Source organism: Calonectris borealis, chromosome 2 (assembly GCF_964195595.1).
Source record: "Calonectris borealis chromosome 2, bCalBor7.hap1.2, whole genome shotgun sequence".
Taxonomy (NCBI): Eukaryota; Metazoa; Chordata; class Aves; order Procellariiformes; family Procellariidae; genus Calonectris; species Calonectris borealis.
In genome coordinates, this window is record NC_134313.1 from 2,374,188 (window position 1) to 2,446,276 (window position 72,089).

The window sequence follows — 72,089 nt, forward strand, 5'->3', positions numbered from 1 at the left end:
TCTGATTCTCTCCCCGTCCCACCGGGGGTGGGGGGAGTGAGCGAGTGGCTGCGTGGTATTTGGCTGCCTGCCAGGTTAAACCACAACAGACATGGGGGAAGCTTCTAGCAGCTTCTCACAGAAGCCATTCTTGTAGCTCCACCTTCTACCAAAACCTTGCCATGTAACCCCCATACAGTATTGTTTCTCTTCCTTTCACCTCTGTGCATAGCTTGGCAAAGAGAATTGAAGCAGAAAACTTTCAGCTCAAAATCACAAACATTTCCCATCTGGATGTTGAATATTGCCTTACCAGAAGAGAGTCTTTGCTACTGGAAGAAAAACATACCTCTAAAGCATACTTTCATTTCAAACCAGAAAAGCTAAAAGGGTCTTTATAGTCTCCAGCTGGGCTGTATACTAGCCAGGGACTCTCTAGATAACAGTGTAGTTTGGGGACTTTCAATCTTTTGAAAAAAAAAAATCTTACAGCTGTTATGGAGTTCTGGGGTTTCTGGATTTGAAAGGATGTAGTCTTTTCTGGAATAACCATCTGTTATTACACCATTGCCTGCACTCTTGCGGGGGGAATTGGTCTTGATGACTTATGCTCCCTTGTAGTTCTTTGTTCCTACTGTGTGGGACAGCGCTCTTCTTTCACCTCGTATGGGGCAAACAATAAGTAAATCTATAGAAACGAAGAACCAAACCCATCCAAATGAGAAGTTTATTTTCATCAATATGAAAATTCCTGGCTCTTCAGTGATTCTGTTTAAAATATAACACAAACCACAATGACTTTCAGCCCAAGCAGATGCACCCTAAGTCAGTAAGTATATCCCAATGAAGAGCAAATACTTCTCTGATCAGAGCACTCAGCAATTGCATCAGCACAGAAAAATGTTTCAAGTTCATTTTAATGTTGCAGCATACTGAAAAATGCATTAAAGCTTGGAATTAATGCTTGCCTTGGGCTTTGAAGCCAGCTTAAGATACTCAGCTCCGATACCATGATGACAAGTGTGGTTTAAAATACCTAGAAAGAGATGAGATGTGCTTCTAATGTTGCTTGAATTTGGCTCCTCATCACCTTTGCTAAGAGGAGAGCTCTTAGCAAAGAGCTCAAGAGGAGAGAATGGATTTTCTTTCTGCTAAATAGACTGTACTCTAGTAAAACTTTCAGATGCTGTTAAGGTTATTGCATAGCCACCCAGGATATGAATGGTATGTGTTAGCATATCCACATCAAGGTATGCAGTCCCTTTCACATATGACATGCCTCCTGGCATATGGGTGTGCACACATGTGCGCATACAATTTAACATGTATAATTTACATTTTAGCAATTCTTCTGGCTATAAAACTCTTCAGCAAATTACAGTGTTGATGTAAGTGAACTGCACTGGGGGAAGCTTTGAGGCTTTGTAATTTCTTCTCTGTGTGTTCAGGGAGAAAGCGAAGGCATCTCACCATCCAAGAGTAGTGATTCATTATGGATTTGTAAATTTGCCTGCCTGAAATGCAGGTTTCTATCCCCAAGCAAGTCAACTCATCTGGAGTTCCTGCTCCCTTTTCAGTCAATGGAGTTTAGGGCAGGAAAATTCTTACAGAAAACTCTGTAAAAGTCTTTTTGCTAAAGGCGAGAGAGAGCACACAGGCACCATTACACTATGGAGCACAAGCGTGCAGTGGGGAAAGCAGAGGGATCAGACCGTTCTCAGCCAGCCTCAGGATGGTGAGGGACCCAGCCCGTGTTAGAAAATTAAAATTGCTTAAGGAGCATTCTCTGGGACACATGCCAGCTGGCACATAGCAACATTATTTCCTATTATTTAGCTCTTCTACTTTCCAGAATGAGGTTTTCTCATCAATACTGCTTGTCTTTGACCAGTACTAACTCCTGGCCCATGACTGAGAAGCATGCAGGGGAATAAGGTTTTGGCGTGGGCTATTGAAGTCAGCGCGTGGGACTCCTCACAGAACTATTTAATTTACTAATAAAGGTAGATGCCCAGTGTTTAACCCTTTTTTTGATGATGGGATTTGACCCCACATCAGCTGTCCAGCAAGGGCATCTGTACCACCCCAAGCTGCGGGATACAGAGCAAGGGATAAGAGTTGTCACCATTTTCTGTGTTTTTCTTGTTCCATTTTATCCCCCTTACGCTGGGAGAGGAACCTCACGGCTCTCCCATATGCTGGATTCAGAGAAAGTGTGTCCGCATGTGGCAAATGAGAATATCTCTCCTGTTAAAAACCAGCGTCTTGAGAAATGAAGCTGAATAAAGCCACTGTGGAAAAGCAAAGCAAAACTGAAACATTTGTTTATGCCGCTGTATCAAAGGCTCAGCTTCAATGCAACAGCAAAAAGTCCACTCTCCCACACTGACTACAATTATATTTTCATCTGTCCTGACTCGGCTGTGACCTGCTCTTGCTTAATGTGAAGTTAGTGTGGTGAAAAATCGATAAAGCCGTATGAGAGCGGCTTTTGTCTGTTTTTTTTTTTCAGGGAATTCATTAACTACTAACACTGCTGCCTTCCACCCGAAACACCTCTAATCCACCGTCCCTCCTGATAGCTTTTCTCATAATAACTGCGTCCTGTTTGCTCTGTAGCTCTTTGATCAGCAGCTGTTTGGGAGGGGTCCTCTAATTCTTTGATCCTTTTCATTTCAAGCAATTTTTTTAATGGTAATTCTTTTTGGCAGGCAATCTCTCTAGTCCAGCATCCTCTGTCTAACCCGATGAATTAGAGGAAGGTGCAAGGAACCCAGCTGAGGGATAAAACATCTTGTGTTAAAGTTTTCTCTACATACCTGTATTTACAATCTGCATCATACCACAAACCTGGAGCCCCTTACGGAGTGATCAGATACTTTTTAAGCTCACCTGCCGTACTTCTGGCCATCCTAGCAGACTGTTTTAATGCCCAGATGCATTTTGTTTAAGCTTCTGATGCCAATCAAACCTGCTGCAGTGATTTCCACAGCGATTTTTGTCACATCTATTAATGGAGAGAGGGACTATCATCCCATTAACTGGGGGAAAAGGTGGCCTAGGAGGAAGAGGAGGTTACAGATTTAAACCAAAAAGAGGCATTAGATGCTTTAGAGGAGGAGAGGAGAATTTGCTGAGGATTTATCACTAAGCTTTTAGTTCCCAAATTATTCATCTGTGCCTCATTTTCCCTGTCTGTAAAACAGGATAATTGTGCAAGCTTTTTAAAAGTTGAGAGACTTGCGTATGAATAATCTCATTAAAAATCTAGACAGCACACTAAATATTACTACCATTAAATAAGACGCACATCATATACCAACAATAAACAGAACTTAAAATGGAAGACTCAGAATTCAGAGAAATTTTTCAAAAAGACGGTCTTCTCAGAAACCCTGTTTTGTCGAACTGTATTTTACTGTCTTTTTCTGTTTTAATTTTTACAAAACCTGTTTTTAGAACATTGAGGTTTCCCACAAACAGAATTTTGATGCTTCAACCCAGTCTAATAATAACACTTGCATTACTCTGAGTGGAGGCATGAGGATAAATATTCTAATAAATAGAAGGTAATGTGTCATTCCAGTGATAGGGGCCAGAAAAATATTTAAAACAGACTTTTATAACAGTGTGATGTTGCTGAATTTAGCTCTTCTTATGCTCCCAAAGCACCGAGGCCCAGATTCAACCCACTTGGTTTTAAGCATTGAAATGAAGAAGCTACATTATGGGGCTATTCAGCTTCCATCAATGAATGATGAGTGTCTTCCAGGGACAATTCAGCTGATCGGTGGCCTGACTTGCCATCTGGAGGTCCCCGTTTCTCATTATTCATTTCAGCAGGACTAGAGTAAATGCTGGTGGTAAGAGCCTACATTTGGACAGGATGGGTGTAAACTTCTGCTTGGTTAAAAACATCACTCAGACATGAATCAACTGCTTTCTAACTTACAAATAACAGTACAGCCATGTGTTGATAGCCACACAGACTTCTTACGGGCTAAAGTGGGTCTTGGTAATAGTTTGCTTTGGCTTCCTAGCAGATGGGTCATTAATGTGATTGATATTGATATCACATCATCAGAGCTAACTTAGCTGGGCTATTAAAACTAATTGCTGGTCAGAATGAGCCAGAAACAATTAGCAAGAGGCACTGATTGTGTCAGAGGAGATTTATCCTTCTATCAGCTCAAAAGACATCATGGCTTTCAACTCTTCTGGCACCTTGGTTGAGTGGCAGCCAAACTGAAGACTGGGCAAAGAACTTAGAGACAATTCAGCATAAATAATGAAGTCAGATGAGCAAGTTGGTTAAATCTGTCCATATTTATTTAGTTAATTTTCCCCTTCACTAGATTGGGCTGCAGAAAGCTTAAGAAACCACTGTTAAACAGAGGTGTGAGATGCAGAAGGGATTGTTTTGGAATATTTAGGTAATGTCTCAGAAGAGTGACATGTCCCTACTGCCTCCTCAGGGTGTTGTCTGATGAGCTTGTGGAGAGTAACTGGGGAAAAAAAAATAATTGCAATTTGTTCTTCCAGAAAAGTAAGGTCCTACCAGCAAAAGGGGATTTTCTGGAGGGATTTTTCCAAACCAGTGGTAGGTTTAACACTGCAGTATTGCAGATTTTGGTGATAGAATCACAATTGTGGGGTTTTTTTTATGAACACAAAATTGAAGCCCTGACCAATTGCAGGTATTACAGGATCACATTATACTTCCCCCACCACAGTACATATTTTAGCTCTGAGGCAGCAGCTAAATTCAATCTGGAGCTACTACATTTTGCCTGTATTTGAATTTTGCTGCACTTCACAGTAAAGCCAGGAAGAATTGCTAGCTTGACCTCTGGAGCATGTTCATCTGCATTAGAGGTGGATGGTCTTTATACACAAAAGATGTCCCATGAAGGCATATGAGAACCTAAAAATAACATTGGCCTTCTGGAGCCCTGCTGGCAACGGCCAGCATGCCTCCAAATCCCTTTTTAAGTAAATGAGCTTCCTCTTTAACATAAATAGTGTTTGCGCCTGTTTCTCCAAATGGAAGGCTGTTCTAATCAGCTGCAAGCTCCTTCTAATTTCTCTCCTGCATTTATGCATAGCTAATTTAGATCTATTTGTTCTTTTACCAGTAATGTCCTTTAGTTCAAATAGCTCTCATTCCTTGGCATTTCCCTCCCAAGTGTATTTATAAACAGCAATCGATTCATGTCCAGCCATTGCTTTGTTCAGCTGCATGAACTTAGTTCATATAGTCATCTCATTAGGTCAGAGAGGTTCTCCTTCCCCTGAAAACCCTTGTAGTCTTTGTTGCACGAGGTCATGGTGGAATTTGTTCTTTGTGAACACAGCTGATTGGAGCTGCACATGATGTTCCATATAAAGTTGTACTCTAGACTTGAATAATCTAATTCATTCTTTATCTCCTTCCAAAATATCAATGACTGCTTCCCAGGGCTGCATTTGTCACATTAGGATGGTTAACTGTAACTAGATTGGAGGCATCTATCTTGGCGCAAGTTACTCTAGACTCTCTTGACTCAACAGAAAGTGAGTCAATAAAATCATTGCTGTTTAAGGTGCTATTTATTCTTCTCAACTAGAAGAAGATACCAGCATTTGCTTAGGTGATTTATGTTATTGACTCTGTCAATACAGGAAGTCAATCTTTATTGACTAAAAAGGGATTTTGGGGTAATTAGCCTGTGATCATCTTTGTTGCAGACAGTGAATGTTAAATGAGAGAGATCTCACCCCACTGAGTTTGATTAACATCCTCAGAACTTTCTTCTCCATCATTTCCAACCGACTAACTTCCTCCTTACAGCACATGTTCTTGCTACTGATCCTTGCAGCTCATGTTGTTAAATTTCATCTCATTTTGAATACTTTTATTCTCAAGGTGATTTGTTTCTCTCTTTGTGATAGCTTGGTCCTTCTTGCTAAGGAAAATGCCTTCTAAATTTGTGTATTGAAGTGAAGACTCTCCTGCTTTTTGCATCATCATGATTAATGAAAAAAATAAGTAAATTCAACCCCAGGACTGACCTTTGGGTGAATTAACTAATAACCCTTTTCCATCCTGATGCTTCTCTGACAGTTCTATTTTTCTTTCATTCTTCCTTCTCCTCCCTACTTTTTCCACTAATTGTATTAGTCTTAATCTGCTAGGAAAATACGGGTAAGAGCAGCAAAGTGGAAGAGCTCTCTTTCTTACTGGTAATACTTGTTTACACCATCTTAAATTGCTCTGGCAGCTACACTGAAAAACTCAGAGTTTACACTGCAGTTGTGACATTCCAGAGCAGGTTTTGCTCTGTGTGTCTCTGATCCTTTTCATCATCTTTGTTTTATTCACTTCCTCACTGTCACAGTGAAGTCCAGAAGGGACAATGCAATGTTCTGGCATGATTTTTTTTCGTCATTTTGTTCCTAGCTAAAAGGATGCAAACAGAAAATAAAGGGGGCAAAGAAGAAAAATTACTTTGAAAACCTATTTTTAACTGAAGTTAAGAAAAGGGAATTCTGTTTGACTTTTCCTTTGCAAAAAAAGCAAACAAGAATAACTCTAGGACTTTCTCAGGAAAACCATTTTCCTCAACAGAGTCAATGTGGTAGTCTGCAAGACAGACATCATCTTTTATTTCCATCTGCACCCCCTTCCTGAAGTTTTCAATGTATGGTCTTTAATGGCACTATTTTATGCTTGTGCTTCCTTGATTTTTTGAGGCACCTTTATTCTTCCAGCTCAAGGCCGAAGTCCAAACTAAGCAATTGGGAAAAAATTGAAAAAGGAGAGGAGATGCTTCAGAAGGAGCAAACACAGGCTTCCATCTAATATATGGAATACATTTATTTTTTATTGTTTTGTTTATTTCTCTGCTGTTCTTTCTAATTAGAATACCAATTGATTTTCCATTGTCAAGAATAACTAGGTTCCAATCAGCAGAGTCTGGAATATTAAGTAGACTTAATTTTTTTATATGGGACCCATAACAATGTTAATATTAAAATGTCATCAGTCTCGCTGAGATACATAATGAGCATGAAATGAACATATTTTTTTTTATCCCCCTCCTTTTGCAGATCCAATTTAAATTACAAATGTTCTTGATAAAGATTGCACGGACTAATTTGGATATCACAGACAATTATTTCCAGTTTGATGAGGAAAAAAAATACTCCAAAAGACAAAAAAATTCGGAGAGGACTTTCAAACTGAGCGCAATGGGTCTGAAGCATTCCCCAGCCTCATGCGGTCCACCAAGAGGGGCAGTTTAAAAAATCTAACTACTCCTCCCTTTGAAACAGCTTCTCTCTCTAGGGGGCAAATCTAAATTGGTTTATCTTCATCAATTTCTCCTCTGAATATGTATATTCTAGAACAAGACATCTTTGTTTCAAGTGAACTTAAATCCATTTCAGACACTCATTTGTCATATGACTTGTTTACTGTGGAACAATGACATCCACAAAGTGTGTTAATTAAGAATGTTTTTTCTGCTTTAAATTAACATCCTGACTCTATCCAAATGAACTTTGATGTGCAGCTGTGAATGAACTTTGTTGTGTGTTTCCTGATGTAAAGGGATGCACTTCATACCAGCTTGATGGGTTTTCAAAAACCCATAGCAACGGGATTACTTGAGGTTCGCTACACTGAAAATGGTATTGTCACTATACAGAGATCAAGAAGTACTACTTTTCATGTGGATATGGTGATACCTCTAGAGAAGTACTTATATCCATACAGATAATGCTTGAAAAGCAGGGAGAAAATCAGAACAAGTGACTAATGAAACAGTCCGAGTGCTTTCCTAGAGTCTCTCTGCAGTATGCATTTTGCCTTAAAGAATGCCCAACTGTAGTAATTATACCTATAATTAAAGTAGGTCTTAGAACACGCTCATTTCTTCAAGGCAGGATCTATCTTTTTATTAGCTGATCATATGAACTCATTTATATATACTTATTATGTAGCACCCAGAACAATAAGGGCACTGATTCATAGCTAGCTACTGCAATAAAGAAAAGCTATTACGAGATTTTGGTGTTGTAGTCCCAAGTCATCCAAAGGATGTAACAATTAACGGAAAATCAGGAGATATGGAATAATTTTCTGCTGCTTCCTGTCCTTGGTGAGTTCCTCCTCCCTTGTAGGCTTCAGTTTGATTTTACAGGAAGACCAGATATCTGGCTCAGGTTCAGAGCCAGGTGGGATTTGTCTCATCTAACTGCAGTTGTTGATAGTGTGGGGGTTTCTGTCTGAGACTCCTTTCTTGCCAGCAGAGAGTGATTTTGGAAAGCTAATGGAGATCAGGACATGTCTCAGCCAGCTGACAGTAGACACACATCTGAAATGCCATCAGCTCTCCGGTCAGCAGTTGGTGTGGCTCCAGTTTGGTGTTGGGAGTCCAGACTGGACAGAAGCTCTCCAGCACAAAGAGTATGGGTTTTTATCGTTCCCATTTTATTCTCCATGATGCATGGGCCAGTACAGGACGCTGTGGTTTGGACACAGAAAAGAAAAGGAATAATCATAAAGATTTGGTCATTTACTGATCCAAGCCTCTTTTACACCAGTGTCCCAGCCATTGGGGAGCAGAATTGATAGCACTGGAGAAAAGGGAGCAGAAAAAGACATCAAGATCTGACCAGGCAGAGAGGTAAGGCTGATAGATATCCCTTGAAAGCATCTGCCAGGTGGAGACAGCTCAGTCCCACCATTCATTGAGTGGGGTGCTGTCTTTAGCCCACGCTGCTGTGTCATTATCTCTTCTTGCCGGAGAATGACGTCTTTGTGCATTTGAAGTTCTTATTTAACCAGCTTTCGTCTATCTGGTTTTGAAAGGAAAACGGTCGTCTTCTCCTTCTCAGCAGAAAATAGATTTGGAGCTGTCTTTCACTGTAGATCAAGACATGGGAAATCCCCTCTGCAACTGTTTTTCTATAAGATAATGTAGGCTCTGGCAATCCAGTCCCAAATAATTATTTATAATGGACTTCTGAAAAGATCAATTTTTGGCCCTACACTGTCAAACATTTTCCCCAGTTAATTGCCAGGAATAAAATATAACTATCAAATTTCATAGATGTCACTAAGCTTGGGGGAGACTAAGTAAGAAGGATGGTGACATATGGATCATTTGGTAAACTGTGTTCAGACAAATAGTGTATATTTCAATGAGGTCAGAATTCTACATACATCTAAGAGCACATAAGGCAGATCAGTCATCTGTCAGGGGCTGACTTCATCCTACAAATTAACATATAGAGTGGATTGATTCTTTATAGGGCTTATATAAAGCAGTAACTCTGAGAAAGACTCATGGCAGATAATCAGCCAAATATGAGCTCCTACTTCAGTGCAGGAGCCAAAAAGGGCTAATGTGATTCCTTGAAGCATAAACATGGATTCTCATTTTGGCCGAGGTTGTGTTAATTCTGCATTTGTCACTGGTGAGATTATGGCCTGGGTTACAATGGAAAGAAGTTGATAAATTGGAGCGGGTTCAGAGAAAGTCTATGAGAATGATTAAAGGATTGGATCTGGCTTAAAATGAAAGGAACAGAGCCTACTTATCAGAGGGAAGGTCAAGAAATTGTGTGATCACAGTCTGTAAAAATTTATATCAGGACCAGACTATTTAGCCTAGCCAACAAAGGTATGAGAGCCATCTACCTGGAAACTGAAGATAGATAAATTCAAAGAAGAAATCTGATTCAAGTTTCTTTTTGATATTAATCAACGGATATAATTTTTTTAAGGTTTACTGAGCATAATTCATCATTACCAATTTCTAAATCAGGACGGGAAGCAACTTAGAAGAGTGTGAGAATACAAACAAGTGTTGACTCCAGTAAATCTTCTGGATATCAGACTGGCAGCAAAAAATATGCATTGGAAGACAATAAACTTTGACTACTCCTGTGGAGAGCTTATTCTGTGTTCTGGAAATGTAGGACTAGATGCATGTCATAAATTTTTCAGACTTTTCTCTTCTGATTCCCAGAATAAAACAAGATAGAGATTTTGTCTACCGGATTGAACAATTCCTGGATGAGCTGGAGAACACTATTAGAAAGGCAAAACAATATTAAAGGTAGTGTGTCCTGCAGTGAAGAACACTCTACGGCTTCTGATAGACTATTGTCACTTCTAGTTATCTAAACTGCTGAAATGATTCTTTTTCCCCCAGTGTGAATAGGCTGTTACAGCTTCCTGTTCTTCAGACCTTGATAGTAGGTATCCAATCAAGATCCATTTAAAAACATGCCCTGTCTCCAACAGTATCTAAGACTAGAGTTTTGAAAAAATGTCCAAGGCATCTCTAATACCAACCAGTCACTAAATAGCCACCTCAAAGTTCTTTAATTACACATGAAGGAGACAGAAGGAAGGCAGGCACCACGTGTTATTGTGAAACGATCGTTACCCAACCCTGGCTGTGGTTGATGATTATGATGTACTACGTAATGTAAAGATGGTGATGGGTATTTGCCCTCTGGCTTGGGGCGATAGGTGTGTTTATCTAAGAGGATATGCAGCAGTGTTGGAGGCACTCTTAAAGGATGTGAGCTGTGGCACAGTTACTTCTGTTCAGAGGGCTGAAAGGAAACCTGCAATACAGGCAATGGTCCGGATCCTGAAGTGACAGGTCCGTCCACTTTTAAAGCCTGTATTTACTGAAACTAAAAATTGAATTCCTGCAATGCATAAGCTTATATATCTTCTACACTCAGCCTTTTGTTCTTTAATTCTTCCTAATAACATTCCAGACGTCTTCCATTGTAATGTCCAAATAACTTCTTCTTAAATCTCTAATTAAATCAGAATTTCTTCCTGTTTTTCTTTCTGTTCAGTTTCAGGGTGTAAAAATAGCTAAAGCCTCTCCAAATTTTCAAGCATGGTTCACTTATGCCCTGGCAGCCAAGAGGGCAAACCGCATCCTGGGGTGCATCAAACACAGGACAACCAGCCCGTCAAAAGCGGTGATTATCCCACTGTATTCAGCCTGATGGGTAATAAAGACTACGTTTAATAATCTTTGCTTCTGTGGGGATCAAATTTTGGGTCTCCCTTTTCTATTATAAAATGTCCAGTGACCTGTATGTTTAAGATCTCTGGTGCTGCCAAATTTGCTTGAAACTGCCCACTGGTTACAAGGGATTTTAGGAAGTGACGGACAAACATAAGGCTCAGATAATTAGGAAAGGCCTCACCTTGAGCACTGTGTGCAGTTCTGGTCCCCACAATTTAAGAAGGATGTGAAGGTCCTTGAATGCATCCAGAGGAGGGCAACAAAGCTGGTGAAAGGGCTGGAAGGCATGTCCTATGAGGAGTCGTTAAGGACTTTGGGTTTGTCTGGTTTGGAGAAAAGGAGGCTGCAGGGGGACCTCATTGCTGTCTGCAGCCTCCTGAGGAGGGAAAATGGAGAGAGGTGCTGAGCTCTTCTCCCTGGGATCCAGTGACAGGATTCATGGGAATGGTTCAAAGCTGCACCAGGGGAGGTGTAGGCTGGACATGAGGAAGCATTTCTTTACCGAGAGGGTGGTCAAACACTGGAACTTCCTAGAGAGGTGGTTGATGCCCCAAGCCTGTCAGTGTTTAAGAGATATTTGGACAATGTTTAAGAGTGTTTAAGAGGCATTCGGACAATGCTTTAATTTTTGATCAACAACATGCTTTAAATTTTGGTCAGCCCTGAAGTGGTCAGGCAGTTGGAGCAGATGATTGTTGTAGGTTCCTTCCAACTGAAACATTCTATTCTATTCTATTCTATTCTGTTCTGTTCTATTCTATTCAATTCAGGCTCATTTAAAATGTTTTGGGCCCTCAAATATCAGTTGGAGGACATTTCATCCAAGGAAGGAGGGAAGAGAGAGAAAGAATTGGAAATCATTCTGCGGGTCTCTTGCCAAGGACCTCCCAACCCTGTCATGTTTGGCGGCTTAGAAGGAGAAACATGCCATCACTTCTGTTATTTTAAAGTGATACAGTAGAGTGGAAAGTGATTCAAAATGCTGAAGTGCCTCCAGCAGCATTAGAAATGCTCTATTTAGAGTGATCAGTCAACATATTGCCAGCATGATGGCCACTGATACAGTAAGCCAATTAAAAATATATGTATTCAAATGAAGTCAGAACTTAAAATAGAAAATTTGAAAGGATGAGGGCCCAACTAGAAGGAAAAAGGAAAAAAAAGAAGTCAAAAAGGTACTGTGAGCAGTAGAACCAGTCAAGCTAAGATGCCTTTGCTGATTTCTCTTGTGGACTTTCTGATGGGTAATAAAGACTACGCTTAATAATCTTTGCTTCTGTGGGGATCAAATTTTGGGTCTCCCTTTTCTATTATAAAATGTCCAGTGACCTGTATGTTTAAGATCTCTGGTGCTGCCAAATTTGCTTGAAACTGCCCACTGGTTACAAGGGATTTTAGGAAGTGACGGACAAACATAAGGCTCAGATAATTAGGAAAAAATATCACTTCTTTAGGAAGCTGATTTGGGGACACATTTTTAAAAAGTGTGAAGAAAAAGCCCTTCTTGCTCAAATTAAAAATTATTTCAAATTCCTATCAGGCCTGCATTTGCTGGGATAACTTTTTGTGTAACTGGGTAAAACAAAGTAAGAAGCAGAAAAAGCCAGATGTGATTCAGCTTTTGAGAATAATCCTTAATGCAGGAGAACACAGAGGGCAAAAGGATGCTGAGGGACTGCTTCCCGTGTAAGGATTTCTGGAAGGACCTCCTTTTAACACTGCTCCTAGCACCAAGAGTCCCATTCCAGTGCTGGCGTCCCCATGTTCTCCTGCAGGACTGCTATTGATTCTGTTCTTATGTCTTAACAAGAATAACATGGGACCAAACAGCTATTAGTCCGTGAAATATAATAACAAATAACGGCACCCAGAGACTGCACTTCAACTACGAACAGAAAAGTTGGTGCTGACTTGCAGATAATTAATACTTCTGCACCTAAAAACAAATGAGATGTCACATTGTCCCTGTCCATTTCTGGAGATTCAGATCTTGGAGCCTTCTCAATATCACGTGCTGGGAAGAAAGCCCAGGTGTCTTGGCCGCTAGCCCGGTGCACTAGCCATCAGATTACCAGAGCAAATCTTTCCAAGCCTGAGCTTACCCACTGCTTTTTGCATGATCCATGGCACAGCCCTCTGGCAGATGGAGAAGTCCCCTCTACAGCTCCTTTCTGCTTCCAAGGACCCGTATGGAGCTGCAACATTGACATTTCTAGCAGCTCAATAAGGCCGGTGGCTCAAAATTCAGCAACAGCAAAGGGATAAGAAAAGGAGGTAATGGGGAAACAAATTCTCTGGGGTAAGTTCCTTTGTGTCTCAGCACAAGAAAGACATGGACCTGTTGGAGTGGGGAGGAGGACCACGAAAATGATCAGGGAGATGGAACGCCTCTCCTATGAAGAAAGGCTGAGAGAGTTGGGGTTGTTCAGCCTGGAGAAGAGAAGGCTTCAAGGAGACCTTATTGCGGCCTTTCAGTACTTAAAGGGGGTTTATAAGAAAGATGGGGACAAGCTTTTTAGCAGGGCCTGTTGCGACAGGACAAGGGGGAATGGTTTTAAACTAAAAGAGGGGAGATTTAGACTAGATCTAAGGAAGAAATTCTTTACTGCAAGGGTGGTAAGACACTGGCACAGGTTGCCCAGAGAGGTGGTAGATGCCCCATCCTGGGAACATTCAAGGTCAGGTTGGAGTGGGCTCTGAGCAACCTGATCTAGTTGAAGATGTCCCTGCCCACGGCAGGGGGGTTGGACTAGATGGCCTTTAAAGGTCCCTTCCAACCCAAACTATTCTATGATTCTATGATTCTAAGTACAAGGGATTTCCTCTCTTCTCAGGGAAATGAAACAGAAACCTCAATCTAAAGCTAGCACTGGTCAGCTCAGCCAGTAGCCCCGCTCCTTGGAGCAGAGCTCATTGCCTGTCATGTGTCCCAGCCCCAGTAGCAGTGTGGTCCCCACATATTGACCCCAGTGCAGGGACCAGTGCCACCATGGACAGAAATGTATAGATGCCCATGTTAAAGACTCCCTAACAATGGGATAGTCCAGTGTGGATGGATGTGGACAAGAAAATGCAACTTCACAGTTTAATTTTTTTTTTTATTTTTCAATTACTCTCTCTTCCTAGGAAGTGATAACAGACGCATTGACCAGCAAAGGATTTCCACTCCAGGTTGATGGCAGGTGTCTGCAGTATGGGAGGAATATGGAGCATCATGAACAGCCTGGCTGAGCTGTTCACCTTCACGCACTTGGCAGAAAAAGTGCCTACTCCATGTGACTCGTGTGGCACTCTTCCATGATGGAGGGCGTCAGAAGCATTGCTCTTCTGCAGGACCATTGCTAGCCGTCAGTGGACATCATCCTCCTTTTCCTTTAACAGGCTAAATTGTAACTGGTCTAAAGAGAACCTGAACAGGCTGAACTGGAGGTGGCCCCTCCCATTGCCAGGGGTGCACTGACACAGTGAAAAACTTGTCATGAAGGGCTCACAATTCAGATAGAAGAAGGAGTAACAAGAGGATAAAGCATGGAGGAGATGTGGAGGGGAAAAGGGTTTGTACACAGTTATTGAGAACATTAAACTCATTGGTGGGAGTAAAAGGCTGGTCTTCTGACTGCCAGGTCAATGTTTCACCAGCTAGATCACTCTCTTTTAAGCAGTAGGTGTTTGGGGAGCATGTGGCTCTCTGGGTATCCTATCCATTGACTGTGTAGCTCCTACTAGCACAGTGACACGCTCAAAGAGGACCTCCAGGAGTCAGCTGTTTCCTCCAGGCCTGGGAATAGCAGACCCAGCATCCCAGGAAGAGGCACATCAGGAGGCAACGATGGGCTGTCATACAGGGTCTCAGCATCTCCTGCTCAGGCGCTGGCAATACGCTGGCACGGCTGGTGACCTGGAACCAGTTCAGACATAGCATGGATGGAGAAAGGTCAGGATGAAACATATGGGATACAAACATCTAGGAAATTCTCTGACCTACCTGACCATGGTGCAGATGGGTCCCTGAGCTTTGTGTTTGTACTGATGATTTCTCTGCTCACGTTCTTCAGTCCTCTTTTTCTTCTTCATCCCAGTTCTCCTCTTGTCGTGGTTTAACCTGGCAGGCAGCCAAATACCACGCAGCCGCTCACTCACTCCCCCCACCCCCAGCGGGACGGGGAGAGAATCGGAAGGGTAAGAGTGAGAAAAACTGGTGGGTTGAGATAAAGACAGTTTAATAGAACAGGGAAAAAGAAGGGAAAATAATAATGATAATGATAAAATATACAAAATGAGTGATGCACAATGCAATTGCTCACCACCCGCGCTGACCGATAACCAAGTAGCGATCGGTACTTCCTGGATCACGCCTACCCTTCATATACTGAGCATGACGTCACATGGTATGGAATACCCCATTAGCCAGCTGGGCTGGCTGTCCTGATTATGTTCCCTCCCATCTTGTGTACCTAGCTCAGTCAGTAGGCACAGGAGCTGTCCTTGGACTAGGAGGGCACTTAGCAACAACTGAAAACATCAGTGTGTTATCAACATTCTCCTCGTACTAAATCCAAAACACAGCACTAGGAAGAAATTTAACCCTATCCCAGCCGAAACCAGGACACCTCTGTCACATAATTTATGTATAACTTCATTTATCTCTCTCACCCACAAAAAAGCATAAAATCAGCCATACGTTGTCAGATAAAGGCTCATGTAGACACTATTCTGTCTCTGAGTGACCAAAAGCAGACTCTAAGCATGGGAAAGGCGTAAGTAGAGAGCAAGCACAGAAGGACTTTTTTTCCTCTAATCTCCCACCGTTCAGTCATTTTTATCCCTGAGACTTCTAGAGACAGAGATGCTTTCTGTGTCTTAGCAGCCTTTGATGGATTTATTTTCCAGGAGCTATCCATTTATTCCATGAACTCAGCTAAGCTTTTAGCATTCATCATATCCTAGGACAGCCTAACTACACTTTGAATGAAGAACCACCTGCTTTTGTTTCTTCTGATTCTTCCTCCTGATGACCTCTCATCATCACATTGGAGGAAAAAGAACAATTAACCCTTACCCGTTGTCTCCAAGCCGCTCATGATATACTCCATCAAACACAATAACTTCCAAGTTGGTAGATCATTTGCTTAGTGAACCCTGCAGGCCTGGCAAGTGCATTAGAGCTTTCTGTGTGAAATCTTCTCCTATGGCTCTCAGAAAACCCTGCTGTCAAGACTTGGTAACATGTAGAGATACTAGCAGAAACTTGCAAAGAAAAATAGAGTTTGGGGAAACACAATCCAGACTGCCATTAAAAAGCAATATATCTGCACTTAAATTATATGATGGTGACAATCAAGTGCCTATTTACCTGCCAGAATATGTTTTTTTGGGTCTCTGATGTAAAGGATTGGCATTTGGAAAGCTGTAGTTGTTAAAAAATAACATACCTGTCAGCAACTCTGAGTCAACCTGATGAAGCTGATCGAACAGCTTACCAGGAAAACACGCAAACTCAGATTAAAACCTCAGGAAAGTAAATCATGGAGATGCTGGCAAATTGTAAGTGACGCAGGGCATGTCAAAGACCTGTAGCCCTATAGGGACATTTTTGGATTCTAGTGTGAGCAGAATCCATGAGCTAATATGATAGCACAGCCCATTGAGCAGTAAATGTCCCACACATTTGGGGGTCAGTGATAAAAATTGGCCTCTCTTTAGACACAGATGTAATGCTACTGCTTTTTACCTTTGTTTTAAATTCTGAGTGTCAGAGCACTCAGACATTTGAAGGCTTGGATTTTGATGGCTTTGCAGCCTGAAAAAAAGTTTAAATCTCCTGTTTTGACGTGGAGGAGAAAAGAACACCTTCTTGTTGTCCCAGGGTAAGAGTTGCAGGGTCAAGCGGAGGGTATAGATCTTTGCGGGTTGATACTCAGGAGGTCAGAGAGGTGTCTTGGGTCGTGCCTGTGTTCCCAGGCTTGTTATTGCCGCCCATCAGATCTCAGGCATGCAAACTTTCCGGTGAAGGGCAAATTCTTTAACAGCTTTCAGCAGGCTTTGAAGCAGAGGGCCTTAATTGCATGGTGTCTTGGGTTGCTTGTCAGCCGTTGACAAAAGGCGGGTGCGGAACGCGCTGCTTTTTGATGGGATGAACACGCCTGCTTCTGGCAGGATGTAACGGGATGAGTACTTTCCAAACAAGGCTGACTATAAAAGCACAGCTGCCTCCCCCCAGCCGGGACAGAGCGACTCTGCCTTGTTAGAACCAGCATTAAGGGGATGCAGCAGGACTCCATCAACTGCACTGATTTACTTGTCTGCCTGGAGGGCTTGGAGCATAGGGCTGAAGCAAAATTGATATCCTGAATGAATGAGCACAATTGATTTGGAGAAACATTGAGTTGAGGGGGGTGGCTTCCTCCTCCAGGACAACCATTTAGGTTGCTAAACTGCAATTACAAGGTTTTGGCCAAATGAACGTTGCGCTGTCAGAAATCACCAGTCCAGGGTCCTGGCATCAAAACAGCCTTTCAGCGTTTCCTATGCTAACTGGAAAATGATCATTTGCAAAAACACATGTTCCTCATGCATGTACACAAACACAAACAAATGTGTTTCGCTTCAAATATTTCATCATCAAAATTGCTTTGTTTTAAAACTCTCCCTCGTGAGGTTCCCCATGTCCTAGCACCCACACAGATCACTTAATGACCGTTTGCAGTCTTCTGTCTTCATGAATAGTGGGTTTTTTCAGGCCTTCCAGATGATTGCACTGTTTGAGAGGTCTGGTTTTTGCCACTCCTGTGTATCCCAGCTTCTTAAAGGATAGCTGAAACACACAGAAACAAAAAGCAAAAAGGAGTTTGAAAGAACAGCCAAGGAAAGAAGCAGGTAAGAAAATTATTTCCCTGTTCTGTGTCCCATAAAAATAAAGCTAATTTGCAGCCCTTCACCATCATTATTTTAAAGCCTTCCTGCTCTGCTATTGATTCTGTCAATTTGACATCTTCAGCGGAAGAGTCCCAGTCAATGGTTTTTGCCTGATACTTCTTCCTTGCAGTTTGGACTGCATCTTTCTCATATGTGGGACAGTGATAACAAGCTGCAGATGTTTGCTGGTGTACCTGTCCTGATGTCCTGTATGCAACCTGCACCCACAGTAACAATCCCTCCCTTTCTGGGCCATGGGGATGTGCCAACCCCCAAACACAACACAACACCCCACATGGCACATATGTGTGCACATTACTTAATGAACCAAACCATGAGATCCTTGACAGTGGGATGAAGAACATGAAGAAGCCTATGGTCTAGCCACCAAGACCATAGTTGCACAGAGGGACAGAAGGAAGAGGAGGTATTTAAGTGTCATGGTAGGAGGTGTGCAAAATCTAAAGAATTCATGGGGGAAAATAAATAAGACAGAACAAAAGCTGCTTTTTAGGAAGAGGAAACTAGTTTGGCTTAGAAGTCTTGTTTATTGCTTTTATATGGGAAACTCTGAGATAAGTGTGTTCATTGTGGGAGGGCAGAATTCAAAGACAGGAGCTGAAAATCATTCTCCTGACATTGAATATGTGGGCTAGCGATTCACTACAATTTTTATGATGCCAGGCACCATCACAGGGCTGCAGACACCCCAGCTGGATGTCATCCCAGGGTGTTTACTGGGAAATTTCCAAGCAAATATCAGGTCGCTGTCTCCACACTCCAGACCTGCCCACCACACCAGCAGAAGGCACTCCAACTATGCATACAAAGTTTGAAACTCTGTATAGCACCATGCAAACACTTCGTTACGCTAACTCAGGCTCATCTCTAGATAAGTACAACTCGTATCTGCCTATTGAAGCAAAGCTAAATGACCACAAGGTTGGAAGGAGCACAGAGAAAATATGTCTAGAGTGAGATCTTGATGAGGGTTACAAGAGGGGGAAAGTAAGTGTATGTTTCTACTTCTGCTGGTTCTGCAACCTGGAATCTGCTAACCTCATGCCACTGCTGCTGCTATGTTCTCCACCTTCTCCTTACCTTCTTTTCTTGTCCAGTTTTTCCTGTATTTTGTATAGAATGAGATTGCAAACTGTGGGAAGATCTTGTCTTCTCTGTGTGTGCAATGATAGCCACTGTGGGACCCTGCGTCCACCTTCTTGAGCCTGTCACATTGAAGGAGGAATTAGATAATAACTAATGCAGTGTCTGAATGCAGTCATGAAAGAATCAGAGGTAGAGAAATAGAAAAAGGACAAACTGCATCACAGCAATAATTGCAGCCTGGCAGGGAGGAGCTCAGGTTTTATCACGACAGACCAGGTCATAGCTGGAATGCAGCCCAAGGAGAAAGGATATTCAAAGGCAGGGAATGCTTGCAGGGATCTCGACATGCTGCCCAAGGTCATCTGTCTTGGACTCCTTAGCTAATGGAGCCACCTTAAACTTCTCGAGAAAGCTCAGCATGCCTGATTCTCTAGCCAGGTACTCTTCATACACACGTCAGAAACAGAGCTGCTCTGGATCTGCCTTTCTTGACACTTCATGGGAGGGGACAGCTTAACCATTCCCTTTCAATGCCCACAGATAAGAGGCAAGGAACGGCAGAGGTTGGAATAGGGTCAATATATGTTTGCACATCTCAGATTTGAGACTAAAACTATAGCTCCATCCATCCATGCATCCATCCATCTATGCATCCATCCATCCACCCAGCCATCTATCCATCCACCTATCCATAACACCCAAACTGTTCACCTCTCCCAATATTTATGGATGGGTCTTTACAGTGTTACCCCTTATCAGTCTGCTTCCCTTCCATACATACAAACCAAGCTTTTAACACTGGTATTTTCTATCATGGAACCACGGATCTTCAGAAAGCAGGGGCGACCTTTGGGGGCCCTAGACTAGTCTTTCTGGCATGTTCCTCTGAGTTAGTGCTGATTCACCCCGGCACAGCTCTCCCCAGACTCAAACCCTCTGGAGTATCCTGTGACATGGGAATAGAAAGGAGTTATCCAATTCAAAGCTGTCTGAGGGAGAATGATTGATGGTGAGTGAGGGCTTTGCTGGGAATTGCCAGGGCCTGCTGAGTGAACCTCCAGCTCAAACCTAGTAATAAAAAAGAGAAAGTGTGTGAGAATAATTAAGGAGAAAGATTTAGAGAGGGAGAGATCTAATAGACAGCCTTGGAGTAATAAAAGAATTATCAAGCTGTAACAAGCAGACTAAGCTCCCTGAGGAACACAATGAAATATAATAAGATAGGTACTGGAGGGAGAGAAGGGAAAGGTGAAGGTTATTATAGCTGAAATATTTAGACTATCTTGCTACATGTCAGTTCTCTTATAATCTTTAGAATATATGTCTGAGACCTCCATCATCCCATAATGTACCTGGATAACCACGGACAGACTTAAAACACTGAATATGGTCCCTATGGCTCCTTTTTCAAGTACCTGCACACCAAAGAGGTAGGCAGAAGAAATGCAGATGCATGGTGTGTATTTCAGATGCCAGCAGTCTCTGCCTAACCCTCCCTGAGCCTTTCTGCCTGAGGAATCAGCTGGCAGAAAGTAGCTGATGTACATGGCCAGGCAGGAGTCCACGTGGACATGTCCACCAATACCTGCCAGCTTCGGACAAGCCAGTTGGCTTCAGGGCTGCTGAATGGTTGAATGATTGAAGATTGAACGAATTTGCTGCAGATATGAAGATGTTTTTCAAAGCTTGAAAAACACCTTGGCAACTCTTCTACCTTATTTTGACCATCTTCTACCCTACTTTGGCAAAGGCCAAGGTAGAAGAAACATGGTGCAATGCTTAAGAATAAAGGAAATGCTTAAGAATAAAGGAAACTTGATGATTATTTCCTAGGGATGTTTTGCCTTCACTGCTGAGGCCACAAGTTTGCCAGGAGATGCTTTAATGTACATAGGACCTTTCCAGTTAAAAAAAAAAAAAAAAAAAAGAGCAAAACAAAAACAAAGGAAAGCAATCTTTTTCAGAAAAGTCATGAGGTGTGCTTGCTGTAGGTGTCCAGCAGCTAGGTGTGTATTTCATACCATGCTGCCTTGCCAGAAGAAATCCGTGGTTCAGGAGGCTGCTGCCTCTCTGTTAACAAGAATGGCTTGATTCCTCAGCTGGAATATCTTACCTGCAATGTAATACAACCTGTAAGCATCCCACAATGCCGTGCTGTCATGAGAATTTCTTCAAATTCCTGGTTTCTGTGATGTCCATGATAAAATAGGAAAATGGGATAATGCTGTTTCCCCATTTCAGAGTGATACTGAGAAGAAGAGTAGAGCAGGAACCATTTAATTAAATACTTGATCAGTAGGAATGCTTTGCTAAGGTAGTCTCTATAAATTTCACTTTTATTTTGAAAATGCCTATGTTTTCAAAGAAAATGAATATGCGTTTGTTTCCAATGGTGTTTTCAAAGTGGAAACATTTCATTCTGAACATTCAGAAAGGTTAGGAAATTTTGAATTTTGAAATTTTAACTGAAAAAAAAATCATGCTAATTCCCTAAACTTCTCCACCATATCTTTTAAAAAGATATTCAGAGATACACAGTTATTGTAGTGACTGGAGCCAGAGCTGTGAAAGATGTAGTTTGGGAAGACCGACCATGGAAATCAGGCAGTTCTTAAATTACCTTTGGTAAGTTTTTCCTGCCTGTGAGTTGCTTATCTCGTGGGGACAACTCCAGCCGTGTACAAATCAGTGAGAGGACATCCTTTTCCTCTTCCCTCCTGTACTCCATCAGATGTGGTAATCTCAGCCTGGGACTCACCTCCAGTCATGGTCCTTCTTTCACGTCTCCTGTCATGGTCCTCCTCCCACAGCCCATAGACAAACCACTCTAGCAGGTTGTTATTGCTTTGTTATCAAGCCCATGACAGGAGTCGTTAGACTGGGATGCTGAAACTTTGCACGAGAAATTTTGGTGAGACAAAAAAAAAAAAAAAAGAAAGAAAAGAAGCTGCCCGAAAGCTAATATCATAGGTTTTTGTCAGCATATTTTTCCTTATTCCCCATTGTAATCCATTTTCAGGGATTGCAACTTCCTCCAAGAAAAGTGGTAGAACCACCATTACTCAAATCCTTCCAGAATCGCATATATTTATTCACTATGCCCCAGGAGCATAGGAAGCAAGTGGAGATGTTCATGTCATCTACAGCTGAACTCCCAAAGCTGGGACGAATCTACCTTGTTTTGTGATTGCCATTCCTGTTTATTTCTGCATTTATGCAGAGTGCATTCCATCTGTTTATTTGAACAAAATAACTTAGCGTGATTTGATTAGGCAAATAAAGCCTTTCGAAAGGAGAAAAAAAACCAACACAATTGCTAACAGCTCTTTAATCCAGCAGAGAGAAATGTAACAAGAGCCAGTGGTCAGAAGCAAGGTTAGAAAAATTCCGATACCAAACAAGGCAAACATTTCAAATATGTGTAGAGATGACTAATTATATACAAAAAAAAGATTCTCAGGAGAAGTAATGATTTTTTCTTTTCTTCATGTTTTTAAATCACGGGAGGTGCCTTTATAGATCAGCTTCCAACTCACAAGACTGGACTGATGATGGGCAAATGAGGTGACAGTACCTTAGCCTATCAATGCTACCATGCAGGTAAGAAGATATAGTCCTAAACTCTAAGAGCTGGGTCCACCTCAATTAACTTACCATCTATAAATTAGGTGACTCGTTCTAGATAAGTGTCTAGGCTCCTTCGGTAGTCAGTAAAGAGAAAGAGGCACTCCCAGATGGTGATTTATCTTATGCTACCTTGGCAGCTAAGGTATCTGAGATGAATCCTCCTCTGAAGGCCTTTATATCTCTCCTTTAAGCACCAAGACCTCACAAATAAATGAAATTAAATGTCTTATTTGAGAGCATAAAGCTTCATAAGATGTATCCTTTCACGAGACAAAGAACTTGCTCTGATCTTCTAATATGATTATTTGCCTTCCTGTCCAAGTCAGATCATGGCTTCATAGCTCATTAAGGCAGAGTAACAAAAGGGAGACGAATAAAGGGAAACCCAATATTTTGGATGCTGTTGTTCTGAATTGCAAAAAATACAGAGCACTTTGGGATCATTCTGGGAACAGGAACTTCAAGGGTATTAAATCACTGCATTTCATTATCTAGATGTCAGTCATAGTGCTCTAGTTAAAAATTCAAACAGGCTTTTAGTATAAACACTCATTAAACCGAGAGAAGAATAATGGATAATTGTGATCAGTGTTAGAGAGAGTTAGATCTTTTCTGTGTCTTTAATTACTTATGCAGTCAGCAAATGATGTTACATTTCCACACACTCCCTTTATGAAATGTTCAAAGATGATCTCAGCTGCTTCTGTTTTTCTACTTGGAAATATAACAAGGAGTTTACGCTGTCTGTGCATTTGCCCATAAAGACTGATTCACAGGAGAACATAAAGTCAACCACCAAACAGAGTTTGAAAGGTTTAACAACTTTTATGCTTAGTCAATAATTTGATGTTTCTCAAGGAAGGCTAGATTTAGGAGCTCTGCCAAGATTTTCAGATGAAAGGTGGCTCTGCAAACATTCTTAAAATTAGATAATCCGGTGGCTACATTGCAAACTTTCCAGCTCAGACAAGGCTCAGACAAAGCATGCCCTGCAGAGCAGGGGGTGATGTTATGCGCTCAAGAAATCTGCTATGTTAATGCATTGCCAAATGTGCTCGGCACAGTTGCTGGTGAGGTGTTGTGCAAACAGAGGACAAACGTGGATGGAGTACGCCCTGATATGGCTGTTACAAATGTGACAGCGACAGAGGAGCTGAGCAGGGCCAGCAAGTTCATTCAAGCATACAAAAAGCTGACACGGACTTTTATTTTGCCAGGATGGAAAGTATTTTGCAATGGACATGACCTAGGCCATCTTTGGTTTTGCGGTTGCTGCCTGCAGACACTGGCTGGAGGAGACCTTGACCACCAACAAATGTTCTTCAGGTCTGGGTGACATCTTTAACTCCATGTGGCTGATGGGACTATTTTGTCTGACCACCACCTCCACCCATGCAAGGTTTGTTGGTGTTGTGTGTGTGACGTGAAGACTATTTTTATCCTATAGACGACAGATGGCCCTCACCAGGGAAACATTGGTTGCACTGGTATTTGTGCTTTATCACTGCCTTTGAGTTGTCAGAGCAAGACAGATGCTCAGCCCATGTGAGATGGACATGGACAATCACAGGGCCTAGGACACAGCGCTGGTTATCAGATCCCTTTGCTTTCAATGCCAACTTCGTCACCAACAACATTTACTAACACGAACTACACTAACTAATTCTTGGGTGCCTCAGTTTACTTCTGTAGACATAGAAGAAAGAACAAAATTTTGATCAGTAAGAAAATGGTGCTTTGTCCATCACAAGTGTACGCAGCAGGGCAAATGTTTAGTTGGAAATCTGGTTGTACCTAGCCATTGTTTGTAAATTAAGTTGTGTAGCCTGAATGCAAGGAGTGGGGAAAAGACAAAACTGGACTGTTCTTCATCTAGAGCAGTCTTCCCCATCTCAATCTCTCACAACAGTGCAGGGTTTGAGATGGGGGATGCACATTCTGCCTTGCAGCCTCTCCCAGTGGCTTTAGAGCAGCTCAGTAGCCTGATTCTTCCATGTATCACATTTGAAGTCTTTTTTTAACCTCCCTCTGCCTCAGTTTCCTCATTTATATATATCAAAATATGGGAGTATGAACAGTAATTCACTAATGCATTGCAAGAGTTTGGGAAATGCCTAGCAATGTTCATTGGACAATGAATAACCAACATGCATCAGCTCTTCAATCTGTCATTCCTGCTGGTCCAGCTGGGTGTTCCTACATGATTGCTCCCCTGCCATCAGGAAAACAATGTCCATTAATACACAAACATTATTTTTTTTTTTGATAAGGGTAAGTAGGCAGCTCTTACTCACACTTCCTAGCTTCCTCAGGCAGCTGCTGGGAATGGTGATGTGTCTGACTGCTGTAATGACTCCAACTAGAACGGTTCCACTACAGTGGAGGATAATCCTCTGCTTATTCTGTATGTCATTTAAAAGGTGTTCTTGAAAACAATTTGAGAGATAACAGGAATTTGCCAGCTGCAAAGAACAGTATGAGCATATAAATCACAGAGAGTAAATTGTGAAGAGCAAACAAGAATATAGAGTAACAGATAGCATTCGAAATTTGATAGGTGGATGTGCCTACAGAAAAAGATATGTTTTAAAGCATAAGCAGAATCATAGTGGGGTTGCATAGCACCAAGCACATTTGTCCCCAGCCAGTCAGGCTGCCTGAAATGAGACACTGAGGTGTGAGCAGAAGGGTTTTATTAGTTTCTGACACAGGTTGTATATGGGCATTAGCTTCCAAATGGACTTAAGGACAGTCTTTTGTACAGCACCTTTCTGTAGCCCAGTCTAGATGGGAGAAAGCTAGTAATTCTAATATCAAGACTTTCACATTCAAAAGTAAGAGATCACAGCTTTCTGGCCTAATACAGGGACAAAGAAAAACTTGGAGATAACTGTTATTTGATCCTTCTCATGCATCTGGGGTCCCATTCAAGACCCTAATAAGCAATTTTTATTCAAAACTGTTGATCTCTCAGTCCGCCAAAGAGGGTCTGTTGCCATTTGCATCCATGAAGTCACTGTTACAGATATATTATGTCCAGATGAAATCTTAAAAGGTCATGATTCTATTCCCTGCTCCAATGCTGGACCAAACCAGGTAGAAGTTTGCCTGTACGTTTTTAAGGCCTTGAGAGTCCAATGTGATAATTTCTAGAGAAAACAGTCTGAACAGCCTCAACGCTGCTGCCAGACTGGTAATTTCTGCTTAACGTAGAAAATATCTATACCCGATGGTGGGACAGAGCTGATGTCTCTGAGTTTCTTGGCTGCTATTACAGTCACAGGAGTTCTAGCCAATAGAGTAAATGGAGCAAATGGCACAAATCATCTGAAGAAACATTGACAATTATTGCAGCATGAGTGGATTGTGCCTTAAACTTCACTGTCGCTAATGCCCAGGGACTACAAAGGGTGATTTTCTCAGATATAGATGTCTACAGTTGCATTGTGCAAGTGCTGTGCACACATACACAGAGAAAAGATAGCTTCTACCCCAGAGCAGATAATAACTGCATAAAGAGCAAAGTGGACATAATATTGCTAACAGATTTCTGTTATAGGCTTTATAATGATATGTAGGAATATAAATTCTGTGTTGTACAAATTATAGATTATAGGCTACTCTAGGTACATTTTGTGCTATGTAAATTAAGGCTTTGAATCTAAGGCCAAAATAAATATCAAAGGGAAAACAGGCAAAAATCTGTGGGATGCTTCAGATAATGGGAAATCCTAGACGATACGGATGTTACAGGGCATGCAGGGTTGCTCATTGAAGAGATTCTCAAATCTATTCAGGACCGTACTGGAGCCCTGGCATCAATACGTCTTCATTCCCTTTGCCTGTGGGAGCTGATCTTCAGCTAGGTTATTGGCATGGTTCTCCTGGAGCCCATAGGACAGAAACATCCAGATATTAAGGCTAAGAAAGCTCTTCTGGGCAAGCTAATATTGGTGTGAAATTCATTGCTGCTTCCTCACTGGCATGAATTTATCTGTTTTGTCATGTCTTTGCTACCTGACTGAGTCATATCGTGCAATTCAAGTACATATGTGCAGTGGGCAGAGGTATCCTCCAAAAGCAAATGCTGAATGTGACTGTCCTCTTTATAGCCTTCAGGGAGAGCCAAGGGGTTAAACACACACACAGAAAAGAAAAGAAAAATTAGTGTCAAAGGCAAAGATGGAGCAAGAAACATGTAGAAATGTGGCTTGAATGCATTTACACTGTAAATGAGAAGGTCTCCGGTCATGAAACAGCCTTGTTTCCCTTGGAGAATGGTCCAGAGTCTTTGGCCCTGCCTGCAGAAGGGAACGGGCTGGGGCACCTCAGTGGCCTTGCTTTGACATTGAGCCAGGATACGGCCAAAATTGTAGGATTTGAGCTCTGGGGAACACTTCTAGGTCCCATATCTAGAAATATCTTTGCTGTTTGAACACCATTCCTTTTCCATAGGTCTTCTGTTCACCAGCTCATCAGTTCACTCTTGCCTGCCTACCCGTTTAATCACTTTGTTCTGCTTTTTCATTTTCTTGTCATTTTGAGAGGTGAAATGCTCTCTACGGATCCCTCTCTGCTCCTTCAGAGATTGCCTGACTCCTTCCCAAGAGCCAGCCCTGTCTTCCAGCAGACCTTTGTCTTTCTCTCTCCCACAGATAATTGCTGCGGGAGTTTTTATCTCCTCAGCATATTATTCTTCTTCTTCTTTTTTTTTTTTTTTTCAATCTTCTCCAAGTTTTAACGATTCTCCACAGACAATATGCCATCTGTATATCTTACCTACGTGGCTTCTTCTCATTTAAATGAGGATAAATGCCACTAATGGGTTTTGAAAGGAAGCGACTCTGGATGAATGTGGAATGAGCAGGAGAAGGAGTCGCTGGGAATCTCAATTAGCGATTGCCTGGGAAATCTGTGCCATGGGGAAAAGGGAGCTGGGGCACCCCTGTAGCTACGAGAGCAGGAAAGTGGGCTGGTCTTGAATGGGGTGTGGGATTGTCCTATTCTTGTCTCTGATGCTAAGGGACTGGGCCACCCTGAACAAAGTCCCAAATGCACCTGGAAACCTGTTGAAGATGTTTTTTTCAACAAGCTGAAGACATACTCGTTTGAATGAATGCTTCTGCACCCGAAGCTGATGGATTGCAGAAAGTATGTGCTCCATCCAAAGCAACTTGCACCACCTCCATTAAACCACACCGAGTGCTGAAGCAGATTGCGGAGTGCTTATATGTCCTTTTCCATCATCTCAGCTGCAGGGAGGTAACAAGGGGGGGTTACAGTAAACCTACTGACTTTACTAGCCATTTACTTTTTTTAAACATGTGAGTCATGGAAAGTTTAAGCCTTGAACCTTTTTCTTTCTATATGATACACAGAATTGTAATAAAATAGTAAGAAACGTCCATATTAAGACTTCATGAATCAGATGGAGGAATTTAACCTTCATAGCTAGGTCTCACAACAGGGTCTACCCCTATGCACACTCACAATTCATCAAGCTAGCAGAAGTAACTACACTTTGTACTGGATATGTCACGTATGGGAGAAGAGACACTGGTACTGTTAACACTCTTCACAGGTACCTCATGGTCAAATTGCCTCCCCAAGCTTTTGCATACAGAAAAGGAAAGTTTCCGTTTCTAGGACTTGCTCCCTACTCAGACACTGGTTCCTCACCTCATCCAAGGGAAGAATTCAGGATGTGTGCAGTCATCTCGTGGTCTTTATTCACTTGAGTCACTGGCTGCAGAGAAAGTTAATGTTGTGTAGGACTCTACAGTTCTGGAGCATCATTTTTAGCCCAGGCCAAAACCAGTGCTGCTGGACCTCAGTGCTTTCCTGAGCAGGAAAGCCCAGTTGCTCCTCAGTCATGGTGGGAAACACAGAGGTGTTCTCTGGAATCACTTTCTGCTCTCCCTGGAGCCCACAACAGGATGGAAATATTGTTTAAGCCAAAAGAGCAAAATTAGTGTGTTAATGAGCATTTAAGTAGAAACACCTGCAATGAGTGTCATTACTGCTATTAACTGAGTGCCATCACGGCTATTACCTTGGAAAATATCATAAGTATGAATACCAGGAAAATATTTTGCAGCCTGCAGATTCTGCTTTCTGCAGCTCTGAGTAGATTATTTGGCCTCACGTGAATGAAGCCATTAGCTGGAAATGCTTCTCCTCTTATTAGCGCAACCAAAAAATAAGAACAGCTCCTGCAGCCTTTAAACCCTTGATTCGTTGGGAGGATATTCCTAATACAGACAGATGTTTCATTAGTGATGGTCAGGACTTCTGGCTGTTATCATATTCAGGCTCACTTATTCTGTCCTCTGCAGCAAAACAAGATTCTTATTTCTGCACCAAAATAACCTCCGCTCAGCTCGGAAAGGAGCCAGTCCTCTCCAGACCAGATCCCTGATTAACAGAACTGGATCATGTTCTGTCTGAAGATCATGGGAGTTTTGTTCCTGTTTTCTATGGGATACAGATCAAAGCTTTAAAAGGGGTTGTATCCTGCTGGGTTGTAGAGAGATTATATGATTGTGTTTGGAAAAATCATGGCATTAAGGTACCCTGGATGATTCCTAGGGTTCATTGTATAATAAAAAAAATTTAAAAAAACAAAAAGAAAAAAAGTAAAGAAAAAAAAAGAAGAAAAGAAAAGGAAAAAAAAAGAACGTATTTTATATCTTCACAAGTGGTATAAATATGTGTTTGTATAATATGCATCGACCTACAACTGGAGTATATACCCACCAACAATATATGTGTAAACATATATCTCTCTGTACCTACCACTGTCATTTCCGTACACAGTCTTTTATGTATTAAAAATTCAAACCCGTACACTTAATGTGATTAAAAACTGGGTTTGAATTTATGGCCTTATTAAAACCATTGGGATTTTTGCCACTCGCTTCAATTCAGTCAGGAGTTCCCTTCTGAAGAGCTAAACACCTCCTTTGTCATTAACTCATTCGTCTCCTCTTGGGACTTGCTGCCTGTCTTCCAGCACTTTTGAGTTGCATTGGTGTGTCCAGGTCAGACAGGCAAATGTCCTGCCCTGTGCCTGTGCCAGAGCGAGATGTGTTTGAAACAGGGAATGCCCAAAAAACACAGCAGAAATGCTGCAGCACACTTGAGAATTTGCCCGGTCCTAGAAGCTTTTGCTCTCCTGAAATAGCCACAAATATCTGACACAAGCAGGCAATCGAGAGAGAACTGCAGCCCAGAATATCAATGCCTTTGTTTTTGGATTTTTTTTCTCTGAACTTGACATTTCATCTTACTAGGACCCAGCAAAGGGAATTTTGCTAGCCCCTAATTACTGTGAGTCCTTTTTTCTCACTGGATAGCAGATCTGGCATCGCTCGGTGTTATTTTTTTTTTTATTATTCAGCAACTCTCTTTTCCTGCTAAGGATGAGGGGCCCTGTAAACTCTACCTATCTGATTTTACAAACTCAAAGTCCTTGAAGTCTGAACATAATCTGCTGCCATACACAATCTGAAAAACGCTCTTAAATCCTGGGTCAGATTGGAAAATCATGGTGTAGAACAAATAAATAAAAGCTATAACAATAGAATACCCTTCGATTTATTTTTATCTGCCATCCAGCTTTGGAGGTCTTGTGTTTCCAAGTTTCTTTGGAACTTTCACAGTGTGTATTAAATAGATGTTAGACTCAAATTCTGTAGCTAGAACTTTAAGAAAAAATAATAAATAATGCAAGACTCATGATAAAATCATGAAATGTAATAAAAATCATGAGAGATGGCAATGTTCTTTTGGCATTAGTATAAAATTGCAGATTGAATCACTTTTTTTTAACTCCAAGCAAGGAACTCTACTACAAAAAAGACAAACTACCTTAACCTTAAGTGCACCTTACCCCTACCCTTGATGCAAAGCATCTCCTTGAAAGATGGTTCCTGGGTTGTGGTCTACTGGTGGTCCACAAAATCATGGCAACTGATTCAGACCCTAAAGCTCACTGGTCCCATGTTCAAGAGGGCTGTGCTAAATGAACATCGAATCCCTGCAATAATTCCATGAGCCATTCCCATTACTTGATAGTCCAGATGTGTCCTTTACAATATACCAGGCTGTTCTGCTAACCCATGAAAGTTGTGTTAAGCCATGAGAGAAGTTTCTGGGCAATTAATGGCTTGACTCTTTCCCTTATCTCCTTCTTGAAAAGCTTTTTGCTGCAAATTTAAATAACCATTCTTCTATCATCAGAGCCATCTTCCTCTATGAGCAGCTCTTTGATTGAATGGATCCTACACAAAATCATGTCCTGGACGTAAGGAGATCAAGGCATAGAAATACAAATGTGGGCTATGAGATTAAACCTGGAAACAAACAGGCTACTTATTGTTTGATTTTAGGTACATAATTAATTCCACTGCAGCTCACACTGTCTTATGGTAGATTAGGCGAAGAAAATATATTTTGTGAGATGCACTGGACACAATAAATGACCAGGTTTAGACCTGTAGAGCTGATACCCACATCTGAGCTAGTTATCGAGCATGGTGTTGATGTTACCCAACATATAGGTATGTGCACTGCAGGCATCTTTGCATGATTTGATTCCCAAAGCATCCTTTACAATGAGTGAAAGCATCCTGACAGCTGGAATCTGCAGTGCTAAAGACATCAGTTAAAATAATGTCAATTTGAGAAACTCTTCCTTCACTGTATCTGGGATTTGACCTGACTGATGTGAGACCAGAGTGTGGACTTTCAGTCTTTATGAAACATTTGCAAGGACAAAGTGAATGAAAAGAGGTTTAAGGGTCAAACATTGGATTTGTTTTTGCCAGCTGGATTTCCACAGTGTCTTATGTTATTGGTCACAGCAGCCAGCACTGCTTTTAACTCATTTTCAAGACTTTTATGCTGTGAATAGCAGCAAATTGCAGAAAAAGGTGCCCATCTTCTGCCATTTTAGATCTGTCCCAATTCCTTTGCTTTTATTTTTAAAGGACTTCACATCAGCATCTTGATGAAATTTTTGCGATTAAAAAAAGAACCTCTTTTCTTCGAATCTATTTACTAGGGAGTTAGAAAGGTACAAATTCTGGGGTGCAAATTGCCCTGTGGATGTTGTTTCCCATCAGACACGGCAGTGTCTTGCTGTGAGAGATGATTCAGCATCCAGAAACAGGAGCCCACAGCTGAGATAATCCATGAGCCTCTTTGGATAGCATGAGAGCATTCCTTTTTTTGACTCAAAGGGTTTTATTAGTGCTATTGGGCTGTGTAAGGTGAGCCAAAGCAGGGAAGGTCAATGAGGAATGATTCATTGAGAGTGCTGAAGATATCTGAAAAAAAAAAACCCAACAACCGACCCTGGGGCTTGCTGTCTCCCTGAATTTCAGAGGTTGACATGCCAGGAGGTGAGAGAACTACACAGCCCACAAATCCTTCATTGGGTGCCAAGCTGCATCAGGTCTTATTTTTCTGCTGCCTGCAAATGCAGGAGGGCATTAAACCCACATAACAATTCTGTCCAGCTGCCGGGCAGCCTGCCATCAAAAGAAAGAGCACGATCGATGTGCCTACCCTTATCTGACATGTTTGTCACCTTGTGGCTGTGCCAAAATTGCACTCTGCAGACCTTCAGTGATGCAGCCTTCAAATGGAAGCAACCAATGGGTTATTTGCTTTAGCTTGGTGTCAGATGGGTGTCTTCCTCTATTCGAATTTGCTCACTGAAAAGGAGCTCAGATTGGCCTGTTGGGAAAGAGCTGTTGGCAGAAAAGCCCCAAATTTCTCTGCATCAGCAAAAGGATAAACAAAGAACAAGGGATTTGTTGGAAGCAGAGGGAGCCTCATGACCTATGTGCTTTCTGTCTCTGTTGTGGGGTGAGAGCCTGGCTGTGGCATAGGTACCAATGGTGGGACTCATCTGCTTCAATATGCATGTCCACAAACATAAGAGATAATAGGCAATAGATAATTCTATCGGTGCTTCATAGAATCATAGAATAGTTTGCGTTGGAAGGCACCTTTAAAGGTCATCTAGTCCAACTCCCTGCCATAGGCAGGGACATCTTCGACTAGATCAGGTTGCTCACAGCCCCGTCCAACCTGATGTTGAATGTTCCCAGGGATGGGGCATCTACCACCTCTCTGGGCAACCTGGTCCGGTGTTTCACCACTGTCAGCGTAAAAAATTTCTTCCTCATATCTAGTCTAAATCTCCCCTCTTTTAGTTGAAAACCATTCCCCCTTGTCCTGTCGCAACAGGCCCTGCTAAAAAGTCTGTCCCCACCTTTCTTATAAGCCCCCTTTAAGTACTGAAAGGCCGCCATAAGGTCTCCCCAGAGCCTTCTCTTCTCCAGGCTGAACAACCCCAACTCTCTCCGCCTTTCTTCATAGGAGAGGTGTTCCATCCACCTGATCATTTTTGTGGCCTCCTCTGGATCCGCTCCAACAGGTCCATGTCTGTCTTGTTCTGAGGGCTCCAGAGCTGGATGCAGCACTGCAGGGGGGTCTCACTGGAGCAGAGTAGAGGGGCAGAATCCCCTCCCTCGACCTGCTGGCCACGCTGCTTTGGATGCAACCCAAGATACGGTTGGCTTTCTGGGCTGCGAGCGCACATTGCCGGCTCATGTCCAGCTTTTCATCCACCAGTACCCCCAAGGCTTTGAGCAGCAGGGCTGCTCTCAATCCCTTCAACCCCCAGCCTCCATTGAGACTGGGGGTTGCCCTGACCCAGATGCAGGACCTTGCACGTGACCTTGTTCAACCTCATGAGGTTCACAGGGGCCCACTTCTCGAGCTTGTCCAGGTCCCTCTGGATGGCATTCCGTCCCTCAGGCGTGTCAGCCACACCACTCAGCTTGGTGTTGTCTGCAAACTTGCTGAGGGTACACTCGATCCCACTGTCTATGTCATTGATGAAGATAGTAAACAGTATCAATACAGACCCCTGCAGGACACCACTCGTCACCGATCTCCATCTGGACACTGAGCTGTTGACCTCTGGATGCAACCATCCAACCAGTTCCTCACCCACCGGACAGTCCACCCATCAAGTCCATACCTCTCCAGTTTAGAGAGAAGGGTGTTGTGGGGGACCGTGCCAAAGACCTTACAGAGGTCCAGATAGACGACATCTGTAGCCCTTCCCATGTCCACTGATGTAGTCACACCCGGTTTCTTTAGATGTGATGTGCCAGACCAACATAGCTGAGATAAATCAATCCCTGAAAGGACCTGTTTCTCTCCACTGACTGCAAAATAGTCCCTGGCTATAGAACCAGTCCCCTAAAATAGAACCAGCTCAGTTGGAGACCTCTGTCCTGGAGATCTCTAACATTAGAAAAGTGGACCTCATTCTTTTGGTGTTTGCAGTGGAAATATCCTCATATGACAGTGCTCAGCCAATGGCCTTTAGGGGCACAATTTGTCAGGTCAAGTGTAGGTGCCTATTTTAGGATGAGAAATAATACTGCTTAAGCTCCACTTCCATAGGAAGGAATGCCAAGGTGACTGGATCACATGGAGGTAACATCACTGTAGACAGGCAACTGTGAAGAAGGCGTATTCAACCTCATCCCTGCCCCTGAGCAAGAAAACTTTGGAGAGCATGGCTGAGTGAAAACAACACAGATACTGGGAAAAATATGGACTTCTAGGTCAGACTAAGCCTGTCCTGAAAATCGTGTAGACCTACTCCTCCAGACCATTCCTTAATTCACCAGTGCCTGTAACAGAGTAGACGGTGCCAGAAACGTCATCATTTTTGTGGTTTAACCCAGCAGGCAGCTAAACACCACACAGCTGCTCACTCACTCCCCGCCCCAGCCCAGTGGGATGGGGGGGAGAATTGGGAGGAAAAAAAAGTAAAATTCGTGGATTGAGATAAAGATAGTTTAATAGAACAGAAATAATGATAATGATAATGATAATGATAATAATAATAATAATAGAATATACAAAATGAGTGATGCACAATGCAATGGCTCACCACCCGTGCTGACCGATAACCAAGTAGCGATCGCTACTTCCTGGAATACGCCTACCATTCATATACTGAGTATGACGTCACATGGTATGGAATACCCCGTTGGCCAGCTGGGCCAGCTGTCCTGGCTATGCTCCCTCCCAGCCTCTTCCAGAGCATGGAAGCTGGATGTCCTTGATTAGCAGACTATTTAGCAACAACTAAAAACATCAGTGTGTTATCAACATTCTTCTCATACTAAATCCAAAACAGAGCACTAGGAAGAAATTTAACTCTATCCCAGCTGAAACCAGGACAATCATCTAGGAAATACCTCAGATGGAAACTACCCTGACATCAGCAAGTGATCAGGTGGTCAGAACATCCTATGCAGTGGGCATTTCTATGACCTGCAGTCATGCTGGTTCACAGCTCTGTGGGCTCACTAAGCTGAGCTTGTTAGGAGCCATGCACTCAGTGTGGGAAGAAACATTTCAAAAGCTGTCAAGCTCACATGGGTAGGGAATTCTCCATGCTCTACTCCTTGGTTAACAACCTTTTCCCCGTGTTTATTTTGGAGTCATGTTTGAGCAGCCAACATCCCCCCTCTTGCTTATGTGGAGATGGGAGATCTCCCGTCTTGTTGTATGCTCTCGTGGAGAATCAGAAGTGGATTTCCAGATTCCCATGGCATAGTATCCCCCTTCATACCCTGCCAGTAGGGAGCTGCTGGTTTCTCATTTAGCATGGCATGGACTCCCCAGTTATCACTGAACACACCTGTGTGAATAACCACAGCCTCCCTGCTGCTTCTGTCTGCAATGGTTAGTTCAAAGCCAGCTTGCTATCAACCCATTATTGCAATCTGTAAGGTAGATGTCCCACTGTGGCCCAAAGGGATCATTATCCTTTAAGTGAGGCAGCCTTCTTCCCTTGTCAAACAAAACCGAACAATATTGCTCAATTTCATCTATAAATCCCCACTTCATCACTACGCGTGACTCCCTCTCCACCCAGGCCAGTACAGTGTTCATCCCTCTCACTCCTAGGAGTGATAAAAACATTAATTTATGAAGAAAGGATTATGACTGAACCGGGACCATGTGTGACTAGAGAATCAAGTCACCTCAATAATTGATTTTTCCTCTTTCTCTCCTGTCTCATACTCATCTCTCAGGCCGGGCCTTTTGATTTATAACATTATTATTAAAACCAAATAAGTTCCTCCAATTACAATTTCAATAACCTATTGATTTTCTCGACTCTTGTTCCATGTGCTGTTCATCCAGTGCTATACAGCTTGCATTTTGTTTTGATATATGTATTCTCAAACTGATGCCATCCTCTGGGATGAATCATCCTGCCTGACAAAGCCATTAATAAACTATGAAGCACGGAGGGGACATGGAGGTGGAGGATCAAGGAAAGGCAGGTTTAGGGTAGAAATACGTTATGGGTTGTGAGGGAGCTGCTGTCACCCTGTAATGGATTCATTCAGTGTCTGCATGGCAGTAGGTTCTCAGAGACTGTGATGGGATGTCCACGATCACAAGGATGTTGCCAGACTCCATGACGTTTCTTGAAGATCCTTTTGAGGACACTTCTCCATTTCTGTATCTCCATATTGCTCTTTTTAGGACAATAGGATTACATCCATTGTCAGTTCAATGAGGTGAGCCTTTGGATATACTTGAGATGACTGACGTTATTAACCCAGGAATGGGAGAAGTCTGCATTTTCTGCACTCTTGGTTTAGAAAGAGGTGAGCTCCACCTCTGTAAGTAAATCTCTTTTAGACTACAAAACAACAACAACAAAATCCAGCTAGGAAAACCACAAATCTCTACCAACACCTCTTTTGCTGTTCCACATTTTGCCTCTACTATCGGACATATGCCAGGAGGGGATTTTAATAAAATATGACAGTTAATTCTGTTACATTTCTGGCACCATGTAGCATACTAAAAAAAATGTACTTTATGGCAATGTAGGAGAAAGTTTTATTGGCAACTTTCTCTGAAAATATGTCAGCCACACATGAAATACTCATTTAAAGTCCTGAATGAAGACATATGTGTGTAAGGGAATATGGCCAAAGCAAGCAACATCCAGAATATCTGATTCACTAAGTTCTAGTGCCATTAAATCACCTTGCAAATCTTGAGCTCAGGTTTCAATTCTTTAGTTTAAGGAAGAGGCCTGTTCTACACCATTTCTGGCAATAAATCAAAGTATTAATGAGAGAAGCAGAGGAAACACCTACTATTTTCTGGAAGCAGAATTTTTTAAAGCTTCTACATATTCTGCCCAGTAACAAAAGCTACATTTTGATTATCCCCAATTACAGCTGCTGTGATTCAGGGCTTGGATCAAAGCACTCTGAAGTCAACTAGAGTCATTTCGCTCACTTTGCTGTTTTTTGTATGAGGCCATATATGAACGCTTTCCATCCTCAGATGACATTACAAACCTGAAATAATGTTCCTCATTCATCACATGAAAACATTCTGTTAAGGGAATGATAAGGTTGCCAAGAACATTCAAAAGGAAGGAAATGCCAGCCTTTGAGCTGCTTGAACAACATTAATAGACAATCCTGGTGTGAATCCATTTTTATGAGAGGTTCAAACAAAATCCTGTCTGCAGGAAGTTCTTAGCAGCGACTGGAGTACAACTCCTGTGTCATAAATGCAAAAATAAAGCCTTTTCACTTCTTACAGAAGTCTTGCCCTTTTAATAACTTGCATTGGGGTTTTTCAATTTGTTGACATTTCTGTAGTGAAGATGGAAGCTGGAGAAATTGGTCCTTAATCTCTGAAGAATTTGCATGGTCCCTTGAGGAGCTGGAAGCTCTGGGAAGCACTGAAGGGGCTGGGGGTCTTGTGAAGGCCCTGGTTGTTAGGCTTAGGTTTGAAAATGTGCAAGGGAAGACTAGGCTGGGGCAGCATACGGAGTTCTCCCTTCTAACAGCAGCTCTGAAAAGTTCTACTTTTCACTCTGAAATTATTTTTCCTTCCTAAGAAAGATGCAATTCCCTGTGGATTAGAAATGTTGAATTTTGGCTTTGTTTTTGTAAGTTCCCCTTCAGTGGTGAGGGACATTGTAACCTTTCTTTATTGATGTTTGAACTTGTGAGGGACCTCACCTTTATCAAATCAGAGCACCTTATGGACACCAGTTAACCTGTCTCTGTGACACTGGGGATATCACTGGCATGTTACACTGGATACTCCTCCAGCTGTTCTGTCTGGCATTTCCTTGTGTTGTTTTTGTCCCATACATTCATTTATTGCCCTTTACTCTTGGCTTTTTGGGGGTAGTTCTGCCTTTGCATAGCAACCCATTTGACTGCCCAGATCCATGTCATGAACTTGTTGCTGCCTAAGTATAAATCTTTAACAGTTATATCGGCAGCAAAATCTTACTGAGCAACTTACATTTTAGAGAACTAAAACCAGAGATATAAAGCACGATCAACTTGTACCAGATGAGCAAAAACGTTTTTGGGTGAGCATGGAATAAACGTGGAAAGACAGTCCAGTAGGCTGAGTACTAGCCAGTGAACAAGAGACAGTAATTTCCCTTGGTTTCTGTACTTTCATAAGCCTTTTCTTGTCTAGAGCTCTCAAGGGCCCAGGGGCATCAGCTTAGAGCTCTTGGGATTCCTACAGTGACCCCTTCTCACAACTGTGAGGTTTCTTCTCCCATTGCAGAGAGCTCACTCTGGAGTATCTGCCATGGTTTGTAGCCCAGCTGACTAAGTACAACTGGCTCCTAGTTTCTTTCCTTTACATCACAGGCTGTTAATTAGGGTGGTTCAGCAGCTGCTTTACACACTCAGCTAGGAATAGATATGGTAGAGGCATGATAGAGAGGACTGCTCCAGCTATACCAAGGCAAGTGTGGTGGTGCATTCATACCCCCCTTTTTCCCTGGGCCACTTGTTGATCTGGGCCGCTTGTTGATCTCAGAAATTTCCATGAAACCTCGGCCTTGGTGTATTGAGTCTGGCAGTTGAGCACTCCTTGACTGTATCAGAAACTCTGCATAGCTGAGGCTGGGAACATCCTCCTACTGTCTGGCCCGGGTGTCCAGCAGAACAACACCGAAACCTTGAGAATTCTTTAGTAATTACCACCTGGGACTGTGGCCAGGGTGGAAATTTACAGATGACTAAAAACCAACCATCTTGTGAACCTATAAACAGTGGTCCTAAGTGAGGGCCTTTGAGCTCTCCTGGACCGCAACGGGCTGCACCCAGCATCTCCCTCTGAGTGCGACGCCTCTCAGAGCTTGCGATCTTTCAGGCCTACGATATTCGGGTGAGTCCCTTTTGAAGCTCAACCCTTCGCCCATTGAGAGGGAATGCCTAGACATTCGACGTGAATATTTCTTCACTGAAATAGAGGGGAATTTTTAACAGGTATACCTTCTGTATATTTATATATATATATATGTTTCTCTGTGTGTGTGAACTAATAGTAAGCATAATCTGTAATTAAGTTGTGATTGTAGTAGACTTACTAACCTACTTTGCAAATATTGAATAGTTAATGATTAGGCGTTACTAAAGTTTGTTAATGATTAGTTGATAACTAAGTGTTGCTAAATTGTGAATGAAACCTAGACTGTCCCTGAAATATAAACCCTTAGATGATTTTCCCTTGTATGTTTCACCCATGTAATAAGTAATAGAGTGAACCTTGCCATCGAATTCTATTAGGTTGCACCTTTATAAATCTCTATTAAAATCACTTTCTGCTAATTTCTTTGACGGTGATTCTTTAAGCGGCCTCTAAACCACTCTCTCGTGACAGCAAGCCATGCCTGCTGAGAAAACAGAGCCTCGAAGTGCTTAAATCCCACAATTAGACACCACAGAGTTCCTCAGCAACCCTGCTTTAAAGACACAAACTTCTTGCCAGGGCCATGTGCAAACCAATGGGGGTTGAGTCCACACTACACAGGTCTGTCTCTGCTATGGTGATCATTGCATGATTGACACCAGTGGGCCCGTAATTCTCCTGGTGTGGAAGGATGTGAACTTTGGCAGTTGATAATCCCAGTATATCTTGTCTTATTCAGGTATGGCAGTAACTACACAATAAGAGGGAAAAAAAAAAGTGTTGATGCATGTTGTGTTTCTGAGCGAGAACAAGCCACCATGGTGTTAACAACAGAAACCACAGTGTAGCTGGTTCTTGGTGCTTTGGATGGAATTCCTCTTCCTTACATCAGGTAACTACAGAGTAGTGTTTCCATCCGAGCTAGCTGTCTTGGTTGCTATTACTGTCTCTATTATTGCAGTCTGTAAGTCAGTGGAGTTTAGGCCATGAACCATCTAAGGAAACATGGGGGCCTACTCTGCTTTTTCAATCTAGCTGATTTCTAGACAGGTTTCCTGTTCTCTTTCACCCCAAACATTAGGTGCCTAAATCATACTGGGTTATGATGTATAACTTCTTTCTACTTGCCATGTGGAACGAAGATCCTGGTTTTGTGTATCAAACACCCCGTGTACAGTTTTCAGGCAGCCATGGACTCTAATCTGCCAATGGCTTGGGGATGGGAAGGATAGGGAAAGGAGGCATCGCAATATTGTGCACCCACGTTCATAGGTGAACTGAGCCTGCATTGAGTTCTTCAGCTGTAAATCAGTTTGGTAACCATCTGGTCTCATGAGCTGGCACAGAAGAATCAAAAGGAATTGTTTTAAGAAGGACAGCAGGGGTTACCATCATGAACAATAATTATGAAAATTTAGTTAGACCCAGACTCACAAGACCTTCTTTGCTCCATGTCCCATTCTCTCCTTGATTAGTCTGAGAACAAGGAAAAGTTGGAGCTAGTGCCTCTCCTTTGCAAAGTCATCCCTGACGGTACTTCCCATTTTCAGGCACTTTCTGAATTTGAAGATTTCCAGCAATAATTGATTTACTCATTAGAAAAAATAATATTCTCAAACCCCTGCCATTCCTTCTCTCTTTCCCTTGATCCATTTCTCACTTTTGATCCATTTATTTTGATAGATTTTAACATTAAAATGGTTTATATCAGGAGGAATATAGCTGACTCTGTCTTAAGGTCTACACGAGCAACATGTGCATACAGTGGAGCTAAGCGGCAAGCTAATGGTTTATCGCTGCAACTGTGTAAGAATGCTATTAACTCCTCCTTATAGTTTTTATTTCCAAGCCATTATTGTATACATTTCAGCTAAGCCAAGAAAATTATGAGTCCCTTCCTAACTTGTGCTGGGAAACCTGCCAGTGAATGGGAAACCTGTGATAAGGGCAGCAGCATCTTTCAGAAGAGCATCTGTTTCTGAGAACAGAGAAGTGCAGCTTGGAGACAGACCGATACCAGGGAAAGGAAGAAGAAAGCATGGGGAGTCCTCTGCCATGTTATTTGCATGATGCAAAACAAGGCTTTAAACGGTACCTGGAGGAATGCCTTCAGGGAGGAGAATTAGAAAAGGTGGGAGATTGATCCAGAATGAAAGGATCACGGGCTGCAGTTGACATAACCATGAAAGGGGATGAGAGGCTGCTAAGGGGTTCTTAGCTTCACTTTCTCTTGCCATTCCCTAATCTTGTAGCCATGGAGAAAAAGTGTTTTCACACTGCTAGGTGGTGTGAGGACAGGTGGATTATACTAGGTTGCAACCTTATTATCCTTGATTCACTCTTCAGTTATCATGAGTCCAAATGTCAGCTCACACACAGGTATTGGACTTCATGTATTAGAAAAAAATTGTCCTTTATTTGCATTGCAGTTGGTCCATGAGGGACCCTTCTCCTCTCCCATATTTGTGATGCATCCTTGCCCAGAGAAACCTTCACAGATTTAACTATTAGTGACAGAAACATCTAACAGGGAACAGGATCTTCTTGTGCTGCATCCTGTCCCCCTCAAAGATCTTATCACCCAATGACACTCAGGAAGATGAGATTACCAAGGCACCAGGATGGGGCAGATCAGTAGAAGAATGGTAGAGATGGAAAAGCATTTGTTCAGTGACATGAAGAGAAATCTGTACCTCAATTTTAAGTCCAGTTTCACCCTACAGGACTTCATGCACCTGTCTAGGGCAGCTAAAGGAGATATGGCTACTCCTACAGGCAACGAGGAGCTAAGTAGCTTCAGAGAGTGATTTGGACCTTAGGAGAATGAGTAGTCCCTTGGGTAGCCATTTCTCTCAACTGTGCAGAGAGAGTTTACGGTGAGCACAGTCCTGACCTAGGTGCTTGGAGTAGAAAAATGAATGCCCAGGTCCACTTTTACTTACCAAAGTACATTATAAATTAAATTATACTACTTCTTTCAGAAGAAGTCTGCTCTTCCTGTTGTGTTGTGAACTTCAGGCACTGTAAGGAGTTTGTGGAAGTTTTTACGGGCATCGGTTTTCCCCACCTTTCTTCCCTGACCCGTCCTACCATACCTCTCTATTGAACAGCATTCTCTCCAATTAAGATATAAAGTTAAGGCTTAGTGGCAGAATTATTATTATTACCAGCACAGTTTGTGACTCATAAAATTGCAACAACTGCTCTCCTTCATGTCAAGGGGGGGTAATTAACCAAGATCATCTATAGCGCCAGGTGGTGATTCATTCAAAACAAGAGCTGGTATAGCAAAGCTCAAGTGCCCACTGGACAGTGCTGTATATTTCACAGGCCATGAAATATATCCAACGTTGTTTTTTATCCCCCAGCAAGCTAGTAAGTTCTTTTTAATAGGGCTTTAAATATTTTTTAATTGGCATTTTATTTTTCTCTAGGAAATACACAAAGAGCCCATGGCAAAATGGGACAGGATCATGTTTACTGCCATCATCCCTCTCGTGAGATTGCAGGAAGAATACCAATTTCACCCTCGTGTGCAGAATGAAGGGAGCAGGAGGAACTGGATGGCAGATAATCTGCGCTAGGTTTTAGGAAGCTGAGATCCTGTGCTGAGCTTGTGAGCTGGCTTTGCTCTGGGTGTGAATGAATGCAGCGTGAAAACCAAGTAATTGAGTTAGTGTGGGGTCGGCTCTAGGCTAATGCACCTTGCAGTTTTCTCAGGCTGATTAGCAGAAACCCAGCACTTGTAAATACAGTTATATGGCTTAGGGCTGGTCTCCTGGTTTAGGGCTGAGCATTAGAGCACTATGAAAAGCTTTGGGGATAACTTTGTTCTGAGGTGATTACCTAAACCTACCTGACATCTCTTTTTGCCACAACAGAACCTGTTTTCAGTGTATTGAAACCTACCCGGATACTTCTTTACTGAGAGTGGTGAGACACTGGACCAGGTTGCCCAGAGAAGTTGTAGATGCCCCATCATTGGAAGTGTTCAAGGCCAGGTTGGATGGTGCTTTGAGCAACCTGATCTTGTGGAGAGTATCCTTGCCTATGGCATGTGGGTTGGAACTAGATGATCTTTAAGGTCCCTTCCAACCCAAACCATTCTATGATTCTATGATTCTACTGGAACCTCATCTGATTCTGGGGCCTGTTTCTGTGGTACTGAAATAATTTATTGCAGTACAAGAACTCATTTTCTAGGGTTCTTACATCTTTCTTCTTTGAAAATTGGCCATGGTTATTATTACCCAAAGCCAGATGCAAAACAAACCTGTCAACTACTTGATTTCTGAAGTTTTATTTCCAAAAAATCAGAGACATTCTTTCCCTCTTTTGACCATGAAACGGGCCTTCATAATTTTCGGATTCAACCCATGCTCCTGCCAGTAGTGTTGTCTTCCAGCCACTCAGGACTGCTGGGATGAACACAGCTTTGAATAATGATTCATTTTCCACCCACTGATCAGACCTTCATCTGTCCCAATCATTCATTTATACCTAAGTTTAACACCGAGCTCAAATGTCTGCTCTGAAATACATTGTGGGAAATGCAGTGGTTGACTGCAATGGGTGGTATATACTTAGGAAATCCCCTTTTCTGTTAGGGTCACAAGAGAAAAAGGACCAGGTGACCCGCCTAGTGGATGAGGGAAAGGCTGTGGATGTGGTCTACCTGGACTTCAGTAAAGCCTTTGACACTGTCTCCCACAGCATTCTCCTAGAGAAGCTGGCGACTCACGGCCTAGACAGGTACACTCTTCGCTGGGTAAAAAACTGGCTGGACGGCCGAGCCCAGAGAGTTGTGGTGAACGGAGTTCAATCCAGTTGGTAGCCGGTCACGAACGGTGTTCTCCAGGGGTCAGTGTTGGGGCCGGTCCTGTTCAATATCTTTATCAATGATCTGGATGAGGGGATCAAGTGCTCCCTCAGTAAGTTTGCAGACGACACCAAGTTGGGCGGGAGTGTTGATCTGCTCGAGGGTAGGAAGGCTCTGCAGAGGGATCTGGACAGGCTGGATCAATGGGCTGAGGCCAACTGTATGAGGTTCAAGAAGGCCAAGTGCCGGGTCCTGCACTTGGGCCACAACAACCCCAGGCAACGCTACAGGCTTGGGGAAGAGTGGCTGGAAAGCTGCCCAGAGGAAAAGGACCTGGGGGTGCTGGTCGACAGCCGGCTGAACATGAGCCGGCAGTGTGCCCGGGTGGCCAAGAAAGCCAACGGCATCCTGGCCTCTGTCAGAAATAGTGTGGCCAGCAGGAGTAGGGAGGTGATCGTGCCCCTGTACTCGGCACTGGTGAGGCCGCACCTCGAATCCTGTGTTCAGTTTTGGGCCCCTCACTACAAAAAAGACATTGAGGAGGCGCTGGAGCGTGTCCAGAGAAGGGCAACGAAGCTGGTGAAGGGCCTGGAGCACAAGTCTGATGAGGAGCGGCTGAGGGAACTGGGACTGTTTAGTCTGGAGAAGAGGAGGCTGAGGGGAGACCTCATCGCTTTCTACAACTACCTGAAAGGAGGTTGTAGTGAGGTGGGTGTTGGTCTCTTCTCCCAAGTAACAAGTGATAGGACGAGAGGAAATGGCCTCAGGTTGTGCCAAGGGAGTTTTAGACTGGACATTAGGAGAAATTTCTTTACTGAAAGAGTGGTCAGGCCTTGGAAGAGGCTGCCCAGGGAAGTGATTGAGTCACCATCCCTGGAGGTATTTAAAAGACGTGTAGATGAGGTGCTTAGGGACATGGTTTAGTGGACATGGTGGTGTTGGGTTGACGGTTGGACTTGATGATTTTAGAGGTCTTTTCCAACCTTAATGATTCTATGATTCTATGACTTAATATTTGGTAGATGGTGTGTGAAAGACCGGCAGAGTGACTTCCATGGCCTTCCCTTTCTCTTATTTTCTGAGTGCAAATGATACAAATGTAAACTTCATAGGCATCCTGTAAAAACAGCGTTTGCTGAAAACCCCTCCAGCACCCACAGAGTTAAAGGATATATGGGCAGAGCAAAATATGGCTGCTACATGCTAGAGATTTTTCCTGCGTAAAATTGCACCCCAGAAAACTCTTATTCCATATGGATTCCCACCTCCTATATTGGCCAACAATATAAAGTACAGATATACTCCATAATGCTCATGAGTAATATGGAGTCATTTGTTGGAAATCTAGTTACTGCTGGGGGCTGGATTCAGGTGCCTCAGCATAGCTGCTAAGTCCCAGCTTGGACACCCAAGAGCATGTGAGAGACGGGTTAAGCTGATATGAGTCGGGACCACGCTCCTCTGGTTTGGTGCCTGGAGGACAGGAGATATCCCTAGGGCATCTCGTTTGCTCCTGCGTGCCCTGAATCATACCCAGACTGAATCATGGCCAGACTGTCTCATTAGATTTGACTTTAAGAATCAACACTCACCAGCATCAGAGTACTTTGATGGTACCAGTGGCCTTTTAATTGTTTTAAATCCAAGCTAAGCTAAAGTTAAAACACATAAAAGGTCCAAAATAGACACCAGAGTTACAAAGGTTTATAAAACTACAGGTTTTCAGAAATTAAAAAGATACCAATGCATGTACTTTATATTATCAATTTGTATCCCAGAGGGGTGCAGCTTTTCCCCCCAAATGAGCTGATGAACCAGGAGACTCTACAGGCTTTCTGGAGGAGCATCAGCGCCTTTGCTATTCTCAGGATCTGACATAAAGGAACTTCCTTTTTATTGCTCTCGCTGGGGATTATTCTGGTTTAAAACTTCCTATCTTGGAGATTTTAAAGTTGAATGGACTTCCTGTGACCAGTTCCCTCTTTTTCTTTCCAGTTGTAGAAATACTCATGTCCCTTGGTGGGGGTGAAAGGGCGTTACCACCTGCCTGGGGATTAAACAGAACCTGATCAGGAACTTAGCTAAAGTATTGATAAAATCTTTCTCCAGAGTAAAGAAAATGCCATTCCCCACCTGTTACAGCAATGTCCAAACTTCTGGGAAGTTTATCTATGCAGTGAAGCTTCTGTTTTATGTGCACATGAAGACAGGAATAGTGCCCTGTAAGAATGTGTACATCAAAGTAATGTTTATAGATCATTGCTGCCCTGAACCGACCCTAGGCTGTTTTGTAGAGTTTGGCCCCATAGTTGGTTAGGGGAGGTGGAGAAATTGCAATGGATCCATTCTATTAGTCAGAAGAGGTGGCTGTCACTTCTACCTCCGCTCCTGAACTGAGCTGTGACTTCTGTGCAACCATTTCACCCCTCCTGGGTTTTGACTTTGCTGTTCACTTACCACGCTTTGTTAATTGCTTTGAAAGCAATGATGAAAGGAGCTACCTGGCTGCAGGCTGTCACTGATGATTTATGTCATGTGTTAAATGCATTGGCTTTTAACTCTGTGCAGCAGCCTCACACTCCCTGCCCCGCCACCTTCACCCCCATTCAATAGCTTGGCAGCTGCGAGAGTGGCTTTAAAAAATACGGTTGGTATTACAACAATTTCATCAACTCACAAGGATAATAAACAGGTAATTGAGTTTTGGCTGCTCTTTCCTGTCCTCATGTTGCCTCTGTGCTCCACTCACTTTGGCATTTCTCTCTTAGAAGAGCATCAGCTTAGAAGAGCATTCCCCTATCAGGGATTAGAGGTCAAGGACTTATGAGGATGTCTGCTTCCATGAGCACCGCCGCTCATGGCCATCACACAAGGGATGTTGTTATCTCACACATCATCCTAATATCCCCCTGGTCTCCTAGGGCATTTTCTGTATGGTATATTTCTTGGGCTAAGCCAGACCGTCTCTTATTATATGACCCAGAAGAATAGGCATGTCAGGGATCAGATGATCATCTACCACTAGGAAACCTAGCACTGTTTTTCATGCTCTGGAAATCAAAAGAGTTAAGAGGTCTGGAACAGTCTAAATGAGCAGGACTCAGCCAGACCCCTGCAGGGGATTGACGGGCAAGAAATGACTTTGTTGAAGCATATTTCATCTCCCATTAACAGAAATGAAGCACAGCTCTACTGTGTAATCATTTGTACCTCCCTGGTACATCTAATTTGATAGGTATCTCAATGATCAGTTTAGCTAGTGAGCAATTAAAGACTAATTTGCATCTGCACATGGGATTAAAATGCTGGATGGATTAATTTTTAAAAGCTGCTACCTTTCATAGAAGACAACATTAACTGATTGGATGTATACATAGCATGGGATAGCATTGCTCCTTACAAAGAGAGAGGCGCTGCCATGAGACTCAAGAAAATCTCTGCTTTGCTCAGCACACTTATCGCAGGTGATAAATGTTTTCACCAGCTCTTCTAGGTAAAGATAAGGCTTGTTGCATGGCTTCATTCCAGTGAAACTCTAACTACCACAATATATAGGGTTTATCATCCACATAAGTTGCAATGAACCAATTTTCATGCCAACCTGTGTTAAATATACCGACTTGAGTATATGTTGCGGCACAAGGAATAGAGTTTCTCATCCAGTAACATGCATGTCTGTGTTCATGTTAAAGAGCTGGGAAAATGCTACTAGCAACCCTGGGATTGAGCCGGGTGGAATATCCCCAGGCAGAACCTGTTTGCGCAGGAAAACATGTTGATCTGTCAGCAGTGAAATGGCAGGTGGGAAAAAGGCAGTTTTTTCATTGCAGAAAATATTGGGCAAGATTATTTTTTATATGCTGCAACACCCAACAATGGAGCTGTGCCCAGAGAAAACATAAAAGCTCCATTTGCAGGGCTGAAATGACTGCGTGTTTTGTCAATGAGCAAGAAGAAGAAAAAGAAGAAAAGTATACATGTGAACAAAATAAAGAGATTTTTTTTACAAGCCGAGATAGAAAAACAAGTTTCAAAATGACTGACATTCAGTTTGATCCCACCCACTTCTGAAGCTCTAGAGGATTCCTCATCCATAATAATTTTCATTGTTTTGTATTTTTGACCCAATTTGGTGTAAGAAAAATGTAAAATCCTGAAATTTCTTTTCTGGTAGGGAGTCAGTGGCCTCCTAGCAATAATTAGGATACGTATATGTTTACATGCAAACACACACAACCACACAATGAAAAGACCCAGCATGCGCTCTCTCTCAAAAGTTCTGCATATAGCCCAGGATATTAAATATACTGTACTTTAAATATATTTTTTTCTGAGGCTGACGATTTGTCACAACCTCCGCTCCAGCAAGAGAAGCTATATCATTTTTTGCTCTGCAGGCTAAGAATTTTCAGGCTACATAGGTGCCTGGATGAAAAATGTTCCCTCTGAGTCAGCAGCGTGCTGCTACAGCGTTTTGCAAGGAGCTTTCTCCTGCTGGCAAAGCCAGGTAAAATGTGGTTCTGACTGTCTGGGGCTGTCTGAGTGCCGAGTAGAGGCAGCTGTCTTTGTTTGATAGGTCTGGGAATGATGCCTCTGAATATCAAACTCTGGATGTTTTAAGTACTATCTTGGCATGTGGAAGTGGAGGGACTTTTGCAAAATAAGGATGCATCTACTGTACTTGGGTTCATCCCAACCAAACCTGCCGGCCAAGATGAACAAAGCTGAACGCTGGTGAAATGCAGCCACTCTTGGCCTATCTCCACCCGAACTTTGAATCTTAGGGGACCATATCATGGCTGAACTCTGGAGACAGGATTATCACTTGGGTCCTTACTGAGAAGGATGCACCATTGAATGCCTCCAGGCTTGGGGTTCAGAAGGTCTCAGCTGATCACTCAGTTCCAAGTGGTTGGGGTAAATCATTTAATTACAGCAATAAATAGGATAATACTCCCCTTTATTTCTACACAGAGTTAGCGTAGAAACATTAATACCCTCTATAAGGGGAGTGCACTCTGCTGAAGAACTTAACACCATGACTATGTAGACAAAAGATTTGCTTTTGGTGTTGGTATTAAGGGTATGTTTCTTTCTGTTGACATATATGGGCGTTTATGCAAAAAAGTCAAGGCCAGCCAGTATGAGCCCTTGAGTACGAAACTTGTGTAACAGCTTAGAATCATAGAATACCTGGTTGGAAGGGACCTCAAGGATCATCTGGTCCAACCTTTCTTGGCAAAAGCACGGTCTAGCCAAGATGGCCCAGCACACTGTCCAGCCAAATCTTAAAAGTGTCCAGTGTTGGGGAATCCACCACTTCCCTGGGGAGATTATTCCAGTGGCTGATTGTTCTCATTGTGAAAAGTTTTCCTCTTGCATCCAGTCAGAATCTCCCCAGGAATAATGTGTAGCCATTACTCCTTGTCTTTTCCATGTGACTCCTTGTAAAAAGGGAGTCTCTTCTTTCCTTTCAGGGTTTTCCTGATGGGCAGATAGCAGGAGGGAAGTGAAAAAAACCCTAAAGAAACCAACAAACCAAGCCTGAAATTCACAATGTGCTTTAATTATGATATAACAACATTAATGACTTCTTCGTAATAGCTTGGGAAATTAATTAGCATGTCAGTTGCAAAATGGAGCACCACTTTTCTTCCATTTTCATTTTTCTGGTGTTGTCAGGGCCTGTGACACTATCAACGCTCATGTCCAATCTAGTTAAAATTGCAATAACTCTTGACAAACAATGACTTTAAAAAAACCTGCATGTAGATTAGAGAGGCTGATACCTCTCAAGGTCATGCAATTCTTCTGCTGGGTATTTCTAATTTGCCTATTAAGAAACTGTATATGTGCATGAGACTTTCCCCACCCCAGGACTTCTTCTTGACTTCTGATCATGAAAGGGGTTTTCCAGATGCATTCATGAATCATCAAGGTTTTTAAAGGCGCAACACTTCAGTCCACAATGGAAATTTCCTTCCGTACCATCTTGGAAAGTGCTGGTAATAGGAAATTTGATATCCTTCCTACTAGATTTTGGATTGCTCCTGCATAATATTAGGAAAGATCAGTTCCCAGGAGAAAAATGGACTGTGTGGTTTGCTTGAAATAAATCCAGTAACCTGAATTCATGCCTATCTATGCAGCAAAAGTAATCTTAGATTCTGGTATTGTTTCTTTCAGTGGTAACCTTGGGAGGGAAGTGAAGAAAAATCAGGTAGGAATAGACTACTTAGTTTTGAATGGAACAGCAAATATTGAACAACCCAGTTCCTAACAAGGTTAGGATAAAAGACATTAAGAGCTGTGGGAATAGGATCCCAAACTCATAATCTCCTTAAGTAGGAAACCCTTCACTGGTGTATCACAGGAAAAAGAGAAGGTTTTACCATATTTTGCCATTTTTGTTTTGAGATATAAGGAGCAGTCAGCAGGTTCCTTTCTCAAACCATTCTAAAAAAACATAGAGCACAAACACACCTCCACTTTTTGCTTTACTGACCAGGAAATGAAAAAAATGACACCAAATTCAGATCCCTCCCTAAAGTAACTTTCAGCCTAAAACCTCTCTCCTCGCAGCAACTGTTCTCACCTGTTTCCTATCCAGGTATCATAAATTAATACTTTCCACAGAGAACTTCTAACTGGGTACAGCTGATAGCAGAGCAGGGCACTTCCCTGTGCTGAGGACTTTGTCTCTTTATTGGCACAGACATCAAAGCAGATGCAAGTCAGGTCCTCGAGGTTCAAGAGCATGTGGCACCAAACCAAGGTACCAGAGCTCATCTCTCAATCGCTGTTTTCTGCTCCATCCATGTTGCTCACAGCCAGATTGTTGACCAGCAATGCCTACACTTAGGCAGCTGGGCTGAGGTTGAGACATGTCTCTCAAGATGAAGGATAATCAGCTGGGAGGAGATACCCCACATTAGAGCCTCCCAAATCCCAGCCTTTGAGGATGTTCTGATTTAAATCAGCTTCTTACAGCTGTTCACATTCCCTCAAGCCCCTCAAATGCCCTGTACAGGGAAAATTAATAAGGGTAAATCTTGCTGCAGGAAAGGTAGGGGCAACACACCTTGTCCCCAGACACTTCTGCTGACTTGAGACAGGGTTCAGAGAGTTGTGGAAGTGCCTCCAGGTGCATTTCTTGAGGAGCGGATGGGAGAAGTTGCAGCTCTGCACCTGCAGTTATTTGGCCTAAGTATGTTTCAATTTCCATTTAATGGGGAAGGAAACATCCTGCTATCACTCAAATTTGCCTCTGATTGCCTTTTTTCTTATTTAAAAGATAAGTAGTAAATGAAAATACAAGATATCCAATATGAACAAAATGATACAACATCCTGAAAAGTTAAATGCACCAAAATATTACCCCTGTGCAGCTTTTGCCATGAACACCAATTCTGATCTTAGCTTTACAGGAGTGTTACACCACTAGGTTGATATAATCCAGACACTTCTTTTAAGGCTTTAATTATCTGTATTCATATCAGTCAAATGTAGCTAAAAGGTTGCAAAAAGTGTGAGCAAAATGGAATTTTGCACCCAAAGGATTAGAATCATAAAATCATAGAATAGTTTGGGTTGGAAGAGACCTCTAAAGGTCATCTAGTCCAACCCCCCTGTCACGAGCAGGGACATCTTCAACTAGATCAGGTTGCTCAGAGCTGCGTCCAACCTGACCTTGAATGTTTCCAGGGGTGGGGCATCTACCACCTCTCTGGGCAACATGGTCCAATGTTTCACCACCCTCACGGTAAAAAATTTCTTCCCTATATCTAGTCTAAATCTCCCCTCTCTTAGTTTAAAACCATTCCCCCTTGTTTTGTCGCAACAGGCCCTGCTAAAAAGTTTGCTGCCATCTTTCTTATAAGTCCCCTTCAAGTACTGAAAGGCTGCAGTAAGGTCTCCCCAGAGCCTTCTCTTCTCCAGGTTGAACAACCCCAACTCTCTCCGCCTTTCTTCATAGGAGAGGTGTTCCATCCACCTGATCATTTTTGTGGCCTCCTCTGGACCCACTCCAACAGCTCCATGTCTGTGTTGTGCTGAGGGCTCCAGAGCTGGACTCAGTACTGTAGGTGGGGTCTCACCAGAGCAGAGCAGAGGGGCAGAGTCACCTCCCTCGACCTGCTGGCCACGCTGCTTTGGATGCAGCCCAAGATACGGTTGGCTTTCTGGGCTGCGAGCGCACATTGCCGGCTCATGTCCAGCTTTTCATCCACCAGTACCCCCAAGGCCTTGAGCAGCAGGGCTGCTCTCCATCCCTTCAACCCCCAGCCTGTATTGAGACTGGGGGTTGCCCCAACCCAGGTGCAGGACCTTGCACGTGACCTTGTTCAACCTCATGAGGTTCACAGGGGCCCACTTCTCAAGCTTGTCCAGGTCCCTCTGGAGGGCATTCCGTCCCTCAGGCATGTCAACTGCACCGCTCAGCTTGGTGTCATCTGCAAACTTGCTGAGGGTGCACTCGATCCCACTGTCTATGTCATTGATGAAGATAGTAAACAGTACTGGTCGCAATACGGAACCCTGCAGGACACCACTCGTCACCGATCTCCATCTGGACGTTGAGCCATTGACCACTACCCTCTGGATGCGACCATCCACTCAATTCCTCATCCACCAGACAGTCCACCCATCAAGTCCATACCTCTCCAGTTTAGAGAGAAGGATGTTGCGGGGGATCGTGCCAAAGACCTTACAGAGGTCCAGATAGATGACATCTGTAGCCCTTCCCATGTCCACTGATGTAGTCACTCCATCATAGAAGGCCACTAGGTTGGTCAGGCAGGGCTTGCCCTTGGTGAAGCCACACTGGCTGTCTCAAATCATCTCCCTGTCCTCAATGTGCCTTAGCATAGCTTCCAGACCTTGGGGCTAGGTTGCTCCTGCAACAGGAAAGGGACGGGAAAAGCCAGGAGCAGAGGAAGGTTTGTGGAGCCATTGGGAGAGCTCAGCATAGCAGGGGTGGGGAAGGGGTTGGGGGATACTCCTGTCAGAGGAGAAGAGGAGAGAAAGCAGAGGGGTGTGAGGGGGTATTTACTGTTGTTATGCCAGAAGCAATTCCCACTCACCCAGGCTCTACCCTGGGTGCAACAGAAACCGGCTTGACTTGCCAGCTCTTTAATACGGCAAAAGCCTGTGTGGAGGCTATAAATATTTTGCTGCCTCAGAAAGCTGTTCCCTCCATGGGGAACTGTCTCTGAGCTAATTAACACTACTTTTAAGGGGGGTTTTTAAGGTTGCTGTAATGCTTTTATGTCTCAAAGTAGGAACTCGGTGTCATATTAGCCAATGCACTTTGGATCACTCTTAGCATGTCTGGTCTTTATCACCTTTCCTTGAGCATCTGCCCCTGATCATTGTCAGGGATGGGATGCAGAGCCAGATGGACGTTTGATCTGGCCAATCTGTGTGTCCCGCTCTCCATTGTGCATTGCAGACATGAGTCAGAACAATTTAGACAGTCATTCCCATGCTTTACTGCCCTGTACCTTGGCCTCAATGCCATTCCTGCAGCCTTGTTGGGGAAAGCCCTTTGCAGTTCCACTGGAATCCTCCTGCCACAGAGAGGAAAGGAGAAAAGGCCCTTTGTGGCTCTTAGGGATCTGAAGTGTCTAGACTGCTGTAACAAGAATCTTTCTGAATTTCGCAATAAAAGCCAAGAGATGTATTTTTGGAAGACAGAAGTTCCTCTGAGCGCACCCAGTAGAATGAATTTTAGCAATCATTTGACAAAATCTCCTAAATTAAGTTTCAGATTAAAAACCTCATGGAAATTAAACTGATAATCCATGCATTAAAAACAAAGTAAATCAGACTACTTGAGAACACTTTCTAAAGAGGAAACCACAGCCCCACATCTCTAATCCGTGAGTTATTAACACGCTGGTGCAGTGGAGCCGCAAGACCTTCAGAACACAAAGCAATTCTCTGTTCTCCAACTCCCTGCCTGTAATAGCAGTTTCATTCCCAGCTTGTCCACACAGAGATGTTCAGGAAAATAAATCCACGCCAAGAGGTCAGAATAGACTCGCTACCTACTGTCGCAAAGTTTACAGCCTGCTCTGAGTTTGCTGTGGCTGTAGCTATGCATCTATGTGGATCGTTGTGCTCTGTGCATCCCCTCCAGTCTAAAGTTTTTTCTATTAAGCCCACTGGAACTGGATTCATTGTAGAAAACTTGTCTTGTGGTATAAGGCCCCTCTCACAAGAGTCACTGAGTGCCTGCAGGGCACAAGTTAATATTTTCTTCAGTTTAAATATGTTCTGGTTGAGGCAACGACAGGTTTCAAGAGGCTGTGGGGGTGATACAGGCTCTGTAATAGTTCCAAATGATATTACTTGAAAGTTAAGTAGGGCAGAGAAAGATCAATCTGTTCAAAGTGGATTTGGCAGTTTTAAAATTCATTTGAGTTCAAATTGAAACAGAAAAGACTCTAATGTTGGTGTAACTCTGCCAGAAGTTATAGGGACCCTGACAAGCTGCCCCCAATCTCTGGACTGGAAAACCTGGAAATATCCATCCATCTTGTGTAATTCCTGGAGATGGCTGTCCAAAAACCATGGGACAAGGAAGAGCTGGCACACGGGATGAATGCAAGGGCAGTGAGTGACTGTGCCAGGCTGTGCTAATGAAATATTATAGTCTGCTTTATCTTACCGGCTACTTTGCTCAGACCAAAGACATGGGCAGCTCCTCCCCACATTCCCATCAGGAGAGACAACATGATATTCCGGGCCAACCTAACTCAGGACAAACTGCAGCTAAATATGAATTAGTAAATAAGGGTGGCCACATGTCTCAAATTTACCAGCACAGTCCCAGACTCCTAGCATCATGTCATCCTTTTTGTTTGTCTTGACTCAACGAGGACACAGTATTTTCTCTGTCTTCTCCAATCCCTGGAAACTTTCCCACTCCCTCTTGCATGGTGGGAATATGAGGTGGGAACATGAGGAATCTGCTTTTGCTAATTTCTGAGTTTGTAATAACATGTGCTTCCAAAGATAACCTCTGCTCTCTCAGGGACTCTGCTTTCCCCTCTAACCTGCCCAGGACTGCTGTCTTCTAAAGACTAAGGTGCTTCATGTGTTTCCTCATTTCAGAACTTCCTAGTGAGACACAGCAGAGAAGTGGACTTGCTAGTTGAGCTGCTGTATTTGGCCACATTATGCTTTGCATTGCTCACTAAATATGGTTCAGTGGTCTGTTAAAATTAATTTCATATTAATTGTTTTAAGACCGACAGCATCCTGTGCTGCTTTGGGTGAGCAATTGCCTTTCTCTGCTGGGAAATAATTTTGGCATTTCATTTGGAAAAAAGTAATTAACTGCATGGGTATGCTTAGTTGAGTAAGTCATTACAATCTCTGACTTATGCAAATGAGATTGTTGAAGTATAATTCCAACTGAGATAACTCCACACATACATAAACTTTTAATTTGCACAGTCCGGTAGAATATTTGTGTGCAAATAAAAGCCATTCACGGGTTAATTTATAAATCTCAATTGCATAATCAATTTTCAAGGAGCAGAGAGGTTGTGATGCGGCAGAGCTGCTCCATGAGTTCCCAAGGATCTTTCTTGGCACATCATTTGATGGTTAACATGATGTATCCACTGGTTCAGACATCCCTGTGCTCATTTTACAGCTGCTGTAGCATGAAACATGCTTTCAGGGTCACCCTCCACATATTCTGCCTGCCTTAATTATGATGTTTATTATGGGTATTATGAAGACAGGTGGCCATGCTCATGGATTTTAGCAGTTTATTACTGGGTTCTAAGTAACTGTCCTGGACTTCTTTGTTCCAACAAGTTTAAACTTTTAAGTATTATTATCAATTTCTTTTTCCCTTCTTCATCATCTTCCTGCAGCATGTAGCTTTTTCTCTCCTGGAACATAACATCATTATGAAATTTGCTTGGCCAGTTTAAGATAAAGAGATGGATGCAAAGGCTAAATATGCACAAAGAAAGAGCTAGGAAATTATTTTTCCCTAGCAAATTAATTATTTGCCCCAAATATTCTCATTTATCATGAAACTACTTGGAAATTTGGAGAAAAGAATATTTTGGGGACAGATTCCTAAAACAAGGGAACAGATGTTCCTTCTTTGCTCTCCACAACTGATGCTATGAAGACTCATTAGGTCAGATGGCTCCCTTTCTGTTTCCTTTTTGGAAGAATTACATTTTATGATAAGGGCCTGAGTTAAACCAAGGGTCTGGTGTCTCTGGAGAAATCCCTGAGTTTGGAAAACCCTCTGCTAGCAGGACAAAAGAGCATTTCTGTAGGATTTGATATATTGTCCTCTGAGGTGGTGATTTGATGGGACTTAATAATTTTCTGCGGTGTAATCAGGAGCTTGCATCCATCTTATCCCCTTGATTGATGAACATAATTCTGAATACGAGAAGGGATGAGCCCTTGGATGGAGGAGGTGGAAAGATGGGGAGGGAGGGAATTGTGGATGGCAGTGACAGAAGCTCAGGTATCTCCCCAGGAGAGCCAGTCTCCTCTGACAAGCCTGACTAAAGGAGAAATGGTTTTGGAAGCACGGGGTCAGTGGCTCTGACGAAGCTGCTACTTCATTTAGAGAGCCGGCTGATCTGTGCCTTGCGCTGAGGCTCTCGTAACAGTAGAGAGCTGTTAACACGAGATGCTTAATCGTCTCTGGCTGACAGGGAGCTGCCAAGTGGCTTGGCAGCTTGGAAAGCCTTTCTGCATTCCCAGAAAGACAGGTCTTTGCAGATGCTGAGGTTTCAAAAGGAACAGTTGTTCCCAGCAGAGTCAACAGACTTGATTTTCAATTTGTGCTTCTTTTGAACGCGGCAGACCATCTGCCTTATGCATATAGACCAGGTCCACAAATTATTGGATCAGAATTAATACATGGGTTCATTCAAATCTGTAACAGCTCTGAATTCCTTAGGCTTAGGTAAATGAAAGAGGGAAAAATAAACATTAACAGTAAAACCATCCTTTGGCACTGACTGCGACTACTGAGTTGAGGGGTCCAGCTTCTGCAAAAGGACTTAGTGGTCAAAGCCCATGTCCAGAGCTGGATGCAAGGCTTTCTCTGCAGTTGGGAGCTATATCCTAATTAATGAACTGTCATCTGGAATCCCTTTTTAATGTTTTTTTTTTTAATTTGGGGGGGTAAACATTCACCTGAAGAGGGAGATATTTGAAGTCTGGCTCTCTGCTCCCAGCAGCACTGTATGTTTCTCTTGGTAAAACCATCCCGGCTTAATTAGCACATTTTCAGTACCAGAGAGTCAACCATGTCTTAGTGATGGTTGCAAATCATCTAGTAAGGAAGGAGAAATGGAACAGAATTTTTATGTGACCTTGGTCTTACCACTTCTCTTCTCCTGTCTCTCTGAGGATGTCAGGTTTGCAGTGGGAACCCTGCAAAATGAGACCCTTTCTCAGTTTGGGCAAGGCCTGGGTTGGTGATTCCTGTAAGGCTTGAGTGTTCTTCTCGCAAACAAAGAAAAAGAAAGAGAGAGAAAATGTCAAGTCTGTTAAGCAGAATTTGTCACTGACAATTTTTTGAAGTGCAGCAGCTGGTTTCACCTTCGTTAGTTCCCTAATGAAAATTTTTCAACTCCATGTCAGACAAAAAAAAAAAAAAAAAAGTTGTTGTTTCTTTGAAACAGAAATCTTGTTGCAAGGTCAAGCTGAGATTGTTGCTGCTTTAATAAACACCTCAAATTGCCTCTGATTAATTCTAAATAAATTTGAGGACAGACTTTCTTGTGTGATAAGTGATTTCAAGCAAGTGCTGTTGACACATTGAGCTGATTGAGATTAAGGGGAGAAAGAGATGAACAATGGGGTGAGATTAGAAACTCTTTGTCACACAGATCAGGACCCTGGAGTGGAAGGATGACACAATCATTTGTCATGTACCAGAGGTGAGAGGAATGAATGAGGGTTTGCCAGAAGATGGCCAGAGACTTGGAGCGTAGCTGAGCTGCTCAGTAGGCAAAGTCAGTACAAGCCATAAGAAAAGCATACAGTGGGGCAGCATGAAGCTTATTTGTGCTCGTGGAAATGGGAAAAGTGACGCAAAGCAGTGGAAACTAATGGTCCAAGTGAGTCATGGGATATCTGCAATTGTATGGTAGGAAGGGACAATCAACTTCAGATGTGGGGCTGATTTGTGGAACCCACTGGTGTAAGTTCTCCTTAGTTTAGTACCAGGAACATAGTGTTTCTCAGTCAGACAAATGTTTTGACTCCAGGGAGAGTCATGGGAATACAAGACAAATAGCGGTCATATCCAGCAGAAGTTCAATGTTCTGGTTTTCTTGCCTGGCGTATGGTAACAAGGATTACAACAAGACCAACCATGGCAATGCACCATGAGAAACAAGAGACCCCTCCAACACCCCTGATACTCCAGGCAAGGACCATCGTGGGGGTACCCTCTCTCTCTCCATCATGCAATGTTAAGTCAAGTCAAGCCCTCAGTACAGTACAGATCTCTCATTTGAGTTAAAAAGGTGTAATTATTACCTAACAGAATAAGTACACTGTAATGGAGACCCACATGGTCAAAACCACTGATATCCTCTAGACATACTCATCAGAGCCAAAGACATTATAGAGGATGATGGAACCGGGGAGACGCTCTTAAATGGCGTAAAAGGAAAGGAGATGGAGTCACAGTATCCACAAGTACTGTGGAAGTACCCACAAGGCTGAGGAAAGACACGGAAAGGGATGCTGTTGCTTAGAATTTTTAAAATAGTCCAGATATATACTGGGAAATGGCCGCAGGGAATGAGTCATAGAATCATAGAATCATAGAATCGTTTAGGTTGGAAAAGACCTTTAAGATCATCGAGTCCAACCGTTAACCTAGCACTGCCAACTCCACCACTAAACCATGTGCCTAAGTGCCAAATATACATGTCTTTTAAATACTTCCAGGGATGGTGACTCCACCACTTCCCTGGGCAGCCTGTTCCAAGGCTTGACAACCCTTTCAGTGAAGAAATTTTTCCTGATATCCATTCTACATCTCCCTGGCACAACTTGAGGCTATTTCCTCTCGTCCTATCGCTTGTTACTTGGGAGAAGAGATCAACACCCACCTCGTTACAACCTCCTTTCAGGTAGTTGTAGAGCGCGATGAGGTCTCCCCTCAGCCTCCTCTTCTCCAGACTAAACAGTCCCAGTTCCCTCAGCCGATCCTCATCAGACTTGTGCTCCAGACCCTTCACCAGCTTCGTTGCCCTTCTCTGGACACGCTCCAGCACCTCAATGTCCTTCTTGTAGTGAGGGGCCCAAAACTGAACACAGGATTCGAGGTGCGGCCTCACCAGTGCCCAGTAAAGGGGCACGATCACCTCCCTGCTCCTGCTGGCCACAATATTTCTGATACAGGCCAGGATGCCGTTGGCCTTCTTGGCCACCTGGGCACACTGCCGGCTCATGTTCAGCCGGCTGTCAACCAGCACCCCCAGGTCCTTTTCCTCTGGGCAGCTTTCCAGCCACTCTTCCCCAAGCCTGTAGCATTGCCTGCAGTTGTTGTGACCCAAGTGCAGGACCCGGCACTTGGCCTTCTTGAACCTCATACAGTTGGCCTCAGCCCATCGATCCAGCCTGTCCAGGTCCCTCTGCAGAGCATTCCTACCCTCGAGCAGATCAACACTCCCACCCAACTTGGTGTTGTCTGCAAACTTACTGAGGGAGCCCTTGATCCCCTTGTCCAGGTCATTGATAAAGATATTGAACAGAACTGGCCCAAAACTGAGCCCTGGGGAACACCGCTCGTGACCGGCCGCCAACTGGGTTGAACTCCGTTCACCACAACTCTTTGGGCCTGGACATCCAGCAAGTTTTTTACCCAGTGAAGGGTATGTCCACCCAAGCCATGAGCAGCCAGTTTCTCCAGGAGAATGCTGTGGGAAACGGTGTCAAAGGCTTTAATAAAGTTCAGGTAACAAACATCCAAAGCCTCTTCCTCATCCACTAAGCAGATGATTTTGTCATGGAAGGAGATCAGGTTGGTCAAGCAGAACCTGTCTTTCATAAAGCCATGCTGACTGGGCCTGATCATCTGGTTGTCCTGTACATGCCGTGTGATGGCACTCAAGATGATCTGCTCCATAACATTCCCTGGCACCAAGGTCAGACTGATAGGCCTGTAGTTCCCCGGATTCTCCTTCCAGCCCTTCTTGTAGATGGGCATCCCATTTGCTACCCTCCAGTCTACTGGGACCTCCCTCGTTAACCAGGACTGATGATAAATGATGGAAAGTGTCTTGGTGAGCACTTCCGCGAGCTCCCTCAATACCCTTGAGTGGATCCCATCCAGATCCATAGACATGTGTGTGTCTAAGTGGTGTAGCAGGTTTCTAACCACTTTCCCTTAGATTAAGGGGGTTTCATTCTGCTCCCTGTCCCTGTCCTCCAGTTCAGGGGCTGGGTACCCCGAGAACAACCGGTGTTACCATTAAAGACTGAGACAAAGAAGGCATTAAGTACCCCAGCCTTTTCCTCATCCTTTGTCATTATGTTTCCCCCCTCATCCAATAAAGGATGGAGATTCTCCTTAACCCTCCTTTTGTTGCCAATATATTTATAGAAACATTTTTCACTGTCTTTTACAGCAATAGCCAGATTAAGTTCTAGTTGGGCTTTGGCCCTTGTAATTTTCTCTCTGCATAACCTCATGACATCCTTGTAGTCCTCCTGAGTTGCCTGCCCCTTCTTCCAAAGGTCGTAAACTTTCCTTCTTTTTCCTGAGTTCCAGCCAAAGCTGTCTGTTCAGCCAGGTCGGTCTTCTTCCCTGCCAGCTCGTCTTTTGGCACACGGGGACAGCCTGCTCCTGTGTCTTCAAGGTTTCCTTCCTGAAGAACCTCCAGCCTTCCTGGACTCCTTTGCTCTTCAGGACTGCCTCCCAAAAGACTCTGTCAATCAGGCTCCTGAACAGGCCAAAGTCTGCCCTCCGGAAGCCCAAGGTAGCAGTTCTGTTGACCCCCCTCCTTACTTCTCCAAGAATTGAAAACTCTATCATTTCATGATCACTGTGCCCCAGACAGCCTCCAACCATCACATCACCCACAAGTCCTTCTCTGTTGGCAAACAACAGGTCCAGCGGGGCATCTTCCCTGGTTGGTTCCCTCACTAGCTGCATCAGGAAGTTGTCTTCCACACACTCCAGGAACTTCCTAGACTGCTTCCTCTCTGCTGTCTTGTATTTCCAGCAGACATCTGGTAAGTTGAAGTCCCCCATGAGAATAAGGGCTAGCGATTGTGAGACTTCTCCCAGCTGCTTATAGAATATTTCTTCTGCCTCTTCATCCTGGTTAGGTGATCTACAACAGAGTCCCACCATGATATCTGCCTTGTTGGCCTTCCCCCTGATTCTTACCCATAAACACTCAACCCTATCGTCACCATCATTAAGCTCTAGACAGTCAAAATGCTCCCTAACATACAGGATTACCCCACCGCCTCTCCTTCCTTGCCTATCCCTTCTGAAGAGTTTATAGCCATCCATTGCAGCACTCCAGTTGTGTGACTCATCCCACAATGTTTCCGTGATGGCAACTATATCATAGTTTTCCTGCTGCACAATGGCTTCCAGCTCCTCCTGTTTGTTGCCCATGCCCATGCATGCATTGGTACAGATGCGCTTCAGTTGGGCTATTGATCCCACCACCTTTTTGAGGGGAGAAGCCCTAATTCCTACACGACCATTCTCAGGTGCTTCTGTGGTTTCTAACAGATCCATAACCCTTGCATCTTAGCTGCCGCATGGATCTCCATCCTCTACCTCCGCTGAGACGGCAGATTGAAGGAATTCACTAGCACACCATCCCTCAAACATTGGCATTCTCTAGTGAGCCTGGTTTTATCCCTTTCCTCCTTCAAGTCTGGTTTAAATATCTTTCAATGAGCCCTGTTAACTCCTGTGCAAAGATCTTCTTCCCCTTTTGAGACAGGTGTACCCCATTTGTCACCAGCAGGCCTGGTGTTGTATAGACCCACTCATGATCAAAAAAAAGTCTTTGCTAACTCTCTGGTCTTAGTATCCTAGAATTTCTTTCCAGCTCAGATAGCAAGGATTTTTGAATATCGAGGAGTGTTTCCTTCTGTGAGACGACAGAAACAGGGCTTTTTTCAAAGTTTATAAATATATTTTAATCTAATAAAATTACATAACAATGTATTCCCCTCCCCCATTAAAGAAAATTAATTACAACAGCTTATTTTTTATGAATGTCTTAATTAGACCTTTGCCTATTAGCAGAAACACTACAGAGATTCAAATCATCCCCATTAAGAGGTGAGAGATGTTTACTAATGACCCCCACACTGGGTCTTATATGAAAAATTCTTATGAAAATTTATTACTCTTTATTAAAGCAACGACCTATTCAAAAGAAGGAGATGATATTGTGTGCAGGCAGGGAGGGGGCCTGAATGAAGTTGCTGGGACCGGTACATTTGCAAATCGTCTCTTTAGGGCAACATAAATAAATATAGCAGAACCCCAAAGAAAATAAAATAGCATGAATCATAAATCAAAGCAATGTAGTGGAGCTGCAGAGGACACTGCAAACAGATAGGATAACAGAAGGAAATATTGGCTCAGGCATAAATAGCTCTTAATAAATCATCAGCCAACAGGAGCAGGGCAGCAGCATCCTAACTGAAGATAATGACAGCTGGAAACATCTTGCTGGTGCTTGTGCATTCACTGCATATATAGTCTGTAGATCCAGGAACATGCTGGAAATGTCTCCGAGCCCTTCTGCATTCAATAGGAACGTCACTGGTCTGAGAAGAAACAAGGCTTGAGCTGAATTGAAGTCCATCTCTGGGGTGACTGCTGAAGACTTGGTCTTGAGAAGACATTGAAGGCCTTCCCCCATTTACTATGTCAACTCCCTAAGATTATGCACCAGCTATGGTATTTTAGGGCTTTGTTTCTCAAGCCAGGACCTCTTCCCATACTACTTGCTATGTGGTGTTTTCTGGGCCATAAGTTTTCGCGCCAACTCAGTAGCTTCCAGAGGTAATCTGAATATAGACCTGAAACCCTGAAGTAATTTCTGTGTTTCCTTGATTCTGCCGAAGATGATATGATTGCCTGACACAGCCGTAGATCAGATTCAGTGCAGCCACCAAAACAGTGCTGCTAACTAAAATATGGGATTACGTGCTTCTTTTTTGAGGATGCTTCAGCTGTGTGGAGAATTCACACCAAAGGAGTAGGTGGGAGCTTCCTGCTGATCCTCCATCAGGAAGCACTGTCCTGCTCTCAGAAGAAAATCAACCTAAGCCTGAAGGGGAAAGTCTTAAAGAGGCCATAAATCAGGTAGCTTTTACAAAGCTACCTCAGTGATCCCAATTCTCCCACCATGTATGTTTCCCTAGAGGTAGGAAACAGTTTGGAAAGATATAGCCCATGTTATCTTGGAGCAGGGTAGGAGAAGGAAAACATATACCTGGACTGCGATGATTGCTAACCTCAAAGAGATTGGGAATAACAGAGGATCTCAGCTCTCAGTTCCAGTTTCCTCAGAGGAATCCAACCATGAAATATCCAAGGTAGGAAACAGGAGTGAGAAAAAAACATGACATCTGGAATAAGATATAAGTTCTGCATCATGACTCTTTCTTAGAGGAGTTTGCCAGTGGATATCTGTGTCCTGGACAAGGCAGGTAGTCAGAGTAGTTGAATACACTGGGTCCTCTGCTCCAAAAGTCAATGAGGTGTGGTTGCTGCTATTGTGAAGATAAAACACAGGTGAGATGGAAGGAAGGGAGGAAAAGAAGATGCAAGTCATTTTGCAATCAGTTTAGTAGTCTAAAAGGAAATAGAGATTAAAACTCCTATACTCTAAATTTTATCTGCCTTTGATAGAGCTGTCAGTTTTAACATAGCTTTTTTGCTTAACAAAAATGATAAGGTAGGCCATGAATTTTAATAAAACAAAAAACAGCACTAGGACTGATTGGATTGCTTCGATGTTTCATTTTGTCCGCTAACCTTGAGAAAAACAGAATCGGGATTAATATGTAAATGCATTTTCAACCCTGGCTGTGAATATAGCGACATTGTAATAGAAAGCAATGCAAAAGTTACTGCTGATGAATAGCTCCAATCGTTCAGCTGGTTAGCCTATTTAGAAAAACATTAGCCTGTGAACAGGCTACTTACTACCATGTTGGCTGTGTTTTATGACCCGAAACGCAAACGTACGTTTAAATGTCTAAAAGCCATTCATCACTCAGAGCAAATCCTAGTGTTTTGCTTGAGAATACCAAAGTTCCCAAAGAGAGTAAATAAAGCAGGACAGTAAAGGTAAGAAGTGATTGGGTCTGACTGTTAAAAAGGGTGTTAGGTCACTGCTGGTCTGCCTGGGAGATGTGCTTATAGGCTGATTGGCACTAATTAGCATTGATATGGGTTCCTTGAAGTTTGCAGACTCCAAATTGGAGCCAGAGGAGAGACGATGTCTTTTTCTGAAGCCATTCCTGAATATTCAACTCAAAGCTTTATAGTGACCATAAAGATACAGGCAGGTGAGTGGGGCAGTGCAATCCTTGGGACAGTGGCAATGCACTTCAATAACGGCACATCTGTTCTCCTGGTCTGTGAGGTTAGAAGTTATTTTCGTTTGAGGTACAAGACCAATTCACCACGTAATTTCTTGCCTGGCCTTTGAACGCATTATTTTGTCTGTGAACAAAGATTATGGCTGACCTTGCATTACCTAGGGGGAGTAGGTCAACTTCTGGTGTTTTTATGTTGGCTGATTTCTGGATCTCCTTGATAGTGAGGGAGCCAGCAGGAACTGGGTGTCCTGGCAGGACACACGGACTGTGTGTATAAGCTGTACCAGAACCTCATGCTTGTAACTCCTGCACTTATAACAATAATCAGTTGTCACATCTTTGCAAGCATGTCCGCATTTTTGATTTATACATCCTAAATGACAGCACATCTGTCATTTCCTAGGTGTCAGCTGTTCTGCAGTGATGCATTGCTCTTTCTTTAAAAAATACATACTTCCCGGTGTGAACATTTTATTAGAATTCTGGTACCTTAAATTCTCTTTGGCAGTGCTTGTCTCTTCTTGTCCTCAACCGCTTTTTGTAGGCTTCTGTGAAGTAGCTACTGTGACCCACCTCAGGTGTGCTCACAAAGAGTACCATAGCCTTGAAATATGAAGTCTGAATAAGCCTGGTAGACTGGAGGAATTGTATATACCAAGGTAATTCTCATCATTATCATAATGGGAATCAACATTAGAAAAAAGTGTCAAAATGTTACCGTGAAAACAGAAGATCACTGCCAGGCGGGGAGAGGCGGTGCACCCCAGAACCGTGTTTGTTAGGTAATAGCAGCTGAGGGATGTGACAGGCTTACAGCAGGCGTGTGGGAGACTCCAACGCAGTTGGAGGTTGGGGCAGGCTGTACGTCAGCTTGTGGCACTAAGCCACTGAGCAAACGTCTCCTGAGCAAAGTACCATCGCTGGGGTGCTGTAATTATAATATGGTCCTGCAGCAAGCTGGGCAGCTGGCTACCAGTTGGCCACCCTGACAGCAGCACGGATAAACTTGGTCTTTTAAAGACCACAAAATGTCTTGATTGCACTGCTCATTCTCTTTTGGTCAGTGGTTGAGATTGCTTTGCAATTAATGGATTTCTAGGAAGAATTTCTGCTTTTCAGAGGAGTACCTTGATTTCAGGTAGGGTTAGGCTGATGAAAGATCTTGTCACAAGGTTGAAATAGGAATTCAGAGATCAGAATAGGTTGGAGATCAGGCTCATCTGAGCTACCACCACTTGGTTCGGTCTGATGAGGGTTTCTGTACCCCACTTATCCCTACACGAAGCATTGCATTGGAAAGGGTTATTGAAAGGACGAAACAGGTAATATGATCCGGCTTTGGTCTAAGTCAAGCAGGTGGCAATATGGTAGTGATTAAAGTTCAAAATTTGATATAAATGGCTCAGCCTCAAGGCTATACACAGCGTGGGGAAAGAAGGTCATGACGGGAGCTAGTAGATAGTGGTATTACAAGCTCATATAGGCACCTTCCAGGGAAACTCTGAACCTTTACTCATTTGAACTGAGTTTACAGATACACAAAAGACAAGAGAAAAGATAACATCTGTTGCTGTCTTTTTTTTTTTAAATTAGAGACTAAATCATGGTGTTATGGAAATGGCTCCAATGCCTCATATTATGTAAAACCGTAGCAAGGCTTGGACTACAAATTTCCTGACTTCCCAAGCAACTCTTATCATCATTAAACGCAGCATCTCGCAGGCTGGGGAGGCTGTGTGAACAGTGAGCTCAGAGGGTGTCTCTCACAGGGTCCTTTTCCCCTTGTTAAAACTAGCAGCAAGAATTGCTTTGTGTTGCCTGGGAGGAAAGTTTTGTGCACTGCAGGCAACAGTCAAATAACTCACTGTACTAGAATCCCATCAAGTAAATATGTCAAATTTTATCCCAAGCAGCCACAGCGGATGTCTGCGTGGAAAGCTGGGTCCCGTTTCAGGCCATCTAAGCCCTTGTATGGGAAATATATGTCAGTCCTAGTTTTAGTGTGTTTGCTAGGACAAGTGGGAATGCTTGCTACTTCTTCCCCTATCTATGGTAAAAAAACAGGAGACCAAGATGTGCTATGCTTGCAGATTTTAATGGGAGAGAAAGAACATGAATATTAAATTTTTCATACCTGCAAATTTGCTTTTTGCCTCCCACTATCTTTTCAGCAGAGTAGACAGCTGTCTCCATCAGCTGTCATTACAGACCATGAAAAAAGAAAAAACAAACACCTTCTTGTCAAGCAGAGGTAATGGACAGAGGACTCCTTCCAGTGCATCCCATGTTGCAGGGGTCTTCAGCTCAGGAGTCTTCAGCCTCAAAAAGAGACAATTAAGAAAGGGTATGAAAGAAGTCTATAAAACTATTTAGTGGCCTAGAGAAAATAGATAGGGAAAAACTGTCCACAGAGTCTCCCAGAACAAAAACTGAGGGCTTGAAGGTGGCAAATTTGGAACAAAGGAAATAGATTGGTTCTTCACAAAGCCTTATCAAGCTGTGGAGCTCTTTGCTGCAGAGGGCTGTGGATGATACACATTTAGAGGAGTTCACAAAGCAGTGGGGCAAACCCACAGAAGAAAAATAATTTAGATCTTTAAATTTCAAGATAAGATGCCTGGCTCAGGAGCTTCTCACACAGCAATCCTTAGAAGCTGGGAGGACATCCTAATAAGGAGTAGATATGGGGTTACATGGACCTGTGGGTGGACTTGATGTGGCCACTCTTAAGTTTCTGTGTCACATCACTGAATGAAGGATCACTTCTGACATAGTTTTGGTGGACCTGGCACTAGGTGCTCAAGTGGTAACAGCAGGTCCAAAGAAACATTTTATTTCTTGACATATATTCACTACAGATAATGATTCTTCCCAAATTCATACCTGAAGGCAGAGTCTAGTTTGTTTTGCTCTGTGTTGTAGATTTTAATTCTGAGTGTTAGTTTCACTTTGGATGTCTCATTAGCAAGGTGACATTTTCCTATTAGATGAAAGTGTTCAACACAGGTTTCCTTGTCTCCACATTGCTGTCATCTTGTCTTTTGTCATCCTGGCTGATGGATCAGCATGTTCTGATCTGTTACCCTTTTATGTAATGCCATTATTATTGTTTTCTCTCTCTCTTCCTCTTTCTGTTTTTTATGCAGTAATAAAAAAATAAATAAAAATGAAACACACAAAGTATAAACTGCCTTTATGACTGAATGATTTCCTTGCTGCATTAAGCAATTTCTTTTGTGCCAGCACCTCTCGTGAATGCTCAGGATGTTCTCCTGATGTATTCATGAGAGCTGCTTTGCCACAATCATTGCACGCATGGCTGCCTCTTTTGAAACAAGCTCATGATTATTGATATCTGGGATTCTTCTTTTCAGCTTAGTAGCCAGGAGGGGGTGTCCGTGCCTTACAAATCAGCTGTCTTTAAAGGCTGGTGCTAAAACAACTTCAAGCAGTCACTGCACTGTAAAATGTCTTGTCACTATGAACTGTGCAGAGAGGAGGGAATGATGGGGGAGAGCAGCACCAAGATGATAGCAGAGGTGGGGACTGCTCCAGTGCTGCAGGAAAAATGGAGGGAGTTTTACCTTGCAAGAGGCCTGGGCTCTGGGGAGCAGCGCAAGAGAGGCAAGAGGAGAAAGGGCAGAGGAAGGGGATTCCCAGGTTGCAACAGAGCATGTCAGATAGATAGATCTTATTCTTTGTGCTGCTCTTGACCCTCGCTTCACATTTGGCCCAAAGATGTTCAGCTGGGGTACCTCAGCTCAGTTTGCGTGCTTGTGAGTTTTTGGGGTGAGTGTTTTTCCTTGAACTTTGTACTGTATTCAGCTGCTTTCAGCAGAAGAGTCAAATAATACCTATGATCTCAGTTACAACTACAGACGGGCTTTACACTCCCTAACTTTGTGCCTATGGTGTCAATGTCTCTATCTGACCTGGACGTCCAGGATCCGATTATAATCAGTGGAGATCCAGTCCAGAGAGGCTGTGGAGCTCAAGGTGTGACTTGTCTGACCAGTGTAAGCATCTCATCTAGAGACAAGGCGCTTGCTTACTAAAATCCCTTTACTCTAAAAAGGTCTTGCCCAGATGAAGCTCTCCATCATTTACCAGCAGTCCTGGTTAACAGGGGAGGTCCTGGACAACTGGAGACTTGCCAATGTGACGACCATCTACAAGAAGGGCTAGAAGGAGGATTCGGGGAACTACAAGCCGGTCAGCCTGACCTCGGTGCCGGGGAAGATTATGGAGCGGTTTGTTTTGAGGGCGCTCACAAGCCATGTGCGGGACAACCAGGGGATCAGGCCCAGCCAGCACAGGTTCATGGAAGGCAGGTCCTGCTTGACCAACCTGATCTCCTTCTATGACCAGGTGACCCGCCTAGTGGATGAGGGAAAGGCTGTGGATGTGGTCTACCTGGACTTCAGTAAAGCCTTTGACACTGTCTCCCACAGCATTCTCCTCGAGAAGCTGATGGCTTATGGCTTAGACAGGTACACTCTTCGCTGCGTAAAAAACTGGCTGGACGGCCGAGTCAAGAGAGTTGTGGTCAATGGAGTTAAATCCAGTTGGCGGCCGGTCACGAGTGGTGTTCCCCAGGGCTCAGTTTTGGGGCTGGTCCTGTTCAATATCTTTATCAATGATCTGGACGAGGGGATCGAGTGCTCCCTCAGTAAGTTTGCAGACGACACCAAGTTGGGCGGGAGTGTTGATCTGCTCGAGGGTAGGAAGGCTCTGCAGAGGGACCTGGACAGGCTGCATCGATGGGCTGAGGACAATGTATGAGGTTCAAGAAGGCCAAGTGCCGGGTCCTGCACTTCGGCCACAACAACCCCAGGCAACGCTACAGGCTTAGGGAAGAGTGGCTGGAAAGTTGCCCGGAGGAAAAGGACCTGGGGGTGCTGGTTGACAGCCGGCTGAACATGAGCCAGCAGTGTGCCCAGGTGGCCAAGAAGGCCAACGGCATCCTGGCCTCTGTCAGAAATAGTGTGGCCAGCAGGAGTAGGGAGGTGATCGTGCCCCTGTACTCAGCCCTGATGAGGCCACACCTCGAATCCTGTGTTCAGTTTTGGGCCCCTCACTACAAGAAGGACATTGAGGTGCTGCAGCGTGTCCAGAGAAGGGCAACGAAGCTGGTGAAGGGCCTGGAGCACAAGTCTTATGAGGATCGGCTGAGGGAACTGGGACTGTTTAGCCTGGAGAAGAGGAGGCTGAGGGGAGACCTCATCGCTTTCTACAACTACCTGAAAGGAGGTTGTAGCGAGGTGGTTGTTGGTCTCTTCTCCCAAGTAACTAGTGATAGGACAAGAGGAAATGGCCTCAAGTTGCGCCAAGGGAGGTTTAGGCTGGACGTTAAGAGAAATTTCTTTACTGAAAATTTCTTTACTTTACTTTCTTTTCTTGGAACAGGCTGCCCAGGGAAGAGGTGGAGTCACCATCCCTGGAGGTATTTAAAAGACGTGTAGATGAGGCGCTTAGGGACATGGTGTAGTGGGCATGGTGGGGTTGGGTTGACGGTTGGACTCGATGATCTTCGAGGTCTTTTCCAACCTGTATGATTCTATGATTCTATAAGCTGCCTCCTGTGAGTGCTACTTCCTTCCTTTGAGGTTTCCCACCTCAAGATGAAAGTCTCATCTCAAAGCTCTTTACCCTTACCATCTAAACTGCAGGCGTTGCCCTTGAAAAGTTTGTCCTACGTACATCAGAATCCTAGTGCTGCTGCTGTCCTTGAAGAAAGCAGAGTCAGTTGGTTCACACACCGTTCCTGGACTATACAAACAGCTCCTGGACTATGCAAACAGAGACTATACTCTCCAGGTACCTGTCATGTAGATCCTTGCACCTCCTGGTTACGGCTAAAATCTGCAGAAGTTCTTCAGAGAGCTAGAAAAATGAGTTCCAGTTTTCAAAATGGGATATCTACCTCCTGCAAAATATTGAGGTACTCTTGGACTCTAAACTGTTAACTCTTCATTAAGAATTATGTCTCTAAGTACTTTGTGTGCACCTGGCATAAGGAGTTATGTCTCAGTAATGGTCAGGTCCCTAAATCCAGTCAAGTCCCCTGAAAATACCCTGTATGCCTCAGTTTACCGTCTGCAGAATGGGCTTAATACCCCACAGAAAAACTATCTAATAGCTGCACCAGGAGTCTTCCTTGGGTCAATGCACAGAGAAAATCTGTCTCCCTGTCTCCTCTTTTCTGTCAGAGCAGGAATTCCAAGGCTGCCTGATAAATACAAAAGGTAGAGATATTTCTAGCTCTGCTAAATGCTCAGTGCATATCCATGAGGAAAGTGGATTTTGAACCTTTCTGAGAGGCAGTGTGGCAATCAGGAGTGCCCGAAGCAGTGGCAGAGGTCCTGCATGCCTCAAGGCAGTATATTTTCCAGAAAATGAAAAGAGGGTTTCTCTCTTTGGGGCTGGTATCCCTGGCAGACCCAAGACACATGCTGAGCCTTCTCCCATCTTATGCATTTTGCAAGGAGACTATATAAGATAGGGGTGTGATACCATAGTACCCTTAGCAATACTTACTCAAAAGGACACAACTTTCTTCTCTTGTGACACAGGATTCTGCAAGAAAAACTATCATACCAGTAAAAATGGTAGATGCTGGTTGAGTTGGTGGCTTTTTGAACGTAACTTTTCTTATGACTTCAGATTAGTGTCCATGCCTTTCTCATGGGAGATAAATCAACAGAGCTTCTAATCTCTTGTTTTTACTGAATATCCCTTGGAAACTCTTCCTGACAGAAATATTTTCTACTGTCCTCTCTGGTGTAGCTAAATTAGTATGAAAACTTCACCCAAAGACATCAATTCAATCAAGGCTGCAATGTGTTAGGCACTGAATATTCACCTGGGAAAAGATGGTCTTTGCTCTGAAGATCTGACAATTTAGCAAGAGGAGACAGTTATAAGATGCGTCATTAGGCTTTTCATTTTTTTATATAAGGAACAGAGGAATTAAGCAACCTGCTGGTAACAAAGAGAGTCTTCTGAGCCAAAGCTGGGAAATGTCGGTTCAGAAAAGGATGAAAATATCACACCAGAAGACTTGTGCCACCTTGGAAAATATAGTCATCAACACGAGAGGGAAGGTAACAGGGCTGAGAGTGAACTGCTGCATTTGGGAAAAGAATAAAAATAACTTGTCCTTTAATATCAGGGCTCATTCATTGGAACCGTCAGAGGAAATGAGATCTGAGCACAGTCCTAGAGAGGGTTTGGTAAGGTGTTTACAGAAGAAATCAGGAGATATTCTTCCTTTTGTACTGATAAGATCCCACCTGGCCCAGTTGTGTGCAATACTCCTGCTCAGGAAGACAAGCTCAGGACTTCAGTGAGCAGAACAAAACCATAAGGGGAACCTCTTTTATAAGAGGAGATCTTGGGCAGGTTAGAAAAATGTAGGCTAAGAGGACACTTTCTTTCTTTAATACAGTTTTAAAATAACTTTAAAACCCATTACAGCACAATTTTTCATGAATTGGCTTTTCTTAGGCACCACCTGCAGAATCCGTAGGTAAAGAAGGCAGACCATGTGTTGAAAGCCACCAATCTAATAGAAAGCCAGTGTTGGCATAGCGGAAATGTCAAAAAAAGAAAAAGGATCAGGAATAAATTTAAGAAATAGTAAGAACAGGAAGATCATGGAACAGCCTCCCAGCTGGAGGCAAGAGAACCAA